The sequence below is a fragment of the Anser cygnoides genome, chromosome 7 (assembly GCF_040182565.1).
Source record: "Anser cygnoides isolate HZ-2024a breed goose chromosome 7, Taihu_goose_T2T_genome, whole genome shotgun sequence".
Lineage (NCBI taxonomy): Eukaryota > Metazoa > Chordata > Aves > Anseriformes > Anatidae > Anser > Anser cygnoides.
The window spans coordinates 11,414,221-11,486,309 of NC_089879.1; the positions used below are offsets into that span (position 1 = coordinate 11,414,221).

The following is a 72,089-nucleotide window of genomic DNA, read 5'->3' on the forward strand; positions in this document are numbered from 1 at the left end:
AAATATATATGTATGAGTGTAAAAGATGTGCAGAACTAGCCTGATGTGTTATATCTGTTGTTTTCCAAATCTTGGTTATGTCTCAGCCATTTTTGATATGTGCTAAAGTATATAGGATTTTATACTTAAAGTATGCATGCCATAAATTTTGAGCAATAGGAGATCAATATGCAGTATATAGATTCCCAGAAGAAAAACCAGTCACAAGTAATAGCCTCTCAGTTAATCAGAAGAAATCCATCCTTTTGGAAGAAGGATTACTTTATTTTATTTTCACCAACTTTTGGTCCAGGATTTCAGAAAAGATTTCGCTACTGGATTTTAAATCTCTCTTGATACTGTGCACTACTCCTTAGCCCCAACAGTGACAGTTTCACAGCCCTGCAGTCTCATTTTTTCTGCAAAAAATTTTCCTCTAGAGATCCCCCACAAAGTCACTGCTTTTACTCATATTGGCATCCGCCAGTCAAAGATTGCATCTAATAAGGATTTTTCATGATTTAAGTTACTTCATGTTTTGTCACCTCTCCAGAACGCTGCAGCCACACTGCTGCATGAGCCATTGTGATCTGAGGAGGGAAGGAGAGCATCCAATTTGGTGTAAGGGGAAGCCAGGAAAGTGCACTGGATTCCAACTTCATTCAGTGTAAATGGATCTTGGTTTAGCACAACTCCAATGCATGTACATTTTTGCTCCCCTTCCTGCTCCCCAACTTCATTTAGCAAGGGAACAAAATAAGCAAGACTAGTAGCACTCTGTGTAGAGGAGTGAGTTTTTCTGCTCTGCTGGCTGACTCAATTTGCTTAAAATTCTTTGTCAGTGACAAACTTGAGATGCCCTGTTATTTTCCTTTCCCCCCTTTTTACGTTGTGATGTGGAGAAGTGGGAAAATGCATGACAGCAAGCAATGTTGGGTTCTAATGGTTTGGGAACCATACTAGAAACTGCTGAACTCCTCTAAAATCAAAATTTCACAGTACCTGAGGGTAGAGCACCCCTTAGGCTGCACACATTCATCTCTTATCAAACCTCAACACATGTAGTACCTATTGCAAGATCATTGGAGGCAATACTGGAGGTACATGGATTTTCTAGCTGGTAAGTTTGTGGCAAACCAGAGGTGGTCCTTTTGTGTATGCGGTAATATCAAACTTCATCTCAGGAGTTCGTAGATATGAAGAGCTTCCAAGAAATATGGAAGTGAACTGGATGTATTTACAATGCAAAAATCTGATATGGAATGTTAATCAGAAAGACCTCAGATCATGTTCTGTTATCCACAGATTGCTGGATGTGAAAGAGCATTTCCTGGGAGACACGATTTCTGCTTGCCTTCTCTCTTTAGCATCTGCTGTTGACTGGAGCTGGGCACAGGACAACAAACTAGGTGTTTTCTTTGACTCATTATGATTTGCTTACACATCAAAAAACACTGAAGAGAACCAGGAGGACTGTTTCCTCCTGGTACTGTAGTTGCTATGTGATAATCACGGATCGGCCCCAGATGAGAATGAGGGCTGGTGTGGATTAAATGTCCTACAGTTATGGAACAAGTTGGCAGGTGTGAATTTCTTGTACAAGCCATAGTCCTGGACTTTCTTAATCTAGCATGTACATGTATTTGACTTCTCATATCTCTACTACTTAAATAAGTATGCCAAAAAAAGGTAATAATAGTGATGTTATCTGCTGCAGCATTTCAGCTATATGCCATTTATGTATATCATATTTCTGAAAGGTGAAGGGCCACAAGGAAGTAGATGGAAAGGAAGATGCATGTTCACCCTATCAGAGTTGATCAAATCAATAGTTATCTGTGGCAAATTGCAGCTGTCTAATTGAAAGCTGAGTTAGATCTTGCGTGTGCTGTTGCTGTTTCTCTTCTGGTTTGGAGTAATGTTCTCATCCCATGTGCAGTGGGTCAGTCCTTTAGTCTAAGCGATACATTTGATTTCTTTTCCCACTTTCACCCTGCAATACATACGGATTTGTATTTGAACATGTCAATGACAGTGTGCAAAATCCATATTTATCTTGAAAAGAGAGTGTACTAATGATTAGAAAGTAGGAGGATGAATCTTCACTAAAGATACAAAGTCGATAAAGAGACTTGTGGTGACCTGAGCTTAGGTCAAGTTGACTTGTGTGGGAATAGAGAGGAGTGAATGAAAGGAAAGCAAGTTAGAGGAAAAGGCAGCACTAAAAATATCAGCTGCAGCCATTAGTTGCAGCACTGTCAGTTCATAAAGTGCCTGGGCAATACCTTGACTTTCTTTGTGTCCTGTGCTAGGATGTAAAAGCATAGGAGAAAATCAGCCCTAGTCTTGCTGTGTACAGAAGTTGTCTGTTTTCCTGAGCAGGGAAATTGAGACACGGAGCTGGAAAATCAGCCTGTTATAAGGTGTGAATTAGAGCATGTCTGGGGAAAGAAGAAAGATCTTAGGGGCTTGTGGCTCTGCTGGCTTACTTACATCTATAATGATTTTGTTGTTTTTGTCTGACCACACTTTGTATGGAGATCGTGATTCACTGTTTTATGTCAGCACAGTAGCTCCACACACAGACATGTAGGGTAAGAGGCCTTGTTAAAAAGAGAATCCAACAATTTATGTCCTTCATTACCCAGCATCCTTTCTAACTCTTGGCTTTATGTATACCAAGTTGATGCACTTCTTACTGGGGACCATAAAAGAGTATTTGGATGAACTGCAAAGCAGATGCAAGAATATACTTTTTTTTTTTTTTTCATTTTTCATGTCAAAGTTGCTAGTTGCACAACACATAGCGTGAAAGAACAAATTTTTCACCACGTGACTTGGAGATGCTCATGCAGATTTTTCTTGCTCTGCAGAGATGGCAAGGGATCAACAGTTAGGATATGTAGGAATGTCATACTCAATTAATTTCCTGAAATTACACTCTGAAGTTGTGTTTTGAAAATGAATTAATATTGGTGAAAAGCACTGATATCCTTGGATAAAGGGCAACAGAGAAGAACACATTGTTATTATTAAACTGTTGTAGAAATCCTCTCTTTGGCTTTGACTGAATTATTGCAGTGAGTTTCCTTGGTGACGTGACGTAGGATTTACTGGAGTGTTTGTGCTGTATAATTGAAAATGACACTACCTTTATTAAACTGTGGGACTCTTAACTCTTTTCTATGCTGCGAACTAGCTCTGCAGCATATTCTTACCAAATGTCCTAAGCCAGCAGAATGGAAGCTGATCAGACCTCCGCCATAAGACATCTAAGTTAAGAGCAAGTTGAGGGCAAAAAATACATGCCTTCCTCGACACAAATGAGATAAAAATGGATAATGAATGTAGCTGAAGTTTCAGTTAACCACTCGTAAATTGTTGCCCATTGATAACGAAGGGAAGAGTGAAAGTCCTTCCCCCTCAAACTACAAACATAAGGCTCAAGGTGAAGAGACCTGTGCCTAAATCATCAGTTTATAATCAGCTTTAATGGCACTACCTGAAAGCTGTTACCAACAGCTGTTCATTTATCTAAGTAAAACAAGTTAATGGTTCTAGTCCAGGTTTTCTTAGATAGGTTGTCTGCATCATAACAAATCTCATCTCAATCAATGATAATTGCTCGTACTGACAGCAGCCTCCCAAGAGAATCTTCAGGGAGCAGCGATTATCAGATCTGGTGGGGTCACACACACCTAGGGGACAGTTGCAGGGCTTGTCTTTCAAAATTATATATCCGGCATTAAATACAATGGATACTGGATATTAACATGATTTGAATGTCTCACATGCCTGAAATGTTAGAGGACTCAGATTAAAGGTATCTAGCTTGTTAATTGTTAGTTCAAATTATTAAGCTATTTTTTCAACAGTTCTTTGTTCTGGTACAGTAGGGTGGCAATGTGCTCTGCAGCCGAATGATTCACAGCTGAACTCCATCCTGTGGCAACACTGATTTTATCACCCAGGATGCAGTAGAACCCTTAAATTTGGAGTGACTGCAGTGTAGTAGCTTTGCTCTCTTATTTTGGGTATTGCTGGTGTTCCGTATACCTGTGTGGTCTGACAAAGAAACTACAGGACCAAAACCTTATTGTGTTCTGTATGCATATGCTGATCTTGAAAATAAATTACATCTTCCTAGAATATAATTATTCCCTTGTCAAATTAAATTGAGTAAATTTCGTTCTCTTAAATTAGGTTTGATTTTTGTAATGACTACTCAGTCCTCCAAATATCAATATAATGGGAATAGAGATACACTCTGATTACACTCTGATCCTCTTCTGGCTAAGCAACTTGATTATACATCCCAGTGGATCCCAAATAAGAAATTCTGGTTCCCTTAAATCAAAATGCCTGCTTCTTTGTCACATCATTAAGAAAAAGCTAGGAATCTGATTAATAGCAGAGCTCCAGGCCTCTTTTGCAAAGACAAGAGAAACTCTACAAATAAATCAACAGGTAAGTTAAATATTGATAACTGCATGGTACTGATGATTTGTAGTTTTCTATCCTGGAATAGAATAATATAAAATGGAAAGGAAAGTTATAATATATATATATATTTTTAATGAAGAAAATTTAAATTAGTCTATTCTAGTAAGACAATTCTGTCCTTACAAATCAGATAATCTGATCTCAGGTATTAAAATTCTTCAACGTTTGATTAGTCAAGAAACAAATTAGATCTGTTAGGTTTTAAAATGTAGCAGCTTTTTATTTTATGTTTCTCTCTAAACCTCTCCTTGCTACCATGAAAAATAACTGTTTAATACAATGCTTAACTTCACAGTTGCTCACAGGAGGATGGATGTAGCAATGGATTGAATCATGTATTTGTAAAACCAACAGTATTGTCTTAGCAGCCTTTCCATGATGGTTTAGGCCCTCACTCAGAGGTTTTTGAAATTACTCAGGTGTCAGATGCGGGCAGGCATAATCCACCTCAGTACAGATGAGGGCAGAGGGTGAGCTGAAAGATGATGATTTGCTAGTGATTTGCTTATTATCTGCATCTTCCCAGCCGTTCAGGAAATGCAAGCCTAAGAGGAGATAAAGAAAAAGGGCTGGATGAGTTGAGGTCAAGGAGCTGGAGGAGCCAGAATGGGACAAATCTGAGCAAAAGAACTCGCTAGTGGGCCAGTTCCCCATGTGTGATCCAACAGAAAATTATTATGAAAGGTCAGTGCGGAAATACAACAGAATAGGCTTAATGTAACTGTAATTTGGTTTGTATTGTTTTTGTTTTTCTCTGAGAATATGTTGAGCTTTCCGCTTGGATTTTCTATTTTTCTTTATTTTTTATATTTATTCTTGTAATGAGTTCTTAGGAAGCTTACATGTGCCAAGAACTGCAGCATATCTTGTTCATCTAATCACAAGCCATGTACAGTTAGAGAGTGGATCTACAGCTGCTAATCCCTTCTGACTTCCACATGAATTGAAATGCGCAGCTGATATGTACTAGGTCACAGGTTCATCTCATTCACTGAGAAAAGTGAGTACAGTCTGAAAACAAACCATTAGCTGCACAGTTGAGCCAGGCCAGATTTATTATTCTTTTTTTTTTTTTTTCCAGGTCACCAAGTCATGGCAAATTGCTTCAGAGCCCAGTGGGCTACATCCAAAGCCTACTTTCAGTTTTGGAGGCTTTTGTGGGATTTACCTATGGTTGTATCCAAGTAACAGCTAAATGTCTTTCAGAAGCTTGATGTAAAATACACTGAGATCCACTGAAAATCTTCTCGTTTAATTTGGACTTGCCCAAAATTTTAATTAAGTTTTCAAGTCAGGCTCTGCCTCCTATTAGCTCATGAAGTTGACTTTGTGACACCAATGTGGCATGAGACATTACATCAGTTAAATGTGGCTGGATTGCATTGACTTGCTCTTGCGCATCTATCTACTCTGTGCATAATACTGAGATGTTTGTTAGAGTTTTCCTTCTTCCTGGAGATACCTACTTATACGTTCTGTCAGTATGCGTGCACATCTATAGTCTGCTTACAACTACTTGGAACTGTTGTTTTCATATCCAAGCATGTCATACTTTTAAACTGTGAACAAATATAGGAAGCTATCTTTGACTCCTTATGCCCAGAAGAAAGAATAAAAGGAAAAACATGCATTTTTGAGTAGGAGAAAAAAGGATTGCTCTCAGGAGATTTCTCTTCAGATACTGTGATGAGTAATGCTGCTGTCAATTATTAGGTTATTCAGAAATTAGCTTAAAAAAAAAAAGCTTAATTTTAACTTTTTTTTTTTTTTTGGATTGTTGTCATTTCTAATCCAGTGAAAATAGGTATCCCCCATTGAAATGAAGAACACTCAGCTGCATGTAAAATCAATGTCAATTAAGATCACAGTAGTGATTAAGGACTTCCCACCCTGGGTCTTCATTTGATATTTTACTAACACTCTGGGAGAGATGTATGCAAGCAATTTTTTTTTTTTTAAGTAATGGGAAGTTTCCCTACAGCATTTACAGCATTTGCTTTTGTACCTTTAGTATAAGTCACCAATTACTGAAATAAGTATTTTTTTCTTACATCTATGTTTTCATAGCATAGTATTACGGACTGTAATGAATTGGTGAATTGATATAGAATCATAGAATGGCTGGGATTGGAAGGGACACTTAAGGATCATCTAGTTCCAAAATACTTGCCATGGGCTGGGACACCTTCCACTAGACCAGGTTGCTCAAATCTGTTATTTAATAGCTGTTCTTGGAGAAAGTAGAATGTACCATATTTTTTAAAATTTGTGTTAATTATTTGATAGATGTGTGACTTTCTTCAGTAAAATCCCTCTCCCTGAATGAGAGAATAGTATGAGACACAAAACCTGAATTGATGGCAATAAGAATGGGATTGACGTATTGTAATTTAAACAAACAAAAAAGTATGCCTTTGAAATCGGTTAAGTAGTTAAGGTCCTTCTCTATGATATGAAAATAACATGGCAATTCAATCCACCTATTTTAGGTACCAGTTTTAGAATGAATTGCCCTTTGGAAGTCACTTCTCACTCCATTTCAGGGAGAGGAAACTTGGGGAGAGAGGGAAGACAGGAAAGAAAAAAAAAAAAGCAACCGACTGAGCTAATTTTGCCCTCTGATATTCAGTGTGATATGGAATGCAGACTAAGAACATAATTCTAGGTTGTAAACTTCATTAAAATGAATGAGACTGCCAGCTCCCATTCCTCTAAGAATATTTTAAGTGGTTAATTTTATGGGTTGATCCCATGCACTTACTGGATTTCATGGTCAAGGTGTCATTCAGATTTAGAAAGGAGGAAGAGAAACTTAAGTGTCAGGGTTTGTAAAGGTAAGAGATGTCAAGTGAACTCTTTCTGCATGGTGTCCCCTGCACTTTTGCTCTCCCTTCACACTGTTTCATAAGTCTGTTTTGTTTGTGCTGATGCTGCTGGGGAATGGCTGTAAAAGTGATATGAGAGCTTGGATCTTCATGTATAGGCTGAGGAATTCTCTGACCTGAGCATGGAAACTTTGCTTCCACAAGCTGAATTTTGAGGTGCATAGAACTGATCAGGTGGTTTCAGCCCCCACCTACATTGGCAGATCTGTGTTTGAGAACAGCCACCATTTCTGGCACTAATTGCAAAATCTCCCAAGAGAGCCCTGCATGGGGAAAAAGAATAAATTGCTTCCTAAAGTTCAGCATTAGAAAGTGTACAGGGAGGCATCATAGGAGAATTTTTGCTGCTCCCGTTTATAATAAGGTTAAAAGGTAACTTGATCACATTCTCTCAGTATCTCCAGGGAGAATGTCAAGTATATAGCACAGAGGTGGGAGAGGGCTCATTAATTTTAGACAAAGTCATAACAAGAAACAGTAGCTGGAGATTGAAACTTGATGAATTAAAAATGAAAGGAGGATTTTTTTATTTCTAATTTATTTTTTTAACAACAGAGGTAATTAACAACTTGGCCTGACCACTCAGAGGAAATTCAAAGTTTTCCATCATTTTCAATCTTTAAATTGCAATGAGATAGTTTTCTAAGAGGGCAGATTCAACCATTCCAGAAGTTATTGAACTGAGTAGAGGAATTCCTGTGTGAAGTGTTGTCATTAACATTACCAACACTAGCTGTGTATAATATAGCCTTTCAAGGCTATTTTGTTGAATGTTGAGTTCTTATGATATTTTACCTGCACATTTCTGCATGCACGTACACTTCTCCTGGGCTATTTGTGCAGTTCTCTTAATTTTTAACTGCACCATAAACAACTGCCTGCATAACAGTGCTGCTCGAAAGCAAAATTGAGGAAAAAGTGCAAATTGTTTTGGCTCTTGTAACTCATTCTCAAGCTTCTCTCTGAGATTCTCTGAACTCCTTCCTAACAGACAGCAACGTGTCTTAAATCCACATCTTTGTAGGAAGAAAATATTCACGTCTCTGGGGCTTTTCTTAGTCTGTCCTTATTGTCCTTGTAATTCCTAGATGTTCCTTGTACAGTCTCCTCTCTGTAAATCTACAAGTACTTTCAGTGACATTTTTCCTTCTCCATGGGCTCATTTCTCTGGCCTCAGTCCAATGAAGATTTAAATGACCTCCTTACACACTAATCAATTATCCTCACTTTCTATCAGCTGCAGGTGGAAGTTCTACCATGCTGCAGAGGATGAGCAGAGCAACGAGCTTGCTAGAGCAAAAGAGGGAGATGAGATAAAACAAGATATCTGTTTAGCACCCGTATCAGGAATCAGCACTCATTTTCATAATGAATTTGCCTGTGTTCATCGTCACTGCAGCCTTTCATTAGAAAGATGACAGCTGAGGTTTCTGTGTCTGCCATTTCCATGGTATCCCCAGCAGTAGGTTGCTCAAGCAAAGATCTCTTACTTTAATCACTGTTGTGAAGTGTTGGGTTGTGGGTGGGACTGGGGATGTTTCTGGCAAGATAGGGAAGAGAAGAGAATTAAAGGAAAGCTTTCTGTGCCTACAGCTTGTCAGCTTACCACTAATATATGTGCTTCTGAACTCTTCTTAACTCACTTCTTTATTGATTTATTTGTACACGTGGTACTTCATGATGAAGGAATACTGTCCACCCTTCCTCCTGAAATATGGTTACCTCTGCGGGGGATTGTGATGTGTATTTAGTGCCAACCAGACAAATGATATTTCAGAAAAAGATGATGGGAAAAACAGCAGATTTGGCTGACGTATAGCAGAAACTGAGGAAGTAGAAACATTGCCACACCATTTGTGGAGCCCATTTAAACAATATATAAACACAGTATGCTCGTGTGGCTAAACAGGGTTTGTCTGTATCTGGTTTAGGGAAATACAAATCTGGGCTTTTTAGCCACACACTTCAAGATTTTGATATTAGTTTACAGGAAATAATTCATCTTTCAGGAAAGATGGTGGGAGAGCCAGCTAAGCTGAATTGTCAGGTTTAGGTAAGCTGGTTGTCAAACACCTGGTTGACAACACCTGCCAGTGTTGTCCCTTGGCAGTAGCCAGGGACTATATGTAATCTGTATGAAGGAGCACAGAAGTACAATTGTTTTTCTTTGCTGGATGGGATTTATCTGATGAGTCTTCTATTGTCTCCTTGGCAGCACAAAGTGCTCAAAAAAAGAGGCTTTGAAAAAAGTAATATTTATGTGTAGATAGAAGCTAGCAATGCACACAGAGTGGCTTCACTCGAGACATAAAGGCATCGAAGCTTTGCTTTATATGCTTCAGCTTTTCCAGTCTTAGCAGACATAAGTACTGGGTGAGGTCTCATGTAAAGTGGAGACAGAGAAATGATTATCTGTTTATCTTTCTTTCCTTTCAGAGCGGAACAATGAAATCAGCAGAACACTCCTCCCCTCCTTCTCTCTTCCTAGCAAATAAACCTTGTTTTAGAAAAATTAGAATGCATAGTGGATAAAGGAAGGTCACCTAGGTCTTGGATCTGCTTCCTTCATTAGCAGCAAATTGTCATGTAGTGATTGCTCCTTCTAGTATCAGTGCTGGGGCATTTAACTAGTCAGAAGAGCTTACAGATGCCACATGAGAAAGCCAGTGATGCATTTAATATATCGCAGGAATCATAAATAGCTAAGACAAGGACTGGTTATTGCTTAGTTCAATATTGTTGTTTAATAGGAACTCTAAATACACTCTGCTGGGTTAAATATTGTACTATTAACTTCAGAGATAATGATCTTTCTAGATTGAATGAGGGACAATCATATTATGGTGTGATGCATTTCTCTGAGCTCCCCATATGTGAGCAGGGTAATTGAGGGGACGAGCAATTCTGTAAGCCATCCTGAGGGTCAAATTCTCTCATTGTACAGGCTTTCCATTCCCAGAGAGGTCAGGAGGACTTGCTCTATGAATATAAAAGCATTAGATGTCCTGCTTTGTATATTTGTAAAGCATCCATGAACTCAGTGTCCCAGTCTGTGGATATTATCAATCTCTAACTAATTATATTTATTCCACAAAACTGCATATTATTTCCAAAGATAACAATTTATCTAGGCTTTTCCCTCATCCTTTCTTATAAGTAACTGTTTGAATGATGAAATTAGTTGTCTTTGTGTTGATCTTTTCCTTTCTCTCTTGTCTAAGTGAGCTAGAAGAAAAACAAAAAAGGGCTCAGCAGAGAAAGGAGTCCTGTTTCTAAAACAGCAGTAACGTTCTTGGAAAATGTCCTACCCTTAAACCCAGCTGAATAGTTCAATGACAACATAGATCACACAGACTGTAGGAGTGGAAGCTTTTATGATATATAGGAATACATTTTTAGCTGGCCAAACAAAAAGGAAACCTGGAGGATGAAAGAAATGCCCACAATTGCAAGCCACTGTTGCTTGCAACAGTCTATTCACTTAACTTATATTGTGCATTTGGTACTGGATTGCCTCTCTTTTTCTACTTATGTTCTCAATTCCTGTTTTGTTCAGTGCTGTATTTAAATGCTTCATTTAAAGGATTCAGAGTTACTGGGAAGAGGAAATTACACACATGCATATACACGTGTGTGTGTATATATTATACATATATAAAGTCAGTAACAAAGCCTTTTTTTGTAGGTTTTTCTGTTTCCGTTTGAGATTTAACCCTTTACCCTCATTATGTTTTCGCTTTAAATTCAGGGCTTTTAGATAGCAAATTAATGCTGTCTATATTGACAAACGCTACCAAAAGTTGGCATTTGGTAGTCAGGAGGAACTTACGTCTCAATTCTGTTATCCCTGCTCCAAATGACTATTTGAATTTGTATGATGGACTTTCCAGGTCTGCAGAAATTTCACACAGACATATTGAAGGAAGATTGAGTTGGTTAGTTATGTGAACCATTTCCTAACTTTTTGTTGTAAGACACAGAACTTTGTGAATCTCTTAAAGTCAAAATTAAATGTAATTTACTTTACTTGCTCTGTGTTTTCCTGAGTAATGGTGAATTGGGAATGATCCAGTAAGGACTATAAACAGTTATTTAAAACTTAATTTATACTAATCTATTCTGTAGAATGACCTCTGCAAATCTTTCTTATTGGGGGCATTTTGCACTTGTACTTATTCCTGTTTTTTTTTTTTTTCTTTTTTATTCTCCCTTTGAAGGTCACCTTCAAGGCAGGTTGTATTTTAGGCCTATCCTTTCATGGAGATGAGGATTTATTTTTATTGCTTATAAAGATGGGTTTTATACTTCTGATTTGCTTGCTGTTATCTTTTTAATTTCATTATGGGAGACTTGCTGCAGGATGCACTGTGATTTTGAGTCCTAATTTTATTGTCTAGGTAAAAGGAGAAATTTGAAATGTTTTCCACTGAAATACAAAGATGCTTTTGATTCGTAAGCCTGTTGCTGCCTGTGAGTCTACTTGCAAAGTTATGACTGCTAAGCTCTGGATATATCCTGGTGTAACTGTAGTGTATGTAAATCCTCATATGATTGTCAGCTATAGAATGACTCATGATACAGTAAAAGTATAGGCTTGTTGGAAAGTGAAAGGGAAGATTCAGAGATTCCTGGTCCAAAATGAGTTGCTGCTTTGCTATTTTTGCAATGACTTACGAATTCCTACAGGGATCCCTTTATTCCCATATTTTCTTTCCATTTATTATTTTTCAAATTTGTCGTGATTCACAGAAATGGAACTAATCAGTTTGGAGAATATATTCATTTACAATAATTCAAGACTTAATCATCTTTGTCGTCTTTGCTTTGATAATATGTATTTTATTCATTTTATGAAAATGTATCCTATTTCCCCCAAAGCAGAAAGAGAGTAAAATTCCATAATGCAGTACAATCCTGAGCAGAGTCCAAGGAGATACACTCTGAAACACTTGCTCATATTATTGAAACACTACAACAACAAAAACCTTATTCTTTATCGAATAACTGTAATGCAGCATAATATAGAGGATCATAATGTGGAGAGGCATCAACCATCCTTATAACACATAAAAAAGAAATTATGGGAAGTTATTGAAATTGCCATAGAACAGATGCTTCTTTTTATGAATGAAGCAACCATTTACATTGAAATAAATGTCTACCAATCTGAACTGACATCATAAGGTAGCATGTCCATATTTGTTCTTCTTGGAAATATGAAAAATAGCGCAGCATTCTCCAGTTGTTTTGATACAAGAATAAAGAAAGAGCACATGGAGCAAGAGCTGTGTATATTGGTTGGTCAGTTTTCTAGTAAAACTAAGAACTCCATTAAAGGCAATTATAGATCTGACTTCTGATGTGAATGGGATGTTCTGTTGTGTTTAAAACTATGAGGAAAAAATATTTTGAGAAACTGTAGTTCCACTTGTCTGATCTTTGCTGCACATAGAGGTTTAGAACATACCTGGAGAAAAAGAACAAGTAAAGGCCTGGATATGAGTAGAAAGCAGGGCAACTTACAACTCAGGTTAGAAATTGGTTACATTAAGGAAATATGATTATTATTTTTTTGGGGGGTAAAATAAACATTCCTCTCCACAAGGAAAAAGTAGATCCTTTATTTTTCCTGTCTTCAGCAAAGCATGTGATGTAGGATTATGTGAAGAGCTGTGAATTAAAAAGATAGAGTTGAAAATTGAGGGAAGAAATAATTAAGAGAATATTGAATGGGAGAAGGTTGGACTGGAAGTAGGCTACTAGCTAAGTTACCTAAGGACTGTTCTTGGGCTCTTTTTTTTTTTTTTGAAATATTTTTATTAGGGACTTTGGTGCAGTAAGAATTTGCTGATGAAATTTGCTGATGGTCCAATATTTAGAGACAGCCATACAGATGAACGTCAGGATATTGTTCAAATGAACTCAATGACCTTCAAAAGAAAGTAACAGAAATGGAAGAAAATTCAAGTTAGCAAAGGGCAAGTTCATACGCTTAGGGACTAATCATAAGATTTTTCACATTTAGGCTGGGAGCTGTACAGTGGAAATGACAGAGGAGGAAAAGGAAATGCATTAGTTGAACAGCAGATGACTGCATGCCTTTGTCTTGCAGTCCTTTAAGGTAGACAAATAGGACTTTTCAGCATATCCAGATAAGTAATATCCAATTGAGACAAAGAAGTATGAATTTCATGGCAGAAGGCAGTGATACAAAGTAAATCATTGCATAGTGCCAAGTGATGGTGAGACCATCTGAAATACCATGCTGAGTCCTGGTGGCTCCTAGAAGAGAAAGCTTTGAGGTCTGGGACACCTGCAAGTGAGGTCTAACACGAGGATGAGTTAAGGGAAACTGACACAAGCTGGTTTGACAGCCGTGGCAAAAACTGAGGAAGGTCTGGTCAGGGAAACTTTTTTAGGCTGGACTTGTCCTGTATAAACAGCACGTGGACCAGAGCTGTTGAAATTAACATCTTTTTCTGCCCGTCTGGGAAGGTGTGTCCTGCTGCCTGACTGCATACTGGGCCCATGGGGCAGCAGTGGAGGGAGATGCACAGCCCTCCAAGGTGAGACTGGGGTGTATTCTCTGCTTTCCTGTTGTACGGAGAAAGTCATGATCTGAATATAGTAATTCCTACCTCTGGACAAGTAGGATACCACAAGTGTAGTGGACACAGGAGATAATTTAGGTGCTGAAAACTGCACTAAATGGGTGGTGTTAGGCTTGGATCTGCACCTCTAAGCACTGTTTTCAGTCCCAGTGATTTGTGCTATTAACTTTCATCCCTGGGGACATCCCTGGGTTCTGCTCTAAACTTCTACTGACTCCAACATCACAACTCTTAGGATTCATGCTGGACTCAACATATTTCTGATCAACTGCCAGACTGTGTCTGAACTCAGGCACCACATGAATATTTATATAATCATAGAAAACTTGATTTTATATTTAACTGCACTATTGAACATCGTGATCTATGCTCTGTGATCTGCTATCTGGCACCATCTGAGACGTCAAGCTGCTATGTCAAAGGTTTCAAATAGGTACACATGATTTCAGTCTAAGTCACCTCTACTGCTAGAAATTAATTAAACATTATCAAATTAGTCACAGCTTGATGACTATCAGCCTCTTGCTATAATTAAGATACAAGAATTATACAAAAGTTTCCACCTACCAGATAGGCAAAATCTACTGCTACTCGATCTTTTTCTGGAGTAAACTTTTAGGTTTAATAATAATAGGATAAAATTCAGTGAAGAGAAGTGTGAAACATGGTACATATGAGAGATTCTGTTGTACTAACACAAAACGGAAACTATCTGGCTCAGCAACAGTAGTCCTAGGAAGAATATGATTTGAAGAAATATGAATATGAAGAAAATTTTGGTCTCTTCTGTTTGGAAGAGAAGAGTCTGAAGGGGAGGTGTTAAAGCTTTTGAGTACATGTGGATTGTTATAAAACTGATTACAGTTATATTGATTTTTATATATTGATTGCTGTCCACAGAATGTTGGGCAAGGAGTTGAAATAGCGGGAAGGGAGATTAGAGATGTATACTAAGCTGGTGAATTAGGAATATATTTTGAGATAAATCTATTTCTGGGGTAATCTAAGCAAGCTACGTCCTGCCTCAAAGTAGGGGAGAGGGTCTAGCCAGAGAACGTTAGGATTCAGAGCAATTTACAATAATGGAGGACATGACCAATAATGTATGAGCCTGGCACATCTACTGAGAATCTTACATAATTGCATGAAACTGTGATGATTTCACTGTTTCCAAGTGCAATGGGGTTCTCAAAGCCTGATAGGAACACTTATCATAAAGGATTTGTTATCTGTTTTCTTCTCCTGGAAAACTGTGTCCTTTCTGTTGTTAATTAGGTTGGCAGCTTGGAGATGCAATGCATGGAACAAATGGGCAAATACAGGTCCAGTGTAAAAATCAATTTCCAAAGACAAGGAGTATCTCATTTATAATCAGGCACTGTGTGTTAACAAAATTAAGATGAAATACAGCTGCAAATAGTTCAGGAAAGATAATCATCTGATGAAATCAACAGAATTTCCCGCCTTAGATAATTCTGTTTTTAATAACTTGGTCTTTCAGAGTGCTGTAAATCTTTGGGATGATGCTGCATCCTTGTTGAAAGTCAAGAAAATGAAAACATCATGTACAAAAAGTGTGTGCCTTACTAGTTCACTGAATCAAGTCTTAGAGCTATTAAGAAAGACTCTATAACTTAAAGAAAATGCCACTGTTATGATTACTTGCCTTATTCTTGGAGGACTCATCTTCCCTAGAAAGCTGTTACAAATTCATCGCATCTAAATGGATAAGGAAAAAGACATAAACAAGGCATTTATTTCACCAGGTGAAATTCCTTTTTAACTTGGGAGAGACAAGTTAACAGGTATGACAGCTAACTGCGGAGGAGGAAACTCCATTTATGACATTTTCCTTATGGCAGAGATTTTTTTCTAATGGCCTTAGAAGATCCCTTACAATTAACTTGAGGCAGATGACTAACTCCCATAGACGGTTTCCAACACATCCATCTGCCTTTCCAGGTAAAGGTGCAAGTGATTTTTTTTCCTACTTTTATTTTTTTTCTCCTGAATAGGTCTATAGTTGATTACTACAGGCTCTTATTCACTTGGGAAATTTGTACAGCAATTCAAATCACAACCTGCGCTTAAAAATGGCTAGAGCTACTTTGTCAGAGCCAGATCTGCAGTGCCCGCTCCTCTACCTATTTATTGCAGCACTCTGTAGCACACACAGCCACAGCAAGGAGCTTTGATGGCGTGCAGATACGATTTTCTTCCATCTTTCTGCAAACATCTGAGGGTAAAGCATGTGTCCGTTTGTACAATGTTCTGATAATGGTTGATTCAGATTCATCCCAGTGTGTCAGAGCATATGGAGCAGGGCGGGAGGGTGAAGGCCGTGCCTTGTGGAGTGACTCCCAAACAACATAACTTGGACGTTTAGACCAGCCGGCAAGTGCTGATGAATCCTGAAGGCGACCTAATAATTTTTGTTTGGGAAGGGGCTGGCGAATGATGGATTTGAGGCTGGACCTCCCATCTGTTACTGATTCATCTTCCACTGAAGCTAAAGAATGAGAATGAGCAGCCAGGCAAAAGTTTCATCCGGCCGTCTGGGGATCATGTCACCAAGCCAGACGGCAGTCATTTAACTTTCTTCTCTCGTAAGACCAGTATATACTGGCAGAAATTTATTGTTTCTTCATTACTAAGGATTTACTGGATGCTTTGTTGTTCTTGGGGGATGTATGGGGAAAGGCAATATTTCCTTCTTTGTAAATGTGACCTTTTCTATCTGGATATTTTTTAGCCAGCTATATTTTGCTTGTATGAGACAAATATGTGGAGCATTACAGAGGACAAAATCCCAATGGAGGATTAATAAGGATTGTCCTGCATGGTGAGGAATACTTAGCTGTGTCAGTATCTAAATTTTCATGTAGAATATTTTTGTGGGGCTGTGATGTAGCACCAAATGGCTGTAGAAAATCTCCAGATTGAACTGAAAGGAAAAAAGCGATGAATTGTAAGGAAGAAAAAAAAAAAAAGACCAGATCCGTAATGATTAAATTAGTGATGCTTGCTTAAATGTAATGACACTTACATCCGCAGAAATATTGGTCACATCAACTGCAGACAGGGACCTGGGACTGTGGGAACACAGACCCCAGGATGATATGGATTGTGTACTGAAAACCAGTCTGTTTTCAGACAAAGTGAGTGCTGCTTGTTTTTGCAAAAGGGCAAATCTGCTCTAGATTAGCTCTAATTAGCCTCCTGTCTCTATGGTTGCAATTAAATGTTTTTTTTCTTAATGTTGTAAATCTCTTTTTAGTCCGTAAAAAGTCTGTCATTTATTTTCAAAGCAGCTGTGGATTTCTGATCGATGGACATCTGTTCTAGTTGTTTTATCAGTCTAACACATTCATGATGGCTTTTCCCACCATCTCGCTATGCAGTCACCTCTTTCCAAATCAGTTGTAGTAGTGAGAAGCAGCAGGAGGAAAGGCATCTTTGATCTTTCGAACTTAAGGTTAAGGCTTGTATGTGTATGTTGATTATTGAAATTAGGTGAAAATACAGAACACAATTTTATGAAACATTTCAAAATAGCTTTATTCACTGGAAACAAAACAGACTCTCTATGACATTCAAAGAAAGAGGCAGAAAAAAATCCAGATGGAACATATGTAAGGTGAACAAGTTATTTATTGGAAAATTGCTCTCAGAGTACCTGCTAGTGGTTCCTAATCAAATCGGGAGGATATGTGGCATTGTGTGTACAGGAAGCTTCCTTGACACTAGTACTATTCATTATTTTTATTAATACTAATCTTTCATTAATAAGTTAAAATATTAATTTATTAGCATCTTGTGGTGTAACGAGTATAGCTTACTGATGTCATAAAACTGGGAAAGTCTGCAGATGCCACAGGCACTGAGGAGAATTCAAAATTATCCTCATAAATCAGAGGAACTGTAAAAAAACAAAAACAAAAACAAAAAAAAAAACCTTTGTGATTCAATAAGAGCAAATGAAAAGTATCACACAGAAGTTGAAGATTACCTGGCTCAGCAGTCTTTCTGCAGGAGTGGATCTAAGGCTTCTGTAAAGTTACAAACCATCGAGCACCGGGAATGTCACAGTATTGCAGAAACGCCAGAAAACTTTTACCTAAATGTAGGGGAAGAAGTGTTGTGGGTAAAATGCTTTTAAAACAAAACAGCTCAGTTACAATTATTGCTTTGCTTATCGGCTCCATGCTTTAAGAAAAATGAGGGAAAACTGAAAAAAACAGGCTTATGGGTAACCACGGAAATGATCCCAGCATCTAGAAAGAGCCAAGCTAACTAATTATGAAAACTTCACTGGAGTTAATAAAGATGAGATTAGAAAAAAAAATGGGATTGATGTAAATATGCATTGATGTCTTGCTGCACAATCAGGGAACAGACCAAATGATATCTTGGAGTTGTGCTCAGCCATGTGGCTTCTGTGCGTTTTTTCTATTGAAAGATGAATTTTCCCCACCTTAAAAAAAAAAAAAAGGTAAAAATCCAAAAAACTTCTCTGATCAGAAATCTGGAAGAAAACTATACAGTGTTTTAGGAGGTATCTATATCATTTATGGAATTACATGGGATAATACAGGGTAACTGTGCCTGATACCCAGACTTCAGGAATGGAAATGTCAACCACATCCAATTTGCATCATGTTATTTGTAGCATGGTAATAACAAGAATGAAGTGAAATCATGTCTCTAAATCATGTAGTCCTGTACAAACCAGGTTTGAATGAGACCTTTTGGCCATAAAATAAGGGGAGTGTAGTGTGAAGGAGTTTAACAAGGATAAGCCTTTATCCTTAGACCTGCAAACTGAGCACTATGCAAGGTGTGAAATGGCCTGTTTTCTGTTCTCCTTGCTGGAGGAAACCATTTAGAACTTGCATGTAGAGCAACATCTGTGGGTGAGAGCAACACTGCTTCAGTGGGGACTGTCAGTCACACCCCAAAGCTGCTTCTAATATTAAGTGTAATCTTATCTTTTTATAAAATATTTCTATGTGCTTAGAGCAAAGATAAGAAAAATTAACTTCTTGGGCCCAGCATCTCACTTGGACTTCCATTTTTTATTAAATAATCTTTTTGCCGTCTATATCTCCTCTTCCTGTCTTTATCTGTTGAGGCTTGGTAGGGTTGTGATGCTGAGACAATTTTGTGCCAGCCAATGTGGGAATTGCTTCACTCTTTTCACTACCAACACAGTAGCATCTGTTTTTCAGATGTGATGCCAAAAGAGAAACACAATCTTCTACTTAGGTATCCTGCAGTACCAAGATCAATTATACAAAATCCATGCTCTTGGGCTTTAAAGACTGTAGATAGTGAGGATTTGGAAATTAGATTGAAGTAGTTAAGTGTTGCAAATTTCCCCTCTTGAGTGGCTGTGGATTGATATAGCTGCTTAAAGGATTCTTTGGCAAATGGATTGCATTTCCTAGTGGGACTTGTGTTGTGAATAAATAAATTTCTGTAGTCAACTACTGATACTTCTGCAGTCTTCATAGCTTGCCTTACAACTGAATGCACATATATAAAAATTCCTTTCCATTTAAAATCAAGTAAGGCATTTAACTGAAATAAAACCCCACACCTAGGAAAAAAAAAATCTTTTTACTTTCCCTTGTAAATTTGTAAATTTTGTGAGTGCCTTGGCCTACTTAATGTTAACTAGGTGTCAGTCAAATGCAGAGCTGACTTGCCGGTGGGAATGCTCTGGAAATGAAAGGTAGCATCTTGCAACATCTTGCATTTAAAGAGTGATATCCCTTCTGCTTTCCAAAGATGTATAATTTCCTTTTAAACTGATGCTGTCACAAATCCAAGCAGCTCTTTCATTTCAAAAAGAAGCAGAATTAGGGAATGCCAGCCTAGAGGGAAGGGAGCCTGAAGGAAGAATTTCCCTAGGCTAGGTAATGAAAAGTCTTTAGGCATTATATTTAAGTTGATAGTTGATCTTCCAGAACACTGATAGATTTAATTGTAGTTTTGTCATGTCTTTGGGGTTTGTTTTTGTTTTCCCTGATCTTTGGAGCACTCTGACATTTTGCATGCATCCTAAAGAAAAGGAACTGAAAATCCAGTCTCTTATTTGGTCCTGAAATGGAAAGGAATCTCTTCTGAAAGCATTGTTTTTAATAGTAGTAGCTGCTTTCAGGCATAGGGGTGTGGAGCCTCCACAGTTACAGTTTTGAGCCCTAATAGCTTCTGATGGAAATAGGGTTGTCTGTGAGAAATAATTCCACAATCTGAATGTTGTACACAATTGATGATGCACAGTGCTGTGACTGCATCACTGTTCTTCCTTAAACAACCTTCTTGCTGTTCCTTGAGTCTTAGTTTAGTGATGCTAGAATTTAGCTTAGGGAGTTCAGTGCATGCCACTGTGAGAATTATCTGTCAGCTCATTTGTGCTAGCACAAATGAATATTCTTCTCATACACTGACAGCTGTTATAAGAACTGATCTATTTTCTTGGCAAAGTAAATAAATGCCCCACCCACAACAATACATAGGTACACTTCGTATCTATCATTTCCCACAGAAAATTTTGTCCTTTCACTTTTTTGTACTTCTTGTTCCCCAACCCAGAAGTGGAACATTCTTCTAGGTGTGTCTCCACTTTGGAGAAGTGACTGTTATTTTCTTATCCTTTAAAAAATGAACACCTATGTTTAATTGTGCCATAGTGCTGTGGCCACATCCACTGGGTGGTGCTGAAAGTTTCAAGCTTGAAGTAAAATAAGAAAAAACTGAAATGATCGACACTGACATACCAATCAGATACAAGGTCAGGATTCAGTCCTAGTTCTGTCAAATAGGTGGTTGCCATTTCTTTTCTACATTTCTCATGGGAGCAGAATCAACATGGAAAATAAAGGGTTTTCATGTCGCTGGAATGGGATGTAATTGTGCAATGATATGACACTTAGTCCTTTGCCACCTTATCTCCCCTGATTTTGGGTTTGTAAGCTAGCTTTTTCTTACTTTTGCCTTTAAGTGTTTTGGCAATAATGATCTCCATTCTAAACCCCTCCATGTAACCACAATAGTTGTTTCCCCAAAAGGTATATCACATTAGTTGAAGATATTTACTCCTTTTTCATTAACTTATTTAATAATAGTCCACTTGATTAAACACAAAGTGCCTGCAGCATACACACACACACACACACAAACAAGTATATATAATTAACTCAAGAAACCTGATCTTCACATGACATTTTCTATTTGTTCATTTTTCATTGACTGAGGCATGTTAAAAGGCAGGGAATTGTCAGTTGTCACTACTCTGTCACAGTAATTTAGGACTTGGCAGAGCTCAGGATCCCATCTGTGCTGAGATCAAACCTGTATTACTCATTCTGAGGGAAAATTCTCAATGGGTAAATGGCAGGAGAACAGCCCCTCTGCACAGAGCCTGCAGTGAAAACCAAAGACTGAGCAGAGAAATGTCTTCGTTCACTATCTGAACCACCCAACAAGGGGGTTACTGCCTTCCCCTGGCATCCCTTCTATTAATACTATTTCTTCTCTGACACCTTCCACAGAAAAACTCAAAGCATTTGTCTACTTTCAGTCTGCGCCTTGCTTACATCTTTGTACCATTGTCATCCGTAAAGAGGCGAGCTCTCATAGTGCTATAACAAGCCTGTGCAATTTGGAGTTTGCCTTAAATCTTTGGCTGGAGTCTGAGGCTATGGGAGCAGTTTGAGTTGTATGAAGTGAGGGTATCTAGCCATGCTCGCACTCTCAACCTTGTGAAAAGTGTGCTGTGTAAAAACCGTATTGGTTTCCAGGTCTCTGGAAATGATCAGGCTTCACACAGTTCCTTTAAAAGAGGGGAATAAGGTAGCTTGGCAAAGATAATTTCAAAAAAAGATGACTGTTTACATACAGAAGATAAACTGTTGGGTCTGGTTCCTATAGAGCGCAATGGAAGCTTCCTCTGCTTTGTATTTGCTTATGATGATCTTTCTTCAAGGCTGGGGGGAGAATAAATGGTACTGCCTGACATACAGGAGTGGTCTGAAAGCTGATTTGAATACCTGAGGCAACCTTTGAATTGTTGTATCTCCTGATGTGCCACCAGTCCACCTTTCTGTAACAAGAGGGTTTGTAGTAGGTACATCTCTGCCCAGCTAATGTTGTCTGCAAATGAATTTCTGGTCATCTTGCAAGCAAAGTATTAATAGGTTAATTAAGATTAAAAGGTTGAGCTGGTGTTGGCACATCCACCTGGCATGCCTGTTTAAATCCATTGTGCTTTGGCAACAGAACCCCAGCTACTGGTGCTAAAAAGTTGGTAAAAGGAACCTTAAGACACAGAGGACAGTGGTAGAGGAGAAGCAGCAGGTGCCAGGAAAAAAATAAAAATTGAAAAAGGAAAAAAAATAACATCAACGAGTTTTTGATGGCAGTACTTTGTGTTCAGCAATTAATTTATCAGCTACTGCCCAATTGGCATGGACTGGAAGAAAGTCACAGATAACTTCATTGACAAATTAAACTCAGTTTTCCCCAAGTGTCTGCACCCATTTACAACCCCAGGAATCATTCTCATATACAAATAACTACTACTACTTTATTTTTATTTTATTTTTAAACAGGGCATATTTGATCAGCATGTCAGCTCTTGAAGGGTAGTTATTAGGGCTGGCTTCTCCATTCCACTGAACCTGTAATTTCACAAATAATACCTATTTTAACTTCATCATAGAAGAAAGAGAAGGAAAAAAGCAGTGGAAGAGGGCAAGGGAGTCATTTCTATCAAACAAATAAACCTGATGGAGGCATTCTAGATGAAATTCGCAGCTGCTGAAGGATTGCACTGTTCTTGTCTCTTTCTGTGTCTTTTCCCCTCACTGAGGCAATAGGTGCTATGATTTGTCCAAGCTATAGACAATGACTCCAAAGTGGTGCTCAGGTGTCAGTTAGGAGCACTTGAATTTGTCAGAAGAGTTGATTCTCCATCCTTGACTTATTTTGTGTTATCTAGCTATTTCTTCAGATGGGAGATTGAACTAGGCTGGATTTACTGAAGCATGTGTTAATGTTAAACTCTGTCCAGATGATCATGAGGTGGAAAAGATGAGTGGCAAGCAAATGAATTCTTCCCAGTTTCATCCAGCTGTAAGAGGGAACTGCTCAAGCAGACCTTGGAGTGGAAGATTTTTCCTTTCTTTTCCTCTCTTACCATATCTACACCTCATCACAAAAGAATACAGCTGCAGCAGACACAGGATGAGCAAGACAAGGTGGGACAATGGAGTTTGGACACTCTTCATTTTTTTTTTTTTTGCTCTTCACATCTGTGTTCAAAGTAGTTTTTGTCATAAATAGCATTGCGCCCCTTAGGCAGTGACAGTACTCCATGAGGTTGTAGTTAGGGACACTACTCCATGAGCTAATGCATGTTTTATTTATGTATTTATCCCCCCCCCCTTTTTTTTAATGCTGCCTGGACTATGCTACCCCCAAACCTGCACAGTTTCTATTTTGAGTTCCCTTGAACCCAGACAACTCAGCTTGTATGTAGAGGTGACTTGTTGCAATACTTCTGTTTACTTCCCCTCTGTTCTTACATACATTATACACTCCATTTCTCGGTCATAATTTGAGCCTGTGTGTTGTTTTCATATTGCCTAGGTGACTAGGGCTCATTAGAATTGTATTAAGTGTTTGAAATCACCTTGATATGAGTTATTTACCTGTCTGAGAAGGATCTTAAAACACATATTTAGTTTCCAGCCATAATGTTCCCACCCTGTTCATCTAATATCTCTCTCAGCCTGATGGGCATATTCTGACCTCCAGGCAAATTCAGTTGAATCCCTTTAAGTGTCTGTAAAATAAGGTATTGCCTTAGGAATAATATAAAACTAGGACCAGAAGAGATTTTTAGGTCACTCAGTGCTGTCTCCTGGTATTACAGGCAGCCATATCGTTTAATTCCTTTCACAAACTTATCAAGGTTTTTCATCCTAAAAGTAGTTTGGCCTTTCTAGGAAACCCAAAAGGGATTTGAAAGGGCAAGGTATATCCAGAGCATTTGATGATAGTGAACGCACAGACTTTAGAAAACCACATTTTATATGCTTTTTTGCTCTGCTCCTGTGTCTTGAATGCATCTGGATATCTTGTCACTGGAAGCAACAAAATTATGGCTTTAAGAAAAAAAAAATCGATTGTTTCTCTCTTCTCCCCAAAATACAATATTAATAGTTTTTTTCACATTTGTTTGTTTCCACCACGAATGCTTGTCTTTTGACTTCCATGAAGGCACATTCAAAAAATAATTGTTTTTTCTACACTGCACCCTATTTAAAACTTTTATTTGACAAAGAGCAACAATTCTCAAGAAAAATAAAATAACTTTTGTGAGTTGAGTAATAAAGTGGAAGGCCCACGGAGGTGTTGACAAAAGATCAAGTAAAGCACTAGTTAGTAGTGTTGCTATCACAAATTCTCAACGTGAGCAAGCTGATGTCATTTACAGGAAATTCAGAGAACAAAATACTGAAATTACTCCTAATGCTACTTTTTAAATATGCCATGAGATTCTGACTTGGCCACTAATTGAAGGTGGTGACATGATGAACAGTTTTCTTCACAATATTTTCTTTTCTTTTTAAATGTTTTCATCCATACTTCGTATCTTAGCATAGATACTGATCTCTGATTTAGTGCTGCTCCAGTTTTACTCCAAAGAAGGAAAGTGGAACCTTTTACAAAGAGTAGTTTTGATTTTAAATATCTTGGAAGCCTGTTTTTGGTTTATGATGCTGGGAGAGAGGGGGAAGGCTTATGTCATGTAAGAGACCTAAGGAAGACACAGTCATCATTTAACCATCAACATTTATTTTCCAAGCAGTCAGTCACTAGCTAAGGTTTTTTTTTTATGCACACACAATTTCTGTTGAAGTCAGGAATGCTCATTAAGAAAGGTCCCACAGCTTGTTCTACAAATATGAAAGATTTAGAGGGGTTAAAGGGGTACTTTTAGATATTCCCTTTCATCTCCTTGTCTACAGGAAGCAGCTTCTGGAAGTCCGTTAAGTCAATGTTAAGTTAGTGGAGTAATTATATTTGGGTCTCTTTTGCCTTTTTAGTTCATAAGATTATTGTAGTGTCTAATTCTTAAGTTTTGTAAGAAATGAACTTGCAGGAGCCTAAAAGCCTGGGATGATGCACTAAAGGGATATAGTACTTTAATTTTCTCCCCTAAAACTTCTAGGTAGAATGAGGGAAAAGTTCAGTTCTGGTTTACCCGAGGGCAGTCCTTGAAGTACACTGCATGAAAATTTCCTGATTTACTCAAAAATGCTCAGAAGGAAAAATGAGAGCAACCAAAGAAAGCAAGTGTTTATCTAAATAATTAGGTACATTCTGGTCACATCCACTCCCTTGGCAGACCTCTTGAGATACCTTCTAGCAGGTAAGTGTTACTATTCGGATCTCCCTTTGGGAGTGTGTGCCCTTATCAGTGAGAACTGTAACTCTGAAGTTGAGGCTACTCAAGAAACTGCTGTGACTGGACATATTTAGAAACATGGTTTTCATGTGGTTACTCATTACATGAGGGGTTACAAACGCCCAGCTTTCCTCTCTGTTCTCTTCTACCCACACAATGCCATTGTTGCCAAGTCATAGATGGTATAGCCATATAAATATTTTTTAAGGCTTTCTTTCTTTGTTTTATTTTTTGTTTGTTCTTTTTTTTTCTTTTTCTTTTTTTCCTTCAAATGGAAAGACAACAAGCACTGGAACCTCTTCTGATAATTAGATCTTGGGTGCCAGCCCATCTGTTTGTGTTTATGTGCTAAGCAAAAAATGTCCATTTTAGCAATGTTAACCGCCAGCAAGGTCCAGAAGTCCTTTTCAGTAATTATGTACTTTTTGTCTTTAGAAAACACATTTACTAGCCAGTTGACCCTGGTGGAATACCATTTTATAGAAGAGATCTTTGCTAGCAGTAATTGGCCAGCTGGAAATTTCCCTTGAGCAAGTTTAAAAGACATCTTCTTTATCTGCAATGGAAAATAAGTTTGTCCTATTATCCTCCCAGACATAAAGATGTACTTTAGCCTCAGAGAGAACTTTGAAAACATTCCCATTAGAGAAAGCTCTGCTTATATGCGGGAGGGCTCAATATGTTTAGTGATTATTACGCGGAGTGCATTTGCAGAAAAATAGGAATTTTGTGGCTTGGCAGTTCATACATTTCTCAGCCAGATCTGCCATTTGCTGTCATATCTCTAGACTCTTTGCAGCATTTAGTAAATAATTAAAATACTAGGTCTGATTCTCCACTCCATTACCGGCCTTTATAGCAATGGAACTTCATTTAGCATCACAATTATGTATATCTATTGCCTCCTGGAAGAGGGGGTACAACACAGAGAGGTTTTGTCTGACAAGTCAAACATTGCTAAAGAAATTTCTGGATGGGAATAACAATTTAAATTTTTGGACAAAATAACCACAAAGTGGAAGAAAAAAAAATTCTTTTTCTGTTCACCCACAGGTCACCTCAAGGATAAATGATAAAATCAGAAGTGAAACCAAATCATTTCAATTTTCAGCATTGGGATTTAATGAAAAGACTTTCTTTTCCTCTGGTACTGTCACCGTTAGTTTTGGGGGGGCATAACTAAAATCAAATATGATTGATTTCAGGTAGGAAGACAAGTAACAAGGGCAGAGTACTTCTGAGCCACAAAGCTTTTTCTTTCTTTCTATTGTCATTAAAAATAATTAAAAAGAAACAGCTGAATCTCCCCTGAGATATGATATTTCAGCAGAAGTGTCCCTAAAATTAATGTTCTACACGTTTTCCACCAAGCCTCAGCAGATTTTTAACTTGTGATCTCTCTCTTTTGTGCTGGCAAACAAATGCATTTCCTCCACTCCCAGTCAGAGGGCTCTGCAGGCGTAAGGAAGCTGCTAGGACAGGGAGCACTCCTGACCTGCCATTTCAATCATGTCAGGACCAAATGCAAGCTGGGGGCTGCCCTGATGGAGGGGCGGGATGAAGGAGTGTTTCTGAATGTTGAGGACCTGCCTGGTTCGATTTTCTCATGCTGTCTTGCAGATGTAACAAAACCTTTCAGTCACGTCACGGTTGTCCTTTCAAATGCCCATGGGATGGGGGCTACTCTGGCACTGCCTCAAGAACAAGTCTTCATCAGCCAACATTGTTCTAACATTTTCATCCTGGCTAACACCTATAACAAACCTTACCCATTTTAGCTTATGAGTCAGTCATCCTCCTGATGGCAAAGATACTCATTTTCCCTAAGCATCTGAGAGAGAAATGACCTGTCCAGAGGATATTTCCAAAAAAAGCTGCCTGCTGCTATTGTGCAAATGAACCTCTAAGTAACAAACTGTTGTTTCTGCTCCTCAGTAGGATGACTGAACACAATGTGAATAACGCATCGTGGGTGACACATTCATTTGAAAATGTCACTCTGGGCTCTGTCTGGGGAGATGTGGGTCTTTCTACATATTGACAAGATTACATGGCTGTCATCTGAACAATGGTGTGTGATAAATTATGGCAGCCCTAGGCAGCAGAGCAAGTTGAGGTCTGTACTTTGAGATTCTTCAAATTATCTCTAGACTTTTGGAATGTATGGTCTTGCCTGATAATGGAGGCAGAATGAAGCAAAACGAGGGAATAAGTAAATGGTGAAAAGAGATCCTGTTCTTCAATGGTGTATTGCAAAAATGAAATTCAAACGTGACAACCAAACTTTATTTTTTTTTTTTGGGGGGGGGGGGTGTGAGGGGGTGGCTTAAAGTGTTTGAAATGTTTTCTGAAGGAAATGTAACTGCATTTTGTTGTGACGCAGTCTTGCTCTGAACTTTTTTTTTCTGATGCGTTTTGCCTTGACTGAATTTTGTTCTATTCTGATATCGCCTAGGCGTTAATAAAACGGCCAAGAAATTTTTCATGTGATTATTAAATAACGTTTCAGCTAATTCCTTCATTTTTTTATTTGTGCTTTTGAAATGAAACCTTGAAGAAAATAAAACCTTAATTCTGCTATTTTTCTCTAGCTAATGAAAAATATTAAAGTATTATTATCCTTCTCTGATTCAGGACTGAAGAGATTCTGGTATTCCCCATGCACCTACACACAAACACACATGACAAGATAGGAACTTCGGTGTTTTAATAACACATTTGCTTCTGTTTCTTGCATTTGAGCACACATTCAGATTTTTCAAGAAAAAAAATGGAGAAACTGTTCACTAGCAAGCAGTGTGATGTAAGATGGGTGGATTTGGGGATGGAAATAGTGCTGAAGAGGTACGTAAATCTTGCAGATATTTCAGAGAGTTTGGCTTTAGCTTAGCTTTAATGGTGTCACGAGCTCTAGTGGCTTGATTTCATACTAAATGAGTCCAACTCACATGCTCCAAGAATATGTGGTGATGCAAATCAGAATGCTGTAAGTTGGGCCGATGAGTAGGTTCACTGTGTGTTAACAAATTGCAGCAGATGCAGTATTAGATACTGCCTTCTGGGGACAGACAGCTCCTTTTCCATCTGTGGATATTTACTCCTATGTTTCACTGCTTTAAAACTTTCTCCATTGCAAATTTTGACCTTTTGACCTCCCAGTTATACAGAGCTTGGCCGTAATGGATGTCCTATCATGCTTTCATGATGATCTTCAATTTTTCACAGAGACAGAAAAAAAAAACAAACACCATTTTTAGTTATTAATAGCAACTGTTTACTGTGCAATGATAATTGCAATGTGAATTACTATGTAAGAAGAAATATCCATTATTGTAATTGTTTAGAAAATTTGTAGCATGATGGAAGCTTTTCTTAAATTAGCCTGAAGGCAACTTTAGAGACTTTTATCTTGCTATTTTAAATCTAAATAAGTGTAATTTCAAGACCTGAGAGACCAAAAATCATACTGTTAAATTTCAGAAACATAAATTGTTTTGTCACATTATTAGTAGAATTGACAATTTGACAGTTTTTTTTTGTAAATGCTGACATGACATGTACATACTTAAGTGGTTTTACTCTGCAGGAAGTAGATTAATTCAGACTCTTTTTAGTCCTACAAACTGTCATCTTGGGGAGATGGTTTATTATATTTACCTGAACATGAAATTAAAATGTGATTGATGTCTTCCTATTTGATGTATGTGTAACTTTGTGATGCTAGTGAGAGCTCTGTATTTTGAAAAATATGTACAATGAAAATTCAGTTGCAATTAAATAGACAATGAAGAAGCAGTTGATATGCTAGGTATTTCATGACTAGTTAGCTCTTGTAGTCTCAGAAATGGTAATTAACCTGTGAGGATCTGAGATCTCTAGCTAACGAAATTGAACTGTCCTTGGGGAGAGTAAAAGAGAGCTTGTCCTTGGAGGGCAGTTTCTGAAGACATTGACCTTCTGTCAGTTCTTCAGTGACAACTCTTCATATTTACAGAACTGCCTTATGCCTTTATGACCCCAAATGTCTGTTAGAAGAAATTTTTTATTGGAGCTTAACAGAATCCTCTAATTTTATGGGGATATTGGCAATAATAGCCTGATAATTTCAAGAAACAAGGCCAAAGATAGGGTAGTAAAGTTCAGCTCTGCTGAACTTAAAACTGGTGCTGCAGGTACACCCTGGAATGAATTCCTATTCCAGTACTTAAACTTGTCCTCTTCATTTCCTTGATGGTTGAGAAGAGATTGTATATCACTACTCAGTTGTATTGAAGATATTTACAAATTAATGTATTCTAGATAAATCTTATAGGAAAAGGGTTTAAATTTCAATATAAATGACAGAAATGAAGGAATTAATGGCTTGCACAAATTCTTAAAATAGTTAATGCAAAAACTTCCTGCAATACAATCTTCTGGCTGGAAATTAACATGCTGAAATCCAAGACTATTTAAAATGATAGTTCCCATAGCTACTGTAACTCATCTAGCAATCCAGTTAGGCAGTCCTTGATAAAAGTTCATTTTACCATGTCTAATTTGGAGTTTTGGAGGTGGACCTGCTAAATTCCTCAGAGGGATAAAACACAGTTTTGGTCAGCTGGGATATTAGTTGTTAATCCTCTCCTTCAGTAAACATTACCATGACTCAGCTATTCCATCATCACCTGAACACATAACAGAACAAATAGAAATTTTCTTTTCACTTCTGAGAAAGGAACAAGAAGAATAAGGAATCTCATTGGATGGAGGGGATGTGGGAAGGGACCCAGAGATGCAGTGGAGATTTACATGCTGCAAATAATGGACACACACAGTGAAGATCCTCTTGTAGTCTGTCTTCTGCAAACCACAAACATTCTTTCTCTTGGGTAAGCTGATAAAACAAGAATAAACAAACAGCAGTTAATGTTTCCCTGCCTGTGATCAGAGAAAGCCATCATTCAAAACCAAACTAAATGCAGCAGTACTGGAAAAAAAGAATTAACCCTTAGATCTGTGTGCTTTCAGCAAAAGCATCTTCTGGGTCTTTGGAGACAAGATAAATCTTACTGTCCTGATGACAGTCTCTGAAAGTGAAATTTGGTGATCTAGATAGTTTGGGGAAAATGGAATCTTGTATATTTGACAGCATAATTATTATGCTCTGCCAGATTTATACAGCTCTTTCATAAGAAACACTTAATACTTCATACGGATATTACTTTTCCCATCAAATATCACTTTAGAAAAAGTTAATAATGTAGGAACTTTTATATTAAAAAATGGCTAATTCAACAGGCACGTGTGATACCATCATCAGGCATTGCATGAAGGGCATTAAAACTTTCCCTTTTGATTTGAAATAAGTCTGTTTTTTTTGCCTAACTCTCCCAAGCTTGATGATCCTTGATCTTGAGCAGCAGTTTAAAGCTACCCTACTAAAGATAGATGGATGCTCCTTTCAGTATTCTTTTGGCCTGAGACTGATGTACAGTTTAATTTCTTAGCACTTCTCTTTCCTCTCTGTATCTGATCTCATTAGAAAAAAAACATATTTTGTTTTTGTTCTCTTATTCAACTTTTAATTTTCAGGTTTTCAGGCACAGAAAAATCACCTGCAAGTTATACTGCACTGTCAGTACATCTATCACTTGGAGAATTAATAAAATTATCCTCTGATAAAGTTCATAAAAACTAGAAAGAACTGTGGGTTTAAGTATGAACATAAAAAATATCTTTCTTCTAAGATGGAGTGTTTGGGTGATTTAAAAGAAACAATTCAGTATACTTTGTATGAAATGGAAAACTTGTGGTGGGAAAAAAAATCCTCTAAGATATAATTATTTTTTTTTCATTCATAAATACATATTGGGTACAACCCTGGATGGTACTCCTTCCCCAGAAGAAACAGGTGTATATTAAGATGTGTATATTTTACTTTGCGTACATACACATGCTTCACTTAAGGCTATGTGTATATGTGCATAATGTATATATATGTACATAAGCTTCTTTTTCGCTAACTTGCCAGTCACCCTGAAGAAAACAAAATATTGTGAAAACTGGTTGTTGGGGGACCTGATTTGGAGGGAATAAATTATCAATGAGTAATGTTTTAGGACATTACTTAGGCTCATATCTCAGACTGTGAATTCAGAGGGAAATCTGGAGAACTTTGAGTAAATAAGAGGCTGTTTCTGAAGTGCCTTCCATGGGAGCTTAAATATTTCATTCTTGACATTGCAAATGCTCTTACTTTGTCAGGGACACCATTGCCAAGTTAGCCTCATTGATTCTCAAGGAAAAGCAGTATAACACCACTTCACTTTTCATTAATCTATGTAAGAGAACAACAACCCACTGCAACACATTAAGTGGAATTAAGGGATGCGTGTAGCTTCTTTCTACAGCAGTTCCTGAGACACCTATCAGTCTGTGTCTTCTGCTTAGCAGAGGAGATGATAGATAATACAATGCAGAAACTATACAGTTGTCTAGCTCAAGCTGAATGCCGCCAATAGCCAAATGGACAAATTTGAACAGTTGGGAGAGGAAGGTGGTTGTTAATTGTTGCTGCTGTTGAAAATCTGGGTGCTTTGTGTGACAGATTCATACTTCTGCATGCTCGTCTTTGAATATCAGGAGGAAGCAATGTAAATTACACATCATACAAAAGGTAAGTACAGGTAGCTGTGGGAATTAGGAGTTTTTGGTGTACAGTACTTCCTTCAAGATGCATTTTAAGGTGTTTCTCTCCATTTGCTACACAGGAAGTTCAGGCACTTACTTTCAAAGGATTACCTTGCTTGGCACTTAAAATTATGTATAGCTTGAATTTTGCTGTGCTTTTTTAAGATTCATTAGTTGATGCAATAAAGGGGTACAACACTCAAAATTTGTAGGGTTATGAATCAGCTCTCTGGAGATAGTTCCCTTACTTCAGAAGTAGGAAATAATTTAGAATAAGGATCTTGCCTGCCTGTGGCAGATGAGGTGACTTTCCCACTTCTGTTTGCTGTTAGCACAGAAAGCAGCATGGAAATCTACCTGCTATATGTAATGTAGATCTATATCCTCTGGAAAATCTAACTTCAGGTGAAGTGTAACTCAAGGAAACAGATGTTGCCAGCTCACAATAGCAGTATTTACCATTACAGTTAAGAGCATACTTGCTGGTTCTTATGTATAAAGAATGAGAGACAAGTGTGACTTCAGAATATACCAACCACCTGCCCAATCCACAGTGGCCACCACAGTTTTGTGTCCTTCAAGTACCAGCGACATGCTGCTTTTTTCGTCATATTACACTACATTTCTCATTGTATTGCTTTATACCAATTAGAAGCACAATAGCTGCATTCACTCAAAAGTATCTGGGTAAACATAACACGTGACTCGTTAGAGAAAATCTCTTGCTTGAAATAGGAGTTGAGGAAGATGACATTGAACTTAGTATCCCTTTAAAGAGGTGGGGTCATCAAATACATAGGTTTGCTTCAGATACCAGCGGCAAAAAAAAAAGAAAAAAAGAGATGTTCTTCCAGAGATATGAGAAACAGCTACCAAGAGACTAATCAGCATATCCACCCTTGAAAGTTGTGGTCAAGCAAATTTCTTATGGTTATTTGTCCTGCACAGAAAACGTTCAGTCATCTTAATCTTCGAGGACTGAGGAGGATGACTGTCAACATGTTGAGGAAAGCTGCAGAGTGGATTGAGCCCCTACTTCTACCTTCTGCCTTGACTAGACAAAAAACTGCTATTAATAAGAGTGAGCGACGTTAAGTGCTGACACCAATAAAAGGTGTTTGCCACTGAATCCTAACCTGAAATACATCTTTCGTAGGTACTGTCTTGTTTTGTCAGGCCAAGGGTTAAATCTAAATCAGTGATAATGAAAACATTTATATGAATATGTAATCTTTACTGCTATGCTGATAGTTCTTTTAATATTCTGTTATGATTAATTAAAATGCATGTCTAACATTTGCTACATGTCTGGTCTAAACATTTAATTCTTTTACTTAGTATCTGGTTTTGGATCATATGTGTTGTGGTTTAACTCATCAGGCAGCTAAGCACCACACAGCCATTCTCTCACTCCCTCCACCCCCCTGAGTGGGATGAGAGAGAATCAGTACGAAAGAAAGGGCTGAGATAGTTTAATGGGATAGAAAAATACGGGGAAAATAATAATAATTATATATATATATAAAACAAGTAATGCACAATGCAATTGCTTGCCACCTGCTAACTGATGCCCAGCCAGCTCCTGAACAGTGGTGATCATCCCCTGCCAAATCTTCCAGTTTTTAATGACCCATGTGATACCACAAGGTATGGGACACCCCTTTGGTCAGTCTGGGCCAACTGTCCTGGCTGTGGCCCCTCCCAGCTCCTGGTGCACCCTCAGCCTCCTCACTGGCAGGGCAACACAAGAAGCTGAAAAGCCTTTGTTTTCTGTGTTAGCACTGCTCTGCAACAGCTACAACATCAGGGTATTATCAGCATTATTTTTCTTCTCAATCCCAAACACGGTACATACCAGCCACTATGAAGAAAATGAACTGTATCCCACCTGAAACCAGGATATATGATACATAGGTGAGGCAAAAGAATTAAGAAAATGCTTATATTCTGGAAATCAAAAGTTTTCGTACCTTTCTTCCTCTCTCCCAAACTACAGGCAGCTATGCAAGGGTTTTAAAAATGGGTGAGAAAGATTGGACACATTTACGTGCTACTTAATAGGTAAAGTGTCTAACAGAGAAAGCATATGTTGTGCCAAAAAAAAAAAAAAAAAAAAAAAGATCTTCCTGAGTGTAGCTGAATCCTCAGTACCTCAGTATGTTTCAGTGTAGAAATACCAGTTCCTACAGCGAGTGGTACCCATGCATATGACAGGCAACCTATATCATCAAGGTCTCTGTTGTCCAGCCTGACTGCCTGGGGATGCACTTGTGGGGAGGAAGGAAGAAGAAGTAATAGGCAACATTCAAAGTGGAAATTTGCATTTAAAGGATGAACATTTCTGGAAACTAAATAGTGTATCTTTTTGCTATCAAGAAAGTCACTCGTTATCAGATGGCAAAGCAAACGCTTATCTAGTATCCAGCTACACTAGTACAAATAGAGAAGAAATAATTACAACAGCTGGGAGGGTAAGAATGAGTGAGCTTTTGGAATCTTATTGCAAAATCCTTTTTTTTTCCTCCACTTCTAATTTATATTCCAATGTTTCTTATATTTTCAAATTATTATGACTGTCTATATTATAAATCTATGGGGGGATCTCCGAAAGGCTTGGCTGTATTTGAACTGAATTCATACTAATACAAAAGGTGAATTTACACTTTTCTTCATCTAAGCATATGAAAATACACTGCTGTATTTCAGCACATTGCACTGTTATCTTGATATAACAGAGACTAAGGATGTGGTGGCTTGCTTACACATTACCTTTGAGCAATGGAGCAAATTAGTGTGGTTACAATTTTGTCTGAAAAAAAAATAAAAATAAAATGAAACTGCACTTATAGTAATACCACAGAGTTAAAAGGAAGTTCTTTTCTGCTGTATTTTGGACCTGTAACTAAAAACATTCACTGATTTCACAATGCAGAGTACCATGTTGTATAAATACTATTAATTAAATATATGGATTGAATACTTTTCTCCTGAAATATGCTAATGGTACCTATTGTTTAATTCTTTGATAAGACCTGTGTGAGACCATCCATTAATTGGATTTGTGTACTTCAAAATTGTTTCCTTTAGACTAAGGCAATTGTTATAATGGGCAATGCCAGGCTGATAGAACGCTCTGGTTTGGAACTTTTTCTCATGATTACAAGTTATGTGTTTGCTGTATCTATGGAAATGAGCTGAGACACAGTATCAGTCCACATGGATGCTCTTGGCACAGCCAATTGCAAAGTGAAACAATTTGAGTTCAATCACAGGAAATGTGTTTTGCCTCATAATTGAGTGAGGAAGAAGTTAGCATCCCAATTACTGTGTGGCGGTTCAAGGTGGAAAGTTAAGATACAATAGTTTGGATGCTTGCAAAAATGTAAGTGAATTCTGTAGTTTCTCCTTAAATACAACTCCTTGAAAGCTGATGCAGTATCATAAAGGAGGGTAATGTATATCTGATACTGGTGTAACCTACTTCTGGCTGAAGAAACACAGGGTGGCATAAAATCAACAAGCAAGTAGCTATGCATAGCTACTGATATTCTCTTTTAGATTTTCCCTTTTCTTTTACCCCTCTGGTTCAATAGCTTCTTTGAATCTGCTCAGGGACAGTGTGACTTCATGGAGAATGGGAATGTGCCATACCAATAGAATACAAGAGGTACTGTGGAGATCACTGCAGAACTGCTCAGGGTTTTATTAACTAAGTAAATGACTTGCATGTCAGTGGCCAAAAAGTAAATTCTCAAGTTTGAAATGATGCCAAAAGGAGCAAAAAGAAAAAGAAAAAGGAAAAGGAAAAGGAAAAGGAAAAGGAAACGGAAAAGGGAAAGGGAAAGGGAAAGGGAAAGGAAAAGGGAAAGGGAAAGGGAAAGGGAAAGGAAAAGGAAAAGGAAAAGGAAAAGGAAAAGGAAAAGGAAAAGGAAAAGGAAAAGGAAAAGGAAAAGGAAAAGGAAAAGGAAAAGGAAAAAGGACCCACACAGGAATGAATAATTAAAAATTTGCAATAGGCAGAGGAAAAAATGGATTCTAGATTAATGCCAATTGCTGCTGGTTTGGAAAGCAGCTTAACGTAGATAACAGCATAATAAAAAGATGCAGCAATGAGAAAAAAGGTATCTTTCAGAAGACAAGATGTTGAAAGTGGCATATTGAAAAGGGAAGAGACTTGGGAGTTTAACTGAGGGTGAAAGATAAACCTAAAAAATAAAAAGCTGCCCTGTGTTCAGGTGCATTCCAGAATACCACAAGGATTCTAAGTAGTCTTGTAAGAGAAATGTAGTGTAAATCAAAGAATATAGTGATATTGCTAGAAGGCTTGGGGAATGAAGACCTTGCTCACAGCAGAGTATTCAAGTCTGGTCTCTAAAATTGAGAAAATGTAAAATTGAGAAACATGTAATTGTTGTTGAAGGGAAAGTAGTGCTAAGCAATCATAGATTAGTCCTGATTTCTAAGATTTAACCACACTAGAAAGAGTGAAAAAAGTCAGACTTATTTTTCACTGCTAAAGATAAGAAAAAGCATGGGGACCTACATGTTTCTGATAGAATCACCAAAGAATCCTGAGAAAATGTTATCCAATTATAGTATTTAAATAAGCTGCAAGTGGGAAAATTTGGTCAGATGTGTGAAGAAAGGGAGGCCTGGATTTCAGAATTAAATTGGAAGAATAAGAAAATGCGGTTTTGCCTGGGAAGCTCAGAGAAAGAGACCCATAAAACTCAAGAATCAGAATGAACAAGTCTCTTTTAGTCTATTGAAGTCTTCTTTAATGTCCATAAAACTAAGGCGACAGTGATCAGAAGGTGACAACCCCCACTCCCCCCCACCCCCCGCAAGCACAAGCTGCAAGATGCAGGTGCTTTCTTGCACCTTCTGACTTACACAAATTTCGTTTTCTAGAGGTGATCTACTTTTATTTTTCCTTTTTTTTTTTTTTTTTCCCTGTGTGTTGAAATCAAAATCATTTCCACAAAGAACAGTGCCTCTTCCTCTGCACTATCTTAATACTTGTATTGCAATAATTCCTCAAAGCTCAAAACTGGTATTGGTCTATGTGATGTCAGGTTCTCCAAAGAGAGAAAAAAAAAAAATTTTTTTTTTTTTCCAGTTTACTTTCCTTTATCCCACATCATTCTGGTCAAGGATTTAGGTTGAAATTCTCATAGTTGCAGAGCATCATCCTGTGATTAAAAGACTGGAGACAGCATAATAGGAATATTGTAACTGCAATTAGCAGTAAAAGTAAAATGGCTGCTAAATGCAGACATCAATTCTGTCATAGGATTAGCAGATTGCTAAAAGCTGGGAGTGTATAAAAACGGAGCACTGTTCTTATATTCTCATCCTATACTCTGTTCTAGAGACAAGATTTTTATTGGAAAAACAACACTGTGCCAGATGAACCTTTGCTATGAAGTGGTACAGTTGCTCTTGTGTCATGTATGTTGTATATAAAGAAACTTCTTTATCATTTTGAACTGTCCAAGGTGGCAAGTTTTTACCTTTTCCACAGTCCTTGTCATGCCCCAAATCACCAGACTGCACTAAGTATAATGACACTTCCATCATTTTCTGGTTTGCACTGGTAAAGAAACAGGTACAGTGTAAGTGGACTTTTGTATACCGCTTTAACATAAAATGTATGAGCTATGTGAATAATTCAGTGGAAAGAAATATCCTACATAAATATGCAAAATGAAATTTAGTGCAGGCTTCTCTGATTCTGAAGAAGTCCACGATAACTGAAGCTGATGCATGTTGCGTGTAAACTGTTGTTGGTGCAAAGGGAAAAGATATTCTGACAAGGAAGGAATGATGAGGAGAATCTGATGATACATGTGAAAAGGTTAATTTTCATTAAGCTAAATTCAACTCAGGAGGCTAGTTACTGGAGAAAACCTGTTCTGCAATGGTATCCTGGTCTGTGAATTGCCCTGTGGAAAAAAACATCTTTTTCTTTATGGGTTACTGAGGGAAAGTAAGAAGATATGTTGCTAGACAAAAGTTGTTTCACAGCTATGTTCTCCCTTTGTATGGCATCTTTGGCATATGTGCAATGCCCAGAGCAAAAATCTTGTGCTGGTGGATCTTTTAGGATCTTGCCATACAGCTCTTAACAACAATTATCTTTGATAACTTCTGGGGAATGACTACAAAAGTGGGATAACCACCAGTCCACTGTGGGGCCTCGTCCAAAACTGAAATTCAGCTAAAACTTTGAAAGATCAAAGCTGAGATCTGAACTTCTGATCTAGACCCATTGCTTTTGCTGGGGACAAACTCCATTTCTGTTCAGGTTTGTTCAGAACTAGTCCCCACACACACTGAATGTGACCCATATATACATGCACATCACATGATGAATTTTGCCTTTGGAACGTATTGTTTTGAGGTTGCATTATTTGTTACTTCCTGTGATAATTTTCTCTTTCAGTAGTCTTTACTAGTAACTTTAAAGCAGAAGACAGGTGGAAACATAAAGATATCAATGTTTTATTTCACGCATAATTGTTCAGATCTGTATGTGCAGGTAAACTCATTTCTACACATTCTTGGTGATCATTTCCACAAAATGCTTTTCCTCTGCTGCTTCCTTTTTTTCTTGGGATATCTATGGCTTGGTAAGTGTACAAGAGGGAGTGGAGGATGAAAATGTGATCTGAAAGGAGCTGTGAGGGCATGAAGGGCCTGGTGAGAAGTGACTGGTATCATCTGTTGTTGTTGTTCCAAGCAGCCATATCATAAGTGACTTGTATTTCTCATGAAAAAGTTCCTTTTATCCCATCTGTTGGCCATATGGGTGAAAAACATGGTTTTCAGCATGCCCACACCTACTCTCTGGCCTACAATCTGCTGGCCTAAGCATTGCTGCTTACTGTGCTACAGCAAATTGTTCATCTTAGGAACCACCAAGGGAATTTCTGCATGGAAGGTGGGCTTTAGGAAAATTCTGAGAAAAATGAACATATGCATCAATCTATTTTGAGACAATGGAGCTCTTTATTTTACCTTGCTACTCTTTCAGAGGATAGAGAGAAGAATTATGCTAGGTTTTCAGCCAACTGGATCAATTGATAGTATTCTGAAAAGTGCCTGAGCAGAAACCTGTTGTAAACTGGGCTGGCTACATTCCAAGTCAGAAGAAACCAAAAATGGTCATATCTTAAAATCTATCCTATTTTTTTTTTCAGTGGATCTATATGCCTCAATTTAGTGTGCTGCAGAGGGAGATGAGAATTTGTCTTGTGTTTATACTTGGATTCTTGAGATATTCACTTGAGTGCACTGCTGAAGTCCTTAGAGTGGTTTTCTTCCTGGCTGAGCCAAAATTGAAGCCCATGCTTGAGCACCGTCAGAAGCCCTGTGCATGCCATGTGGATCCAGGCCCTGCCCCAGATAGCTCTCTACAGATGCTCAGTGCACATCTGGGAAATGCAGCTGACAGGAACTTCAGTTCAATAAGTACAGTACAGATATATGATCCAGAATCTCAATAGATTTTTGCAGGGTAAACTCTGGACCTTTCCTCTTTCTATTTCACCAGGCTCTACTGAAGACATACATACTGAGGCCAGAGCTTTCTGGGAGAGGTGTGTGGTTATTTACATGGCACAGGCAACCACCAAAACCCCTGTGTGCCTAATGAATGAATTCGAATGTCTCATATCATTGAAGTATTAAGGAAAAAAAAATATTAAATCTTCTTACTGATTTTTTTTTTCTCTTGTGGTTGGACCATGACCTAATTTTGTACCTTTCTTCTAAATGTAATAGTCCTTTTCACAGCAGATGCTCCTTGTCTGTTCCTTTCAACCTAAAGAAAGATCTTATTTACATTTACTAGGGAAAGGTTTGCGCTCTCTTAGTTGTGACTTTTCATAATTGTTATTTATGGATATATGTTTTTGGGCAAGTTTCACTCACAATATGATAATGTCTTGGTGGCCTTCCGAAATTCTGCAATTTTAAGTTTAGAACTCCTTAAATCACTCCTATCTTCACATTCTGCAAATAGGGGAGAAAATGATCTTTAATGTTCTTTTCATTCAAAAGCAACAAGGATAGAGAGCAGAGTCATGAAAGAATCTAAAATTTGATTATGCTTGGAACATGAACAATGCAGCTTAAATACAATGTTTTGGGCCCAACAGAACTTTGGCAGCAATGCTATTAGCTTACATCAAAAGCTGTGGGATGCAGGAAAGATTTCCAGGATGAAAAGTGGTTAATAAGGAAGAATCTTCTTCAGCTGATGCCCATTTCAAGAGTCTGAGTCTACTAATTCTCTCCCTAACTTTCCTCAGCTGTTCCTAGATGTGTTTTGGAGTGTTTTCTTGTTGTTGTTTCTATCAGCTATGCTTCTGGTTTTTGTTTGTTTGTTTTTTGGTGGGAGAAAAACAGTAAAGTATCAGTCTTAGACTTTGCTGTATGATCTTTATTCCTTACATATGAGGCAAGATCTGGAAGTCTCTGGATAGTAAGTAGTCTGAATCATTCATTATTCTCTTAAGTATAGATGCAGGTGCCTGAATCCAGCAAAACATGTACTCATGTATGCTCTAAATACAACTTTAAGTGGCTATAAAATGTTAATGTTCCATACCAAGGAAGTACGGTATAATATATGAAATGGAATAACTCTGGTGACTCTACTTATCTCTGTGCTTCAAGTGATTTTTTACAGTTTCATAAAATTCTTGGGTGATTAGAAATGTATCTATTGCTATTGGAAGTAATTATTTTGCTGAGATTATATATACATGAACTTTTTTTTTTCTTTTGTTTTAGGACGTGTAGATGTCTGTTTTACCAGGACAAAAGGAATACTGCCTATTCGCATTATTTCCAATATATTCAGATTTCCTGTTTGCTTCCAGTCATCCTCTAGCATTGTGGAGGTAGGTTAAGAGGATATGCCTGAACCCTTCCTCTTGGGCAGTAAATTATTTTGAAAGTCCTAAATATCAACGGTGAGTAAAAGAACATTATTCTCAGCTAGTGGAGTAAATCTCTGTAATGTTCCCCTGCTAATAACTTTATGGGACCTGCATTTTGGGAGTGTTCCTTTGGCCTTTGATTACCTGCAGAGACAACAGATTGCACTTAAAAACTTAACTTACAACCCAGCAAGAGGAGAGCCATACCACTCCTTGCATTGACTTTTGCTTTGGATTTTTATGTTGAAAATCACCAGGATAATTTTGCTAAGAGAGAAGTTGTTGTTGTTGGAATCCTAGTGGCAGTCTGTAGGCTGACATGACTGCATTGGCAGGTAATAGCAACATTTGCATTATGTTTATTGTTTTCAAAAAGAGGGAAACCTAAATCAACTTCAGGAGGCAAAGGAGCTCTGGTCTACAGTAAAATTTTTTTCTTCTTTGATTACAATGCAGAGTAGTATGCTCTTCACAACAAGGGAAAACATTTTTCTAGGTTGTTAACTAACATTATGAACATATTTCCTTTTCCTGCAACGTGGGTTTTTATTGCTGTTTCTCCCTCATGCACAAACAAGACTGGGAAGGAAAAAAGAATCCCATCATAATAAAACAGATTTATTAAACTGGGGCTATTTGCTTACAGGCTGATACTGACATTAGAAAAGGTCTTGTTCCTCAGATAAACTGATTCTGAGACATACCTTTTATTAAAACTTAACACCCACACAATCTCCTCTTGCTGTGATGTAAGGAGGAAGAAAAAGTCTAAGAAACCATTTACAGTGGAAGCAACTGTGGTTTCTACACTAGTTTACCATGCTGAGATAGGAACTTTCACAGTAGGTCTATCAATTAAAGACCACCTTTGATTACCTGCCTTAAGAATTTCTTTGCAGCTCTGTGTCCTAGGAAGCTGTAATGTGGCTGCCAATATTTCCTTTTAGTGTACGTAATCCTCAACTACACAAATACTAGAAGTCTGTGAGTGTCCTGTTGGAAATCCTGAAACAAGAGCCTTGAGACCAATACCCTTTGCAAGTTATGGCAGTTAAATAGCAGGGTGTGTGTGTGTGTCTAGATGGCCTAGTGATCTCCTAAGATCTCTTCCTAGTCATGCCTCTTGTGCATGATGCAGAGCAAACACGTTTGTAACTACCTCCACCACCCCTTCTTCTCTCTTGTACTTTTGTGTGCTTGGTCTCTTCTGTCTTCCAAGTTCTCTGGAGGTTAGAAATGAAGTTTTTGTGTGACATTTTTTTCTTACTTTATTGAGTAATTTTCTTAATTTATTTTGTGCAAAAGTCTTGCCTGGTGATTACTCACAAAATGTTGTGTTTGCTCTTGGCTTGGGAAGTCATAATGGAAACTTCAGCCTTGTGTTGCAGGTGCTTCCCAGTAGAAGAGACATCCTATGAGTGTGCTTGGACAAAGATATGGAGTTTAATTTCATTATTTGAAACTCAGCAAATTAGCATGTAGAATGGGGTGTGCAGATGACAACGGATGTGGCTTGGATCCAAAGGTTTCTATGGATTTCTACCCTCTAAAAGTTTAAAAGTTGATCAAAGTTATAAGCAAGGGTTGGATATGTTTTATTGGTCTTTTTTTTTTTTTTAATAAGGTATAAACCTGCTTCCAGTTAGTCCATTTGGTCATCTTTCTGAACTCCAGGTGCTTTCTGCTTGGGTTGTGTGGTGCCAACTATTAGAGTTATCTCTTTAGTGAATAGGGCCTTACAGGATGGCAGAGTTGCCACCCAGGGGGTGGTATAGTATCAGGGGGATATCTGTTGAGTGAGATGCTGAGGATATGAGTTCTCCTCTATTTGGGAGATGCCAGGGTCACATTGTAACTACATTTAGGAGATGACAAAGACCAATGAATTCGCAGAAGTGTGTGGTGCAGATGCACGATTAAGGTCAGCTCATATTTGTCCTCTGTGTGCTCGAAGAATACCCTGCAGCAAAGCCACTCTGATGTCATTCCAAAGATGAGCAGAAATGCAGCCTGTAGTTTCCTTTTGCCCTCTCTTCCCACAAGAGCTAAATCTTCCTCCTCTAGTCCTAGTTGCATTTAATTTCTCTGCTATGCTTTGGGAAATGTGTGTCTGAGTCAATGAAGGTTAACAGGATCAGATCTTCAGTTGGTGTCAAGCAGTACTGCTCCATTGTCATGGAGAAAAAGTAGCACCAATTTAGATATCTCCTATTGTATCTATCCTGAGGGTGAGCATCAGTAATGGGCTTGTGCTCATTAGATGGTGTCTTCTTGACTATGCCTTTCTCAGCTTCTGTAGAAATGCATTGGTTTAAAAGCTCAATCCCTGTAAAATAGCATGTAGTGCAGCTGTTCACTGAATGGAAAATTATCTGGCTTGTTACAGGAATGCATACGTAAATTCCTTTTGGAACACTATGTTAAAACTTATTGTTAACAAATCCTCCACATTCTGAACTGGAAACATTTAAACTGAGGAACTATTTTTCCTTGGCATTTTGTAAGAGCATCCTAAACATGGCAAGAGGAGGAAGGAAGTGGGTGTTGATGAATTTGATAACAATGAGTTGTTTTAACTCTGAGGCAATCTTAATAAACATGTCTGATTCTTAGTCATTACAGAAGAAATCCAGGCTTCATATGAATAGGTTTTGTCTGGCCAGAACAGACGGGTCCCTCCTTGGAGAGCTCAGGCTCTGTGTCACTGTGGTGTGGGAGATGATGGTATTCAGTGTAGGACAAACTGAATGCGGGAAATGAAAACTGAGCAAAGAAAAATAAAAAGGGCCAGATTCTTTTGCTGTTGTTATCTCACTCAGAGTAACCAAGTGGCCTTTTTTAGGATGACCTATTATAAGAGCATATGTTTTCCTCTTAAAATCTCTTGCAAAGAATCCTCTCTCTGTCTTAAACAGCTCAGTGTCATCAGAGCACAAGCCACTCTGGAAGAGGTGTCCTTTATTATGTCTCCTGTCTAGCTCCTCAGTAGATCACATGCTCTAACCTGTTGTCATGCCTTTGTTTCCTTCTTACCATTGAGGACCCTCAGTTTCTTCAAAAACTTCTGTTAAAATTCAGTCATCCTTGTCTAAAAGAAGCCAGTGAGATAACCACCAGTTTGTCTAGTGCTGCTACATGATCAATGTAGAACTTCACTCGGAGTTCAGGGATGGCAGATGTAGTCCAAGTTCAGTGTGTGGGATATCTTGTAATCTGGGTAGAAATCACATTTGTTTTTCCTGTCTTTACTCACCCTTTTTATTTCTGCGCACACCTTTTCCAGACCTGGAAAAAGTGTATGACAAGAAAATAGATGATGGCTTTCTGTAGGAGTGGGGTTGTGCGCCCTGCAACCCTCCTGCATGAGTATATCATTTCTGTGCCTCTTATGCATAACAGGATAATTCTGGGTTTTGAATTAGATGTACTATTTTTGTTTTGCCATTTTAAATATTTGATGACGTAGTGCTGATTATTCCATTTGTGTCCTTCACATTGCTGGGTTTCTGTGGCATCCAGGATTTGCTTTTTAGTTTTCTGGGTTGATTTTTTTTGTAATGTGACATTCTCTCTCTGCCTGTCATGATATTTCAATTATTTATAATCACTACTAAAACACCAGACATCTCCTCTACCTAAATTCTTTTGCTATCCCTTATGCTGTATGTGCTTAAATTTTCTAGGTGTTGATGTGGCACAGGATTTGAGAGTATCACAGATCTCTCACAGCCAGAGAGCATTCATTGTTCCCATGATCTTTTCTAAACTCAGACAGTTTTAGGAAACTGTCTTTCAGCTATCTTATCAGTTAATTGCTATGAACCCCTAATGGATTTTCTGGCTCACCTTCAGATGAAAAAATCTAAACATAATCATAGTATTTTAGGTGAAATAATTTACTCAACTTAAAGCAAAGCTTTGGCAAGCTTGGTTCTTCTCTTGAGATAGAGACTGTGTCTTTTAGTGTTCCTGACAGGTGTAGGCTATCCAACTAAGAAGGTAGGTGACAGGCTCCTTCCTGTATTCATATGCTTCCCAATTTTAATGGCATCCATCATCAGAAAGCTGCGTACAGAAAGTCCAGCAGTTGATGAATGGAAAAAATATCACCATATGACTTAAATTCATTTTTAGCATTTGGAGAGGCACACAGTAGGATGTCATTATTGCGTCCTTATATGCGTTGTGTACCACACACCAACACCAGGCTCTTCCAGGTGGAGGTTCTCAGCAGACGTGTCCTAAATTTGGTAGAATCGTACCTGGGTAAAACAGCTCTGAGATGGGGGAGAACAGGACTAATGTGAGAACGTGACAGCAGGTGTGATAAGTACTGAAGGTCTAGTCCCATCTATGCTCCTTTTGCTGGCCCTTTTTTATGGCCACTGACTTCTTTTGGTTTGTGTGGTGAACAAGTACCTATTTTAGTTACTTCTTCTATACTCTTCTAAACCTCCCAGGGAGCAGGCAGAACTGGTTGGTTGATGGATGGGATGCTCTGTGGTTTCACTCTCTACTGAGGGAGCTTTGGGCAGGGACTATGAAAAGGAAAGAGATTTAAATATTTTACTGATGGACTGCAGAAGAAGACATCTGTGAGTTGCATCTCTGTGTGGGCAAACCACGAGGCTTTGAGCTGTTAACTATACTTCCACAGTCATGGGTACATCAGAAAAGTTACTTAGAAACTTTCTCACAGGGTTGACTCCTGGCTGCTTTTCTGAAGGTGTGAATCATAAAGTCCTTCCTGAGACAGGTACCAGTCACCATAAATAACGTAAAGTGAGTGCAGAAAATATTGAGATCACTAGGCAAAGAAAAAAGCAAACTTAGCCTGTCTAAATCATATGCAGTCCTGGCTGTCTTCAGAACCAGGTGATTTTTATTCAGTTAGAGATAGAAGAAGGGAAGGAGGGGGAGAGAGCAACACTAAGATGATTTTGGCATGAATTTGGATCATCTGTCTCTAGTTTCCAGCAGTGTGTTGTCACATATGCTACTTTATCACTTCTATAAGACAAAACAAGGGCAGGTCTCCTCTTTCTCCCCCCTTTACTTTCAGCAACAGTTGCCGTGCTTGAATTCCACTCCCATTTTTTCTCTGACAATGAAGCATCCTATCTCCTTCTGGCTAATTGGTGCTCTAGCAGCAGGAGATCATGTGTGGAGACAGCAGAATTCCCTGCCTGTTCAGCATCTGTAGTCTGCTCGCATACATAATTTCAATATGAACCTTAAATGTTGTAAGAGCAAGTATAGATAGTAATTGGTTGAACTTCACACAAGGATATAAAATCTTGTGTAGTTTCATGGTTTGACTTAAAGTTGCCAGCTTCTTAGAAGCAATCACGAGAAGCATGCTTAAAAGCAAGTCCCTTAAAGATGTTGCGTCTATGTAAATATTGGCTAGCAGAATTTACAAAACGATTTTGTAAGCTATGTGTATATGTTATCTGTATAGTCTCATATATATATTTGTGTGAACCAGACCTCTTTCTCCTCCAGGTAGAGGTCCAGGTTTAAAAAAAAAAAAAAAAAAAGATTAGCAGTAGATGATGTGCTTGAATTTGTCTGTGTTCAAGAGATGACCGAGAGGCATGTCTAGGTGTCAGTGAAGGCATGGGGTGCAAGAGATCCTTGTTTTCCTAGTCCAGAGTGGGGCCTTGAAGCTGTGTCTCTGGGTGCTGCCCTGTGGTGCTGCAGGCTCCCTGTTGTAGTGGAGCCGAGGCAGGTTCTTGCAGAGCCAGAGCAGAGTTTGTAAAAGTCAATGTAGATGAACTCCAGCCTCTCTGGTGTTCCTCAGGTACATACTTTTTATGTCAAATATTAGACTCAAGTGTTCAAATTTCAGAGTTAATAAATGTTCATACATCACTGTGAGAAACACAATCCTTTCTGAGAAGCTATTTTCCAAATGGTTGTTATGTATTTCCAGCTTAGCAAATATATATATTTACACTGTCCAGAACTTTTCTCTCTTTCAGTGTAGTCCTAATAACAGCTTTTTATATCTTTTTCTGCATAATGTGCTTTCCGGATCTTACAGATGTTGAGGAATAACCAGGTAGGCCATCACAGCAGCCAAGCAATGCCTTCTTCCTGAATCTTTTTCCTCCTTGCCCCCAGGCTGGAGTCTGTATGCCAGAGAAACTGGGTAGTCCAGGGTTTCACTGTGAAATTGGATTTCACCTCTGATTTGTAACAGTTTTAGCTACATCTGCAGTGCACTAAAACCCACCAGGAACATCCTTTTAACCTTCTGTCACCTTCCCTGCTGTTGATGGAGAAGGAGTCATGACAGGGAACAAAATGGATTCGAAAGCTATGCTTTTGGGAACGGTTTATAGACAAGAAGATGGATGTCATCTACTCACTCCATGATAAATTCCTGCCTGCTTCATGCTGTGTTGTTCTATTGCTGTCCTCTCTCATTCATTCCCATCATCACCCAGGGCATCCTTTTCCCCTTTTCCTGCTCTCCCTGCTGCTGAAACCCCAATATGCATTTAGTAAATATAGGGTGAAGTGAGTTCTCATCCACCCGACTGATGCCTCGGGTCTGAAATGAGAGAGCTTCTGTTGACGATGTAGTGCCCAATTTAAAGCAATATCACCTGTCAGTTTGATAAAAGACATGGAGAAAATATCCCGTCTTGGGCAAGAGGGAAAAAAAGTGTCATCTAAAATAAATGCTAACCTTAGGAAGAAAAAAATATACAAACAAATGGCTAGGAATTGTTTTTATGTTTCTATTCACTGGGGCTAGTCCTCAAAACATAAATTACTGCTTATTTGTGGCTTGAACAGAATGGCCAGGAGGAAAGCTTGCAGGCCATCCAAGATGCAAACTTGCTTGTGTTGCTTTTCTATCATAGCTGTTGAAAGACACGGTATGAAAAGTGCATTTACAGGACCTTGGGCTCAGTTGTCTCAGGCCTCTGATATTACTTTCTGCCAGAAAAAGATCCAAAGTATTTATCTTTTGTCCTTGCCCTCCTGAGTTTTTGTTTGCATTTCAATCTATAGAAGCACAGTGTCTTATTACTATTTTGTTAGCTATTAGACTGCAGTGAGGACAATCTAGAAACTTTTAACAATATGAGATGGATTAGAAATGGGACAGAAGAACATATTTACGTTTTAATGACACCCCTTTAGGAATGTTTTTTAATCTGGAAATAGTCAAGTTTTGTACAAACATCTGTACGTATAAAGTATAAGGAAAATGACATTTTATTACCAAACCCTGTGGGAATTCTTCAAACAATAGAAAGAATATGGACCTGTATAATTAAGTATCTGTTGCCCTTAGAGTGGAAATAAGTATGTATTTCTTCACCAAGAAGGTTGCTGTAATGAAACAATTCTCCCGTGACTTTGAGATGGACCTTGGACCCATGAGTGAAGAACTCTTCCCCAAGACATTCAGAATAGGATTTGCATATGAGAGAGGAAATTTTAAGAACACTGGCAATATTGTGCTTATAAATTTATTGGCACAATCAATAGTTTGTATTTGGCTGTTTTAAGTAGTCAGAACCTAGTTTTCCATCTTCTCAGCGTATGAGGGTGCAAAGATCATCAGTTTTATGATGGGAATTTGGTCCTTAAGGTAGCTCCATACAGGTAGCAACACAGCTCAATGTCTGAAAGTACAGACATCACACTAGATGTAAACCAGTCAATGTCTATTTTGTGTTTTCCAGTAATTCTTAATCTGGATTCCCTATCAGTTGTGCTACACTAACTTCCAATGCAGAACCTGCTCCAGATCTAGCTGAAATCATCAGGAACCTTCTCCTGGATTTGAAAAGCTTTGAATCAGATCCTAACTGCAGATACAATTAAGTTACATGGAACATCATACTTCAGCTTCTGTTCCTAGGATGTCTTCATATTTGTCTCCAAAAGGCTCATGTGTTTTCTATGTTATCTCAGTTCCTCAAAATTTTCTATGTAAGACAGGGCAAATTTTCATTGTTAAAGAAACATAGCAACCTAAGGAGTTAAAATAAAGCTATGTGAGATGCTGGGCAACATATCGAGGAACAGCAAAACACAATATTATGGTGAGTAATGCCTGTAAAGATGGGCCCGAAGTATGTAGATTGTGGGAATACTTCACTAAGTATGTTGCCCAGTGTAGGGAGGGACATATGGAACCTACAACTTGCAGGGAAGTGTTAAATATATTCATAGCTCTCTAACCCTCGGGGTTTAAGTTTTGCTCCAAAGCCAGTTTGAATCTGATTTCAGATGAAAGCTTTTACTCAATCTGTAATGCATTGTGATATCCAGCAGGTAGAACTCATTGAGGGAAATTGCTTCCTGTGATGATATATGATTCACTCAGTCACATCTCTGAGCTATTTAGGGGAAATTATCCATGGGATTGTATCATTAGTTTAAAAGCTGCCTCAATTGTTTTTCTGTCAGGATAATTTTAAGCTACGCAAGAGTATTAGTTGGAAAAACATATTTGAAAAGGAATCTAACTCCTTCCATATTGCTCAAATCTGATTTTCAGGTAATATTTTCCTCTTCATTTGTATCCACTCTATTGATGGGTGGTGAGTAGAGCTCTGGCTCTGTGTTGGTCAGTAACTTTCTGTCTGAAAATAACTACCCTCTGTAGATCGGACACCCAACTTTCACAGACTTATACTTCAGCTACTGGTCTTGTCTGCCCTTGCTACATCAAAAGGAAGACAGCTTTGAAAATTTCAAACCATAGTCCTAACTAACTTCAAAATCCATGAAGTAACAAAGCACTAGTAAAGGAAAAGACCCTGTTCACATTAGTCAGTAATAGGGACTGATTCCAGGGGAGTTTATTTAAATAATCAGAAGTCTCCAGAGAAAGACAGAAAGGAAATTTAGATTACGTGATGGAACTAATCAAAACTAGAGATACAGAACAACAGATATGACTGTTGGAACATCAAAGAATTGAGAGTTGGTGGAAATAAGCTAGAAAGCAAATGAAACTTTCTCCTAAAGAAAAATTATATACATTCAAGAGAAAACCAAATGAATACTGGTAAATAATAATGAGACTTAAAGACCGAAGGAAAGACAATGCAGACAGACATAAAGGCATGAGGGGAATTCCTGGGTGATTTTTGGCAAGTTGCTTTAGCTTCTCAATAAAAAGAGGTAGCGTGACTGTTGCTTAACTCAGGTATAAGGGAAAAAGCATAATGAGCCTGAGGTGTATGAATAGTCTGACAGTAAGCATTCTGTGTTGCTATATCGGATCCACAGCTTTAGTGATAGCTTTGCAGACATACCTAGGTCCTGATCTGACCACTGTGAATTCAGAGCTGCACTTCTCCAAATACAGCTTCTGTCCTAGTTCCAGCTTATTTACTGAGCCTTTCGTGACTGTGGTTTCTCCCTTGAAATCTGGATGCACGTTAAGATTGCACAGCCAGCAATTCTGCTCTGGGTGGCCTGGACCAGGAGGTGCTAGAAGAGCAGGCAAGCTTGCATAACAGAATTTGCATAGATAACTAATCACAATGGCAATAGCCTTAGAAATGTAGAAGTGTTTTGTAGAAAATATTGCAAGGACAAATATTGAAGAGAGAACCTTCTATTTCATCCATAGAAGAGCTGGATTTAGCTTTTGTTGTGATAGGCCAGCTGTACTTGCTTACTTTTTCTGAGCAAAAGCTCTTGACAAGCCTGGGTGTCTCTAGGTAAACAGAAATAATTCCAACATTTCTGGTCACAAAATTCCTCTTTCCATTTTAATTGAAACTAGATTTTTCCATTATAGTCTGAAGCTATAAGAATGATCCAAAGTGATGTGACATATATTCACTTAGGAGGAGGATGTAGCTACAGGTATCAAAAACAGCATTCATCACAAATTAAGAAGCAGAGCTTTCAGAGTTTGCTCAGGTTCACTTAGCTTCCACCAATGTATCTTTTTAATTTTTTCAGCAAAGGATATACCATAGCTAGTAGAAATGCATTCTTCCTATCTCAAAAGAATTGTAGACCATTGGACCACAGAAGAATATATTTTAAAAATTTTGCAGGCAAAAGTGTAAGGGCTTTCAAGATGGTGGATTTTATTTACTTGGAGGACTCTGGAAATTGGCTGTTAACATTCTTCTCTCCATTCTCTAATGTGTTCCCTCGGCAGTTAGGAGAATCATAAAAGTTTTGGTCTTGCAGGAAACGTCTTCCTGGAATTGTTGCTATCTTAGAGAAATATTCAATGACAAAATATTTGAAATCACAAAATCTGCATGGCCCAAAGGACCCATTTATAGAACTATACACAGAATCACAGAATGGCCGAAGTTGGAAGAGACCTCTGAAGATCACCTAGTCCTGCTGAGCAGGATCACCTAGAGCACATTGCACAGAATGGCATCTAGGGTGGTGGTGGTGGTGTTTGAATATTTCCAGAAAAGGAGACTCCACAGCCTCTCTGGGCCAGTGCTCTGTCACCCTCACAGTAAATAAGTGCCCCCTCATATTCAGCCGGGACCTCCTGTGTTTCAGTTTGTGCCCGTTGCCTCTTGTCCTGTTGCTGGGCACAACTGAAAAGAGACTGGCTCCGTCCTGTTAACAACCCCCCCTCAGATATTTAAATACATTAATGAGGTCTCCACTCAGTCTTCTCTTTTCCAGGCTAAACAGGCCCAGTCCTCTCAGTCTGTCCTTATACGACAGGTGCTCCAGTCCTCTAATCTATACAGAGTCAGATTTCCAGAACTAACTCCAATGCATGCCTTAAACTACTGGAGGTGCTGAACAAACATTTGGATGTAAATAATACTCTACTCAAGGAATTGTTGGGTTCTGGATAGTCTCTTGAGACCAGAGACTATGGGATCTTTTACTGAAGGACTTCTTTAAACCTCTGGATTTGTTTGAATGTGAGTTAAATCTGATCTTTGCACCTTAAGATCCCTTGATTAGAAGGGATGGTATATAATTGCTTTCTGTTCAAAGTCTTGGTTTCATACAGCTAAAACAGAAGGGTATCCAGGATATCTCCGTACCACAGATTTCCTTCTCTCCTGTTGCCAGGGAATTAGCATCATAGTTACACTAGAGGGGACTCAGTTGCATAAACAAATACAGTGTCATTGTAGATGTCATAGGGCATCCCACCCCCTTTCCAACTGCCAGAATACTGAATGTCTAGCAGGTAAGAAAATCATACCTAACCGCCTTATGCATGTTTAGCACATCTACATTTATGCAACTGAATCTTATTGCGCTCTCAGTGCTGTTGGCGTTAAATCCTGTAGTCCCCCTTCCCCCCCCCCTCCCCCCCCAAAAAATAAAAAATAAAATCCTACTGACCAAATAAAAGCACAGGTCCCTTCATATATATATTTGGAGATGAATAATATCCATCATGAACATTACTGCTTATGAGAAAATGTGTATTTCTGATTCAGAACTAAATGTAATATGAGCTTGACTAATTGAAACCCATGTGTTTCTAACAGTCATACCTTCCCACTTTGTGAAATCAACATATGAGTGGTGATCTTTCGTTCTTATCTTAAATCTAATTGTGCCATTGTACTTAATTACAGAGTTCATACTGTACTTTTTAAAGTGACGCTTATTCAATATTCCGTCGTGCTGGCAGTTTGGGTTGAGAGGGTTGTTTCTAGAAAATGGGGTAGAAAGACATTTCCATAGGAAAAGTAACTCTGAGAAGTGCTTGATGGAGTGTAGATGACTTATGTATTTGGAAGATACAAGATGTATAGTGACTTCCTTGGCAGGACCCAAGGAAAAACGTGATATGTGAACACCAAATACACAGAGATACTACAAGTGTTGAGTGATAGCAACGTTTCAGCATAATCCTTCTCCGGAATGGTGTCATATCCTCTGATATATACTGAGCTGGTGTCTGGTTTTGCTCTATACCACAGAAAATATGCAGGCAATAAGAGAAAATATTAGTGCTTGTGCATGCATGTGTGAGAGAGAGAGAGAGGGAATACAAACCAGTGACCTTTAATGGATGGAGTCAGAAGCAATCAACTTCATGTCATAAGATCAACTGAATGTCAGAAGCTTTTCAGAGTGGTGACACTGTTGGAAATTCCACTTTAGTTCAAATCTTTGGGCTTCATATGTAGGATTTCAGCACCACACCGACATATCTTCAAAGTTCTTGTGAATCATGATATGAAATGTAATGGAAAAGTTCCTAGGAAATGGTGACTTTATTTCAGGATGTCTGTATCAGAGCAATTTACAAATATCAACCTCATTTTAGCAAAATGGTGACAGTACTTTTTTTTTTTTTCTTCTCGTATTACTTCAATTCAGAGATCTTGCTCTCCTCTCTTTCACGGAACAAGTTGTCTATGGGCCACATGTAGTTACCTTGTATTATGACCACTTTTGGATGTGAGTATGGTGTTTAGTTTTGTTATTTTTTTTTCTGAATCCTCATACACAATAGAGGTCTGTACAAATAGATAGAGCTCTGTAAAAGTATAGATGTTTGATCAGTCCTTCTTGTTCGATTTCAGCATCCTCTCCTAGGATCTGAAACACTAATTTCCAATGTTTCCAAGATGTTTGTTCCACAGTGCATTCATTTTTAGACTTGTTAATTTTTGGCTGCATTTTTTGGCAGGCCTGCAGTTTTTCTGGGTAGGTTTGGTGATGTAATTGAAGCTGGGACTCAATGGACAGATTGAGAAAGAAACAATAGGATATTCCCTGTGTTAGCGTCTGTTCAATAAGCATCTTTTTTTTTTTTTTTTCATTTTGGTGGGGGGAGAGGAGGGAGGGCAGCATTAAAAAAAAAAAAAAAGTGTCTGGAAAGCTCTTGTTGCTTTGGCTGCAGTTCTGAGACAGCTGAGCACCTTTGAGTTAAAGATTTTCTGGGTATTTTCCAAGGGCAAGGTATTGAGCTCCCAATATGCTTTTTATCTGTGTTTTTGGACCAGATAGAGTGCTTTTGATTTCAGTGATTCCTATCAAAATGGGTTAAAACCTGAACATGTGTTGTCTTTCCTTACATGACATGCATGATACGCTGATTTCCATGGGAAGGAAACTCATACATGGGGATTAGAAAAGAGCCAGAATTATCTTCCATCAACTCCCCTGCCTGGATCATTAGGAGACCATGCTCTCAATGTGTGCTCGAGTTTACTTTTTGATTCAGACATAGCTATGATTTCTCAAGATTAATCCTTGGAAATTCTTGTCATAAATCTACTTTTGCTAACCATTCTACTCAGTTTAAGCAGAATCTAGTCATGATCACATGCATCAGATTTTTATCCTTCAATGGCTGCATCTATTAGAATGCTGCCATTCTAATATCTAAAGAACTCAGTCTTCTATAATCTATGAAAACCTCAAAGTTTGGCATTATTTATTTTATACAATTTGTTCTTGCCCCATATTACACTGTTGGACTACTCTCTCCAGAAATTTGCTAAATGCTCTGTGCAATACCAAATAGCTTTTGGCCAAAATACGTTCCTTTTTAATGCTCAGGTCATAAAGTTCCTATTAAAAGGACATTAAAGCCAAACAGAATCTATCCAAAGCCTCAAATGAGCACTGGATAAGGCCTACACTAGAGAATATGCTGTATAAGCATGCTTATAAATCATTAAAATTAAGATAGGATATATCACTAATAAATGAAGTTCAAGGACAGCCTTTATCTTGTTAAATTATCCAAATTTTGCTGTCTATTAACATATCATTTAGAATGTAAGAATAGCTGTAGGGTGGTGGTTTTTTTCTTTCCCCTCACCATTCTTGATAACAACATATTATGCAGAGTAAGAAGCCTTAGAAACTGTTCTAATACACCATAATAATGCTGGAATTATTCTTTGGGGGAGGTCATTGCATTAAGTAGCAAGTAATTAATAGTAAATTGCACTGGAAATTCTTGGAAAAAAGACAAATTACTTACACTCTTGTATTCATACCCAGCAAGTCCCATGTAATTAACAGCATTAAGATAAATATGAGAGGAATTATTAATGATGAGATTAACTTCATAGTGCAAACAGATGTATTTCATCTTATGCATGTGATACAAAATGAGAGTTATTTGTAACTGCTGAAAATATCTGATGTTACTGCTTCATGGAAATTCACTGCAGAACTACTGAGTATGATGCGAGCCCTGACGTTTGTCCCCACAGATCTCAAGTCGCAAGATCAGTTTTGCTGGGTGTGTTGGGGGTATTCTGTTGAAGCTGCGACTGCTTGAGTATATGAAAAACTCATTCTAGATAATGTGGGTCAGACCCTCTGTAGGCATTATGCTCCATTGACCAGGTAGTATATTTGAAATTACTGTGGAGAAGAGGGCTGACCCACTTAGCACTATATTCAGCCCAGGTTCATGAGTTATCCTTGTGTTTTAATGGTAAAGAGAGAAATGTCCAGAAAAGAAAGGGTAGCACATAACAACAGAAGGTAACTATTTCAAATGGGAATTTAAGAAGGGTAGTAGTGTACCCAGATGAAATTTCAAAGGAAGGAGAGGGAAGCAGCAGAACAGCTTCTATATTTGAATTTGTCTTGAACATCTGTAGCACTTGTCTTAGTGCATTTGTTTTGTGCCTCTGGGATCTTTTAAATATAGGAGGCAATGTACAGATTATCCTTGAATTCAGAAAACTTATTTTCAAATTCTAGCTCTGCTTTGGTCTCTTTGTGCCTCAGTTTCCTGCCTACTGCCTCCCCCGAGCAGTATGATGCCCCAAAACTAATAGCTTGATGTCTATTCTCTTGCACTCCAGAGTCTGATGATAATATGGAGTAAGTTATGTGTTTTTATTCTTGTTCCAAGGCAGCATCATGTCTAGTAATATTGGCTAAAAGGTTATTGTCTCAGGAGAAGGTCCATACCTCTCAAATCACTAAAACCCATGTCCACCTTAAAACAGGCCCTTCAGATACCAACTTTTAATTTAAAGATAGACCGTATATCACCTCAGTGCCAAATAAGAAAATTTTGCTTGGTGAAACCTTCACCTGGAAGAAAGAGAACTGTGCCTACTTTAGTACAAAGGTGTAGAAAGAATGCATTTAAATCCTGACCTGTTTGACCTTGCTGACGCATATGGAGGAGCAACCACCAGAGCCTTTATGTTAATTTATCATGGCTTTCAGAAATGCAGATTCTTAGTGACTTCAGATTCCTTTCATCTTTTCTACAGGTCCTGTTTTGAATCCAGCTCAAATCAACAAGGGTGGAGATTTTCAAGCAACTTCTGCTTGCTTTGTTTGGTAGTTAAAAGAACTGGTGACCTCAGTTGACTTTCCATTTCATTAGGCACCTACAGGCTTAATATCAAAGTCATAATTAGTTACCTCAGTTGGCAAGCTTGGGCTGAATGTGTGGCAACAAAAATACCAGAGGGGAGTCCCTTCAGGTCATGCTGGAGGGAGACTGGTCCGTGACTGAGGTGTCACAGGTTGCTCCATGTTTGCTCTCAATTTGCATTGCTTGCTCTCTTACGTGCCCTGTGTCTGAGGGAAAGGGGAATTAAAGGATATAATTTTCTCTGTCAATCAAATAGACTGGTGAGTCTCATGAGAACTCATCTGTAATCAAAGTCATTCTGCTTATTTTCTAGCTGTAAAAATAATAGAAAATTATTTTACTCTTGAAATATATTTCCTTTTTTTTTTTTTTTTTTTTTTTTCCCTGGCAAATATAAAGACACTTTGGTGCCTTTTTTCAAGGGGAAATAATTATCTCCTGAAGGTACAGATGCCAGATTGTGTGTCTCCATGGATTTTTAGGGTTTTGCTATGGGGTCTTTATTTTCTGGTACGTCTGTACAGTGCATGGCAGAAAAGGATGTTGCTCCTTCTTAAGGTCTGCAAGGTGGTCCCTGAAGGAAACATGATGATATTCTAACATCATTTAATGTAATTTTATGTATTTTCACATGTGTACAATGTACTTGTGATAAACTATACTTCTTTATTAGGTTTCGAAAAATCTTTATGCAACCTGAGCCAAGGCAGACGCAGAGGTAGGAAACTATTAGAGGAACAGTGAAGATCATGGGAGATAAGAGGCAGGAAAATTATTAGAGAAGAGAGGACCTTTGGGATAAATTTTCTGTTATTCTTCTCTCACAGTACTGAATTAAGTTGTTTAAACCTATAACTTGAAGGTTATAGCGAGGAAAGCACGTTCCTTGAGATGGTTTAATGCAATTTTTCACCTGTTTGATGTGGTAACGATGATTTTTCATCGGTCTCTGGTGTTTACCTCTTAGATTTCCTTACAGCCCAAGATGGTGCTTTGTTTTCTAGTAGACTATGGGATTTTACTGGATATTTTTAGTTTCTGATGTGTCTGACAACATACATATGGAAGAATCTGAGAGTCTACACACAAATCCTGAACTCTAACATCTTTTTGGGAACACAAAATGTTTAGACATTAAAGCCCTCGGGAAATGCAGCATTATTCATTAAAGACCTCCACAGTATGCCGAACCCCTTAATGCTGACATTTTTCAAGCTCTGGTTTGATGTCCCCATTTGTAATAATGACTGAGAAGACTGAGAACAATGATTTTTTTTATTGTGTCCACAGAAGTGCTTGCTTTAGCAACTGTAACTTCTACTTTTAAAGATGTCATCAATGCAAAGGGCAGCTCTATATTTCTCTGTGACTACGGCAGAACCATTACTGTCCAGAAAAATGACATAGGAATAGATTTACTGTTTTAAGGGCTCCTCAATAAGTCATTGGTTTCAGTGGAGAAGTGTTTGCCTAATTTATTGAGGAAGCAATCGGTCACTAGAAAATACATCCCATACATTAAAGTAAGCATTCACATCTCTCCCCAGTGCAACCAATGGATCTGACAGGTCTCTGTAAGGGTAACCAAGCACTGGTAGTTCCTGACAGTAGGTGTGGTGTGTGTGTGGAGTGGTATTGTTTGTTTCTTCACTTCAGAAGTGACATGGGGAAGACACAAGGACAGCCTTCACCTTGCACAGACAAAGAAGGTTGATCAGTGCCTCTGCTGTGGAAAGGACCAGGAATTGTGGGCTTGCATTACAGGCAGAGATCCAGGCTAGGATTTGGGGAAATTGTCTAGCAAGCAGGGCTGCTATCATATTGGAATAGATTATCTAAGTATAGTTTAGACAGTTGCTGGAAGTTTTAAGACCAAGCAGAATGTGGTTTACCTGTAGGTAATTACAGTATCTTGAGATGGACACCACTATGCCGAGCTCGTTACACACCTTAAAACGAACATCAAGAGAGGAGGATGTTGAGTTTTAGAAAGGTGAAGCTGAAGTCTCATAGCCAGCTTGCAGTGGAGCCATCCCAGCCTTTGTGACCCCAGGCTGCTTGCCCAGCTGATAGGACAGAGAGGAGGGCAGTACATAACTGTGGCCACATGCTTATCTTTATCAGGTATCATGCTTCGCTATAACAAGTCTACAGTTAAGGCCACCCTACAGTCCCTTCTGAGGTTTCTCGTAACTGGCTGTCATGATTGCTCTCTAGTTCTCTCTCCTTGGTGTAGGCATTTCTCTGTCACTTCATTTGCCACAGACAGCAGTTCAGGGAATCAGAAATGGTCTGCGTCCTTTCAGTTATTGTTCTGGAGGGCAGGATTTGGGTATAGGTGCTAGATAATGATTTAACCACAGGAGACGAAGGCGAGCTGACACTGACCAGGTCCTGCTCTATTGTTCTCTCTGAGCATTACAACAGGCCATCAGAGAGCTTTGCTCCTTGCTCCTGGTTTGAGGGCAGTAAATAAAACAGCTGTAAGCAAACGACTGATGGAGTGCTTGCCACTAATGCTGCAGTAAGCTTAAGAACAAATGTCTTTTACTGCAGGCTGACCAGCTCTACAGAAATCTTTTTGTAGGTAACCTATGCTCTTATGAGGGCTGTTTACTTCCTATTCTAAAAAAAGCTAACCTGCAACACAATAAACAACATCTTAAATATCTTTATATGCTATTATACCTGCCTAATGAATATGTTTTCAAGATTGAACACAACTGTTATATATCCTATCCGATTGAATGTCCTGATTTTGTACACTAATGGACAGAAATAAAAAAGGAAAGAATGAAGTTGGCAATACTGAATATCTATCAATCCAGTTATTTCACTTGAGTGATTTCAATATTTTTCTTAGAAGTCACCTCTGAAATATTGTTGACGAACTTCAGCTTTCATTAAAAAGAGAAGTTAATTTTGAACCCTCATTCACATTGAATAGTGAAATGTGAGATGTGAGCAAAAAGCTATGAGACATTTTCTTTATTATTTAAAAGCAAGTGAAAACTACGGAACACTTTAACCTTCCTGTTTTTAAACTCATGTCATGATTTTGAGACATAATTTCTTGTTGCTGAAATCATTGCGTTAAAAATACCGTGTATGTCAGCAGACAAAGAGGTATCACTTCTAACAGTCAGGTCTGTTCTGCAGGGGTGTTGTCATACTATTGATTTCTTTTGAAGTCTGCATCTTTACTATTGACTTCCTAGCTGTGGAGATATTTCCTACATTTTTGGTATCAATCCTTCTGGTATCTGGAGCTGAAGCACAAGCATTTGCCCATTTTATAAGTACTCTAAGTGCTGGTTGAACAATTCCTGTAGAAACTGGAGGGGAGGGTATTTTTTTTTTTTAACTGAAAAAATCAAATTTTAGTTAAATGTTACATTCACGTCAGAAAAAGCTAACTTTGGGAAATGTAATCTTTTGGTCAAAACACTTGAATTTCAAAGTCTCAAATAGTTAAATCAAGAAACTGTTCTGCCTGGAGTGCAGAGCCTCCAAGCTGACTTTCTCTTCTCCAGGGTGCAGCTCCACCACTTGATGCATCTCCAGTAATGTTCCTACTCTCATGAGCACCAGATCATTTCCTTTCCAGAGAAGCACTAATGGCGCATCACAGAAAATGCGTTACTCTCAAGATGCTTCATTTACAAAGGCAGTTGAGGCATTTCAGCTACAAGTCCCATGAGGTACCATGAAAGAGCTCAATATCCTTCCCAGTACCTTCTGTAATGGTCCCACTTGCGTACATTAATTCTTCCAAGTAGGTGTCTTCAGTTCTGGTGTTTTCTTTTTTATTCTGTTGGTCTGACAAACTTATTTTTTAAGCTCACTTGACATATTGTAAGCTGTATGTACTCAGTCAGGCTTTTGCTGGAGGCCAGTAGTTTGAGAAGGTTGAATTTCATTTTGTTGGTGTGAGGGAATTTATTCAAGCTGGTTCCTAGTCAATTTTGTCTTGTTAACTGATGTTTTATCATTTTTGCACATGCGTCCAGAGGGGACCTACACTGGATCCATTTTTTATGGTGTGGAAAATAAATAACATAAAGAATGCCTGAGGGAGTGTTCATCCCTTTCACCTGTGGAATCTTCCATTAAATAAATAAAATGATGTGGATTCTTCAGGAGTTGTTAATTGTTCCAGAGGTCTGATCCCTCCCTCAGGAGGGATGTCACCTCATTAGATATGTCAAGTATTAGTTGGCTCCAAGGTACATATCCTGCTTACATGTGTCTCCTTCCAGTTTTTGACATTTTCTAGCACCATCTCTGGGTGTGCAAAAGCAGAGTTGTGAGCCAAAAGCCTCGAGAAGACTTTTTCTTGGAAATTAAAAAATGTAATTTCATGGCTTTTGATGATGACTGTGGGATTTTTTTTTTCCCAGAGGAATTTGTAGTTGCTTTCTTTAAAAATAATTAATTAAAAGTGAGTGGTAAGAAAGTGCAGAACTGGTTGTAGTATTTGAAATTTCTATATATTTGAAATCCTATGTGGCAACAATAGTTTTACTAACCTATGGGTTTGCCATAGTTTAATTAACAGGACTTTACTTTTATCTGACTCTATTACCCTTAGGAGTCAGGTCTCCATAAACACAAATTAAAAAATTAAAGAACTGATGCTTATGGAAGTGAGTATCTACTAAATACAGTCTCTGTCTTCCTAAACGATATTCAATTCATATCGTGTGTCAGTGTGTTGAGATACCTCTCAAATACTTAAAGGCTATAGACCACTACAATCCATAATTTATTCTGTTGGTGTTTTACTGTCTTTCAGTAAGCTCACCACATCCCTTTCAGAAACTTTTAAGAGTATTGCTGCTTATTGTTGGTTGTTGTTAGTATATCGTTATATGTACGTGTGTGTGTGTGTATATATATATATATATACATACACACCATATATACTATTAGTATATCATTTATAATGTAGGGGTGACTAGGAACTTAGTATAGACCTTTTCCTTGAAAGCTTTTCTTAAGGGGTCACGCACAGTGTGTACATGTAGAACTTTTGAATAAAGGTGTAGTTTAAGCTGATATTGAACTGCACTTAACTAGTCAGATGAGAAAGGAATTTTGCACAGATTTTATAGGTGACTTGAGGGTTTTACTTTTGTATGTTTTTTCTGGTTTCAACTCTATTTTTTCCTGTTTTATTTTCTGGAACATAGTTGTCTAGTAAAATTCTAGACTAAATGTGGATATATTTTTGCTGAATCCCCAAAGAATTGAATGTTGTGATGATAGTTATGTCTTGATTAAACATTATGTGTAAAATAAGTTTTCAGTAGTAATTTCCCTTTTGTGATTCCAGTTTGTATGAGCAACACATTCTCACATTTTGATATTGTGAACATTTCTGATAATTTTAAGAAAAATATTTTTCATTTGAATGCTCATCATGTTTTGAGCCTTTTCTTATTTTCCTGTAACTTTTTTCTCTCTTCTGATTTTACTTCCCAAGTTCTTTGTTTCTTTCCTGCATTGATAGAGGATCTTTATGAATTACTGTTTCTTTCATTTTCATTCCTTCTTCCCCTCAAGTTCCTTTTTTCCTCTTTAGTTCTTCGATTACTCTTGGGGCTAAGGTTATAATTTAGTCTGTTTGTTCTGCTCTGCTGAAAAACAAACAAACAAAAAACAACAACCCTCTCTTTTCCTGGACAGTAAATATTTCTTGAGCTTGCCTCCATGTATTTTACTGTACTTTTTATTATTATTATCATGGAGTCTTGCTCTGCTGCTGTAATGTCCTCTCATTATTCAGAGGAAATGCCTTCCTTCATCTAACCTCTCTGCCCTCCCTCTCTCACACCTTACATTTTGTGTTGCACGTAACACAATAGAGTGGGATGCCTATTGTTAGGGATTACAAAGAGATGGTCAATCCCAGGGTGATTTCTTTTAACAGCTACTTAGTGATATCTTCTCCACATTTCCTGTGTTGCTAGCTATCATTTGAAAGTCTGAATTCTCACTTGAAACTTGAAGTCCCTGCAGAATAATAGCTATAGTAAACCAGTTGTTGATGTGTTTTAACAAAATGTAAATGAGAGCGAGTAGTGGGTTAAACTCATCATGAGGTAGAATGAGTAGGAACTGCGAAGGGCCATCTGAGCAAGGGTTCTCTGCTGCCTGCAAGATTATTGCAGTTAGAAGTAGGTTGAGCCTTTGATCATGTACCTTAACGGACATTTTTATGGTGAATCACCACGCAGTAAGTTTGTTTTAAGGATGGCCATTTGAGAGGCTTTTATAAGTGTTTTTGTGATTAAGGGCAACAGGTTTAGTTACTGAGTCTGACATAGATACCTGGTAGGATGTGCAGGAACTCATTTAAAGTCTTTATGCCTTAACTCTGTAAAATAGCAATGGTGATCTTCTTGCTGACCTCGTCCATTTGAATTGTGACAACTTAGGGAACTGTCTGATTCAACAGTTCCTAGGCAATAGACCTCCTCATGTGGAAACAGCACGAAATGTCAAATCTAGAATCTGATTGCTTCTTTTGGTTCATGACTTCATGGTGTGATGACTCAAAACCTCTAGTTCTGCACTAGAGTTTTTCATGCTCTGCATCTTAGCTGGAACTCAGGGGTTTTAATCTTGCAAATAATAAACATACTCATTCCACAAATGACTTCACTGGAATATGATACTCATGTTTACAGAACTGTACCTGCCGCTAGATTGCTGACTGTTTGCCTGTCATGGTTTTGGTTAAGACAGAGTTAATTTTCTTTGTGGAGGCCCATATGATGCTGTGCTTTAGATTTTTGATGAAAATAGTGGTAATAACACTGATGTTCTTAGTTCTTTCAGAGCAGTGCTTTCACAGCGCCAAGGACTTTTCTGCTTCTTGTGCTGCCCTGCCAGCAAGGAGGCTGGGAGGGCAGGCAGCCAGGACAGCTGGTCCAGACTAACCAAAGGGATGTCCAATACTATATGGCATCATTCTCAGCAATAAAATCTGGGGGTAAAGAAAGAGGAAGGGGAGAAGACGTTTGGAGTTCTGGCATTTGTCTTTCAGGAAAGCAGGGCTCATCACATGTAATCATTCCTTGGGAGGTGGCTGAGCACCTGCTTGCCAACAGGAAGCAGCTAATGAATTCCTTGTTTTGCTTTGCTTATGCACGTGGCTTTTGCTTTATCTAGGAAACTCTTTATCTCAACCCCCAAGTTCTTGCACCTTTCCGAAGCTCTTCCTCATCCCACCTGGGAAGAGTTAGTGAGCAGCTGCATGGTGCTGAGTTGCTTGCTTGCTCAGGTTAAACCACAACATTGCCACAACTGCACGAGCAAACTTTAGATGTGTGAAGCACAAGTGTAGGCATAGCCTGGGGAAAACCAATTGACTCGGACAATATAGACAGTCTTGTCCTTTTTCACATTTTACTTTGTGTGATCTAACTTGTTTCCCAGAAATATAAGTACATTTTGTTCAACAAAGAGCAGCAGAGCCATTGGTTTAACAAAGCTTTCAGCAAAAGTACTGCTTCTTCTTCAAGGGAAAAAGAACATCTTCACTAAAAATTGGGATACATAAGTACTGCTCCTTAGCTACCTACTGCTCTTCATTCTTTATGCAGCAAAAAGCTGTCCTTTCAGTGTAGTTGTCCCAGCCTTATTAGGACACAAGCATGACTCTTTGCCTACTGATATATCAGAAAAAATCTTTTTCTTGCCAGCACCTAGGACAGAATTTGAATATTTTCCAAATAATCACCAAGCATTTGTTATAAGAAAAACTGAACTCATAAGAAAATGTTCTTTTTCACACGTTTATGCAACTCACTGACTAGTGTGCATGACCTACCCCAGTACGACCGGTTATCATAATACTAAATTCAACGTCTGGCTTTTGCTATTGAATGTTGTGCTTCTAGTTCTTGAGGAGTTTATAGTAATTTTTCCATTCTATATAAGATGGTGCCATTGTAGATTTGTGCACACACACTGCTATTTACATACATGAAAATAACTTTTTCTCTAGTTTATTGTGTAATAGAAAAAAATGGAATTTACTATATTAAGGCATATGTCCTCCTTTCACATACATATATAGATATATGCACTCCCCCCATACACTCTACTATTGTTAATGTGCTTAAGAAAAAGAATTTTTGTGCCATTGTTACTTGGTACTTCTTGATGTTTTTTAGTCTTTTGAAAAATCTTAGGTCCTCAAAGGCAATATATATTTATGAGAAGAAAAGACATATATATGAGAAGAAAAAGATTATAGGTGGAGATTACTTTCTTTTAAGACAAAAAGTAAAAGTTAGAAGGGTTTGGAACAATGTAACTTCAATACTTCTTGCTTCTTTCTCTCATTTTATTTGCAAGACACGTTCAAAACCAAACTGTTTCTAGGTAAATTTACATGGGCAGAAATGGATTTTAAAACGAATTAAATATAAATTTGAAGTTAACAACCTAAAACCTGGCCAAATCCATAGAGGTCACAAAAATAAACATCAAAAGAGGCATTTCAGAACAGATAGTGCCAGGAATTAAAAGAGGAATTTGCTAAAGATTCTGGACTGCCTTGTCTGGCAGTCCCATTATTGCTCAAGTCTGAGTGGCTTCAGATTCCTCATGCATTTTATCTTCATGGTTCCCTTATTGCTCCTTCCTATTTCTTTCTCATAAAAAGTTTCTTTCTAGTGAGTAGAATGGAATGGAGAATTGCTAGGAACCCTCCCAAGAATGGCTGATCATCCCAACCTGTAAGTTTGATTGTAAAAAGATCTTCAGACAAAGAAGACAGTTAATGCTTCTTAGGAGTTTATTCTCAACTAGACATGAAAGACTCCCATGTGATGGAGCATGAAGTTTCTGGAGCTGATTAGTGAAGCAGAACTGTTTAGGCTTTAAAGTCAATAGACAAGCACTGCATGTTAGTCTTTTGGGGGATTCATTTGCACAATACAGTGGGTTTAAATGACTCATAGATCTTGCAGTAGTGGCTCCAGAAAAGAGAGTTTTCTTCCTAGGTTTCCAAAGAACAAAACCAGAAGGGAGAAGCTTCTGGGCAGGGATAACTGGCTGGATAGGGAGTTTTGTGAAAACTGAACTGTGCTTTGTAGGTAACAGCTACCAGTTTTGCATCTCCTGTCTTAGTAAACACGGAAACAATCTTCTAAAGCTTATGTTGGCCAGGTTGATCAGGATCAGACTGAAGAAACAACAGAAGGAACGAGGAAAAAGACCAAGGATGCATTTACTTAGCAGAAAACTAAGATATTAAGAAAAAAAGACTGTAGTCTATTATTATCTACTTTCCATTACAGAGAACTTTGGTAACAAACAAATGTAATTTTTCATTTATGAACCTAAATTTGTTTTTGATACGTATTACTCAAGTCCAGTAAGAATGTTTGCAAGTTGAAGTTATGAACATTTCTATTTAGAACCAGTTTAGGAAGCTTCAAAGGGACAAAGTTGACCTCCTCAAAACTATTATTATTTGTGTCATTGATGAATTTGAGAATAATCATGTACACTCACAGATCATATCAAAATATTCAGAGCACAGGATGTGTATTTGTTGCTGCTATCAGTTACTGATCACCAACGGATGAGAGAACAGTATAAAAACTTCTTTAAAGACTCCTCTGTAATGCATAGGGGGAAATGTTATCCCCATTGTTACCGGGAGGCTGGCGGCTTCAAAGCTTCATGCTGTTCATACTAAAATATCCTTTATAGTGCACAACAATAATATTGCATTCAACACTGGAAATTCTTTATATTCACAGTCAAAGAGAAACTGATCTGGGAACTACCTGGCAATGCTTGCTGAGGTGGGCATGATTATGTCTTTAACATAAACAGAATAAATTCAAATCATTTATACTTGTACCTTGTGCTTTAAAAAGGTTGGATTCTATGTAACAGGAACAACTATGAGTTAAATTTGCAGGGAGAAAACACTTAAATGGAAAAATGAAAAAGGGATCTGTTTAAGAACACTTTAATAAATGCCAAAAAAAGTCACAGACATACTTTGAGGAAAAACCTATTGCTTAAAAAATCTCTCAGCCCTGCTTAGAATGAAAAGGAAAATAGCTAAATTTGAATGTGTGTACATGCATGTGTGCATTTTTAATATATATATTCATAGAACGGCTTGGGTTGGAAGGGATCTTAAAGATCAACTCCAACCCCCAATGTTTGCACATACATACACATATGTGACAAATGGCAGAATTAGCAGGACATGAGCATGAAAATTTTAGAAGGGAAGCAAAAAGACACATAGAAATTTGTAGTCAGCCAATATAAAGATATCAACATTTTAGTATGTCAAAAACATGAAAACCATAACAATAACATTGTTGCATTACTGAGATTTCTCAGTAATACTAGAAGTATTTCTGTTCCATGTTTCAGTCAATGAATGTGAACATCAGATGATGATCACCATGAATAAATATAATTATTTTATATATCATATATATAAATATATTTTATTTATATATGAAATTTATATATCTCCAACAAAAATCTAGGATAATGGCAAACAGAACTCTTCAAATCAGCAGAAACAGCTTGCAGATAAGGAAACTAAAAAGCAGCAATTAATGATCTTTAACACTATTTTAGAAAAGCAGAGTGTATCCCAGAGAACTTGAATAAAGTTACTACAACACTAATATTTGAAAAAGAAAAATGGTATGATTTAGGTAATTACAGGTTTGTTAGCCCACGATCAGTTCTGGGGAAAATAAAGGCATATTTCAGGCACACAAGACTCAAGTAATGAAGGAGTTAACGAGGGGGAAATAACACATACAAGTCAACATGGTTTTCTGGAGAAGGGCCTTGTTTAACTGAGTTGATACTATTTTTCAAAATGAAATTACATGTCTGTTTTATAAATGTAATATTGTTTATATAATAGACTTCTCTCAGACATTTGGAATGATACTCACATGATATATTGATTTGTAAGCTAGAGTGATACAAAATCAATGCGACACACGTTGAATGCATTGAAAACTCATTAAACAATGGATCTCAAAGTCTAATTACAAAAAAAGAATTTTTGTCAACTGTCTGTGTTTTCCACAATAATCTGTTCTCAGCCCCACACTGTTTAACAAACATATCAATAACTTGGAAATAAAAATTAGAACGTAATTATGGATTATGTCTGTAAATAACACAGGCTTGGGGAAGCATGGGAAAGAACAGATTGCTGAATGATCTGGCAGTTTGAAGATATCAGGCAAACACTGTGTTTTAGCTGAGCCAAATCTAAGATTATATGTCTGGAAAATAAAAATATTGGATATACACATAGAATGGAAAGCAGTGGCAGAAAAGAGGTCATGGGGGTCAGAGATGGTCTTCATGCTCCCAGAGCATGATTCAAAAACCTAGTGTAATCTTTGAAGGTTTAAATGCAAAGGAACTGAGTAGGAGTAAGGTTAAATTAAGTCTGCATTTGGAACTGCTGAGACTGCTGCTGGAATACTGTTTGGTTCTGGTGTCTACACTTCAGATGGATATTGATGAACTGAAAGGGATTCAGAGAAGAGCCAAATGAATGCTTGCAGGCTTGGAAAACGTGGCCTGTTATGAAAGACTCAAGAAATTCTAGTTATCAAAGAAAGATTAGATGGTGACCTGATGGCAGTTTAAGTATGATGGCAGGGGAAAGGGGTCGGGCAGAAGGAATAAATTTGATAAGGTTCTGCAGTGTAACAAACAAAGGTGAAATGACGACTGTGAGTTCAAACAAGAAAAATTTTGACTGAAAATGAAGTGCAAATTTCAATGACTGTGCAAACTGAACACTGGAACAGCTTTATAAGGGCTGCAGTAGATTTCCTATAATTGTGAATTTTAAATTCAACATTAAATTTATCTTTCTTAAGAAGAATAAAAAAAGTCAGGAGAAAAGCATTCTCGGTTATGCATTTGGGATCAAAATGAGTAGCGTGATCTGTGTCTTGTGTTATGCGTGTCACGGTAGACAATCACTGGGACCATTTCTGCCCTTAAAAATCTATGAATCTTTTTCTCCGTACTGACTTCAGGGGATAAAATTGAGCCAAGAGAAACAGAACCAGAATGTCAAGTAAAACCCTCTAGCAGTGACTTCCATTAATTTCTGGAATGGCCTCCCAAGAGGTGAGCTGGAGGGAGTAGGGGGAGACATTACTGAGTTATTTAAAAGGCAAGTGGTAAATATAATGGGGGCGGGGGGAATCTTGACTTTGAGACAGCAGCCAGGGACTAAGTCCAGACATCTTTTCTTACCCTGTTTTTAATGGTGTTGAGCATTTAACTGGGCCACAACTGGAAATGAAACATGGTATCTTCAAAATTTCCTTTATTCCCCAAAGCTGTCAGTCCCAGATATTTGTCCTGCTAGGATAAGGGAAACCCACCTTTCAGGACTCTAGTGGTCACTGCTGTTCTCCTCTCTATTTAATAGTTTAACTTGAGGACTGAGAAGAGAAGCTAGCTGAATACCTTCCTACCAGAAGCATGAGCTGCTGTAGTGGAGCCATGAGGTCATTGAGTTTCTTTATCCTGTGTTAACTGGGGGTTTGTTTGAAACCTCTGCCTCTCATTATCTTCCAGACTCATCATCTCCCACCACATCTCAACCTGTTCATTTTACTTTTTTTTTTTTTTCCCTTCTTCTCCCATTTGCTGCCACCTCTTCATTTCTGTAGACAGCCTGTCTTTTAAGCGGATGTTAAAACAATGCACTTGGTTTAGCTTAGTAGAACAATGTCTGAGGGGTGTTGCTCTCAGTTTAAGCCTCATAAACATTTTGGAGGAAGACAGGGTATTTGAGTTAAAAGTAAATACTTGTACAGAAAGAAACTGACATACTTTAAAACAAACAAACAAAAACCAAACAGAAAACCACAACTATCTTGCTGCAATGACCTTGCAGAATATGGAAGAGGGAAAAGCCAAAACAGCTTTAAGATAGATCCTGGTATTTTTATCACATGATTACCTTCAGTATCAAAGGACTGGTGTGACTGAGTTTCTTCCAGGTTGTATGTTTCTGTGAAACGTAGTTCCATGTCTAATTTTACACTGCACTTCTGCTTTGGGAGGTCTCTGGTGGCTGTGGCTGTGTATTTATTATACAGTATAAACCTATAAGTCTGATATTGTCTGTCATGTTTGGAAACTCACTGCTTTCCTATTCATGACATGCAAGCATCTGTCACTCAAATTCACTAATAGGACTCCTGCATGCTCCTGTTTATTAGGGAGAAGAAGGGTGATCCTGGATATAGAAGCAATGGCAGCAATCATGTGGTTGTATCTTATAAAGTAGTGAAAGTTCTGGTGTACCAAAAGGAGAACTTCAAAATTAATAAAAACTCCCTCAGCCATGCATACTAAAGGAAGTCTCTTGCAGTGAAAAGAAAATGAATTTGCATGAAAAAAATGAAGAAATGAACATATATTTTTTCCTCTAACCAAGTTTATGACCATGAAGCCTGAAAACATATTCAGTTTTTATGATTCCCACAATATAAATTGCCTTGCTGGACCTTTAGGTTTCTGTCTGGTTATTTTTCTCCTGGAGAAAGAATAAAAAGTGTTAGACTAAAAGGTTATTTTTCTCTGAAAAAGAATCAGTGTTGTTATAATCCATGTTTAGTTTGAAACAGCTGTCTGAATTATAGGGATTCTGAGTGTTGGTGGCTTCCTCCAAAAGCAATGGGACACCTGTGAGGAGGAGGGACTCAGAATTTTACCCAGAACTGAGATTTCCTGAATGAACATTATTGAGGAAGTGCTGAGCAATGTTTGCTATAAGTCACCAATACTGATATTCTTTAACTTTGTTCTCTTGAGTTTGCCAGTCTCCGCTGGCTTGTACTCCAGGGGAATTAACAGTGGTTTTAGTTTTGTGGCTAAATGGCTGAGGCTACAGTAGTAACTTGCTGGTGTTAAGATTTAATTGCAAGTGCAGGGCTTGCTGCATTAGCACCGTGTTCTGAGCACAAGCAGAGCGTTCGCTATAGCTGACTGCATCGTGGGCTAATGCCAGTTCCTTCTATCCCAAGCCAAAAAACACGGTCTTTATGAACAACAAGAAAACCTAAATAACACTGAGTAATACTTCAAGGGGGAAGAAGACTTACAGTCTCTGTGTGTGCAGATGTTTTTTCTACCTTTCGGAGCATGTTTAAGTCAGTTTAGTGGGGTAGGTGTGTAGGTCACCTTGTTCACGTAACCCAGCATTAGGATTGCATTTGGCTCATTGTAACTCAATACCATCAGGCAGAGCTGACACTTAGGTGTGGTCCTGAATATTTTTCCATTCCCTTTCCTTGAGAAAGGTGAGGATCTAGATACCAACAAGTTTGTAATAGTTGGCTCAAAGGCACCACTGGTTTCAGGCTCCCTGCCGAGGACCTCTGCTCTGTGTGAATGTACCAGTTTTGCTCCATGGTAACTCAGGAGCCCTCTGCAGTTCAACTCAGTGAGGGTGAAACTCTTCAGGGAGTAGGATGTTCTAACGTGGAGTGCAGCAATGCCAAAATATTTTAAAAGTCTGAGCTTTAGCCAATTGCTTTTCAAGGACAGGGCATTCTATCCTCACTCCCAGTATCTCTACAACAAGCACATCTGAGTCATCAAAATCTTCTCAAAGCCAAATCGATTTCTTCTTCTTCTTTTTCTTCTTTTTTTTTTTTTTTTCCTTTTAATTTTCCTTTGGCCACTGAAGTCAAACAAACCAACGTGATTTTCCTTTCCAGCAGGCAGCTTATGATGACTGCGTGGCAGCCCCATGGTTTTGGAGGTGACACTCCTCTAAGGTGGTTTTTCTTTGTAAAGAAGGAGGTCAGCTTTGCTGAGCTTCCCCAGGGCACCCAGGATGGTCAGAACAGAGTCAGGAACAATTCCTTTTGGTCACCCACCTCAGGTCTCTTACCACTAAACATTTTGTGTAATGCACATCCATCCTGAGTCTTGGTCTTCACATCCTGTCACATCTAGTGATCCTTTGGGGATAGATATAAATATAGTCCTTAGACTTAATCCCCATATTTTCTGGAACAATGCAGTGAATTTACAGGTCATACTGTACTTTACCACCCTTCCTGCTTGCAAAGAAAAGGAAATTATGGGATTGATTGTAACAAGGTTTCCTAGAGATGTGTACCCTTCTCTTTGTCCTTTTTTACAGGGCATCCTATCAGTCTTCTCAAACATAGATATACATTTTGGAAGATGGATGGTACTTGCAGAAATAGAGAAATTTATTTTATTATTATTTTTTTTTTAACCCCACTCTTGGAAGGTATTCTGTGTTTCAGTCTAGGTCTTGAACATCTTTAGAGACAGGTTTCTACCACAAAGATTATAAACATAGCTGGCTTCTAAAGCTTGCGTGTAAGAAATACATCTCTGTATGGGCCCACTTCCAAGGCTGTGAAACATTTTCAAAGCATGGATTACATTTAGATTCAAATTTAAAATACCTCAAAATGTTGGTTTACTAAATATTTTCCTTTACACTCAGTCTCTATGCAATATATATGGTACAAAAGACTGTTTGCTTAATCATGTCTAATTCTATCTTTAGCTCCTAGAAACCTTATGTTTCTATTTTCCTGATTATGCCAGCACTGATCGCAAACCTGCTTCAAGATATGCTTAAAATAATACAGTGCTCCAGTTTTTGGGCAGTAAGAA

General features: G+C 38.1%; 2 long non-coding RNA genes across 4 annotated transcripts; both read left to right on the forward strand.

Moving 5' to 3' along the window:
- Positions 1-3,976: 3,976 nt before the first annotated feature.
- LOC106031867 (uncharacterized) lies at positions 3,977-6,091 on the forward strand. Of its 2 annotated transcripts, XR_010832950.1 has the most exons (5): positions 3,977-4,084; positions 4,183-4,446; positions 5,009-5,166; positions 5,316-5,482; positions 5,564-6,091. It is a non-coding gene; the product is annotated as an uncharacterized lncRNA (long non-coding RNA). The 2 variants fall into 2 exon arrangements; XR_001204498.3 differs by having other exon boundaries at positions 3,977-4,446.
- Positions 6,092-40,513: 34,422 nt separating this feature from the next.
- On the forward strand, positions 40,514-56,688 carry LOC136791225 (uncharacterized). Of its 2 annotated transcripts, none has more exons than XR_010832737.1 (3): positions 40,514-40,617; positions 40,929-41,038; positions 56,272-56,688. It is a non-coding gene; the product is annotated as an uncharacterized lncRNA (long non-coding RNA). The 2 variants fall into 2 exon arrangements; XR_010832736.1 differs by lacking the exons at positions 40,514-40,617; positions 40,929-41,038 and adding exons at positions 51,579-52,247; positions 53,396-53,476.
- The last annotated feature ends 15,401 nt before the right edge of the window (positions 56,689-72,089 follow it).